Below are 60948 nucleotides of genomic sequence, written 5' to 3'. Positions count from 1 at the left end.
GTTTTAGTCAAGGTGCGTGGCTGAGTGGGTCCAGATCTGGGAAGTGGAGCAGTGGATCCCAGTTTTGGAGTCAACGGCCACACGCCATACAGCACAGAGGGTGAGTTGACTTTGATTCAGGTGATGACAAGCATGCACATTTAATACACACATTTGAATACTCCTAGGCTGCATAATGTTTACATTAAAGAAGCAGAGTAAGGAAGTAGGAGCACTGGTAAGAAGACTAAAATGTGAAGTAACAGAAGTAGAACGCATTAGAAAAGATTTGCAACAGCAGATAGAGGAAAGACGAGCAGAAAGTAAAGAAGACGAGGATATAAAGAGCATGCAGCGGCGACTGCTGAAACTGCAAGTAGCAGAGGTCGACAGAGAATTAAATAGAAAAGTTCAGGCCAAGAAACAGATGATAGCAGCAGAAGCCCAGCAGCAACAAAATCTAGCAGTACCAGCCCCCACGGTGGTGTACAATCAGCCCCCACCACGATGCAGAAGTGGTGCATCCAACAGAGGGAGAGGTAACGATAAAGGGGGGCGTGGGGGTCTTGTAAGTAAAGGAGTGTGCTACGTATGTGGGAGAGAAGGTCATTGGGTAAGAGATTGCCCACATAAAAGGAGAGGAAGACAGATCAGTGCAGCACCACAACATGCTCCGTTCCCACCACAACATCAGCAGTACCTACGACCAGGTCCAGCTGGACCTCCTCCCGTGAGACATCAACAGATGCCCATGCTGTCACCAGGACCATGGGGGGGTTCACTGTATAGGCAAGATACATAGATGGTTGCCATGTGATCCCTTACAGCAGAGATATCGAGGTGAAGGGGGGATATGGTAAGGTGTTGTAGATCCACATTTAGAATCGTTTTCAGTAAAGGTGCTACTCACAAATTTTGAGATTTAATAACGTCATGATAAACCACAACTAGACTTGCTAACTCTAGAAATTGAGAAATATACGGGAGCTCGAACTAACATGAGCCGAGTGTTGTTTTCTCAGGTGACAAACGCAGAAGCAGCAGCTGACGAAAGGAAGCAGGCTGATGTGTCACCAGGCAGTCTGGTGTGGATAAGAGTCCATGAGCGCAGGTGGAGTGAACCAAGGTGGACCGGTCCATGGGAGGTAGTATTGGCAACCTCACATGCAGTAAAGGTGAAAGGTAAACCTGGAGCTACTTGACACCACCTCACTCACTGTGCAGCAGCGAAGGTAACGAGTGTGACACTCGCAGAGACAGGAGTGAACATCAGACAGGAAAATTTGAAGTTAAAGACACCTCAAAAGAGGGTTTAGACAGTACTGACAATGACGTTTCCCCCACAGTTTAAGCGAGGCCTTCCATTGGGAGACTCTAGCTTCAGTAGGTTATGGAAGTCTGTAATTATTTTATTCCTGAGTTCAGTAGCTTCCCTCTTAGTATGTGAAATTAACCACAGACAGGAACCAGATCACATGCATGACTACATCAGGATTCGACATTTAGCCTCAGTAGCTAATCAAACCGATCTTAGACCACGTAGAGAGGCTTATCTGACGACACTCACCTATGAAAATGTAACTCTCACTCTTATGTTCAAAGAAGGTACAACATCAACGGTCCAGTTCGACTTCTGTGAAGTAATTTCCAGTCCCAAGTATGAACACGCCTGCGGGTGGATGACCAAAACCGTGTGCATCATAACTGACGAGTGTGGGCCTGCCACACATAAGTATGGGAAGCTGTTATCATATTATGCCTGTGATGTGTACAAAGGGGGTGGGTAGATGTAATCCTTAAGACTTACCTAAATTGACTGACGGAGGACTTTACGTAATACAGGGAAAGGCTACTGATAGTCCTGCCCCACAAGGGCTCATTAGGATTATTGTTAAGCCTGTAAAAAGACCAGGTTCGACATACGACTGACGCAGAGAATGAGGTAAGGGGTGGAAACCGGAATGGCAGATGGGAATTTATGGTGGGTACAATATACGGCTTCAAGTCAGTAGTACAGATTGTATTGTGTGATCAGGACCGAGCAACCCCTAGCAACACCAGTTCCTTCAAGATTCAGACTCATAAGTCCTGAATTTAGTTGTATTTTAACTCTGTTTACTGATGACACTTTGCCCCTCCAACACACTTGTCAGAGGCTACACTGGCATTACCCACCTGTAGAATATAATACCCCACCTCTGTTCAAGGTTTCAGAGGGTCCATTTGATTGTATAGCCTCAGATACAGCTATGGGGCCCAATGTAGGCAGTATTATTGAAGCAAATTGTAGCAACAGTCACCTATATCTTGCCTGTCACTGATGCAACTTATGGAGAACTCATCTCTCCACGCCCACATGCTAACGGAAGATCCAAAAGAGATGCCGGCGGCCCGAAGGGGGCCTTTGATGACCAAGTGTACATAAGATGTCATAAGACTGCCAAGGGGGGTGTCTAATGACTTTCAAGCCAGAAATCAAATAGCAGCAGATTTAGAATCTGTTTTCTCTCAGAGGGTGATGATTAATAAAAATGTCGATTGGATCAACTACATTTACTATAACCAACAGCGTTTAGTAAACTTCACCAGTGACGCCATATCAGGACTGCATGCACAGCTGGCGAAGACTAGTTTAATGACCTTGCAGAACAGAATGGCATTAGAGATGATTTAGCAGAGAAAAGTGGCGTGTGCCAGATGTTTGGGTCTGCGTGCTGCACTTTCATTCCAAATAACACAGCTCCTGATGGATCGGTGACCAGGGCTCTGGAGGGACTGACAGCACTCAGCCAAGAGCTAGCAGACAACTCTGGTGTCACGAATCCATTCACCGACTGGTTGGGAAGTATGCTTAGCCAGTGAAAACATACATTTTTGGCAATCGTAATTATTCTGTGTGCTGTCATCATAAGCCTCCGAGTTGTCTGTGGATGGGGGTTCCCCTGCATCCGTGGACCTCTACAGGGGTTTATTGCTTCACCGATGAGCCAGACACCAGTCCAGGCAACCAGTTATGTGACGAGGATGAGGACGAATTGGAGCTTCTGATGGCCACAGTCTAGATGAGGCCACCAGCGGTGCCATAGCGGAACTTCACAAGCGGTTCCTGACCATCCTCTCGGAGATCCTGAAGGACCTGATAAAGGCCCAGATGGACTTCTAACACATCCGGTGAGATATTGGAAATTTGGGAAATAGACTGATTGTTCTGGATGAGTAATTTGAGATTTTATTTTTAATTAATGGGTTATAATGGGATTTTAGGGTGTAAAGATTAAGAAATGTAATTTTGACAGGTGTAAAAGAACAGTCAAGGCTTCTCAGTATGTGTTCTCTAGCCTACAGGCTGTATCCTGATCCTGCCAGCCCCAAGACATGGAAGGCAGTGATTTTCAACGCAGTCGATCTTTTCCTTTGTTACGGATTCTATCTTTCCCTTTTTAAATTTTCCTTTTTGTCTTCCTTTTACGGACTCAATTTTTCCCTTTTTTACGGATTAAATTTTCCTTTTTCGTCTTCCTTCTACGGACTCAATTTTGAAACGAACTGAACAGAAATACTTGAAATGATATCTGTGTGCATGAATTGTTTGCCTCTGTTTAGATAGATAGGAAGCCTCTCCCTGGATTGAGTAGGGGGGAGGTCTCCAGGGACATTTGAAAAACTAACTACATTCGAGTAGCTAACTCACAGTGAACTGTGAGTTAGGGGGGAATTGTAAGAAATTTGAGTAAAAAACTGTAGTTAGTAGATATAATAAAAGTGTTTAATAATTCATAATTAATAATTCATAGTTAGTCATAATCATAAGGGTTTTGAGAATGCATAATTAAGATAAACATAAGCATGAAACTTCTGCCAAGTGCAGAAGTATAACTTTTATTTTGAAGGATTATTATAGAAGGGTTTAAAACGTAACTGACAGTCATTGAATGTGTTAGACTCAGGGGCAGACAGCCGAATACACTCCTGGAAGTTAGCCAATAGGAATCGAGATAAATGGAGAGGAGGTGTTATCGAACAGATGTGGGAGGTTTAATTTAAGCCTTTTTCCTCTCTCGTGTCATGGCTCTCGGAGGACGGATGTGTTTTCACCGGAGGAGCCGAGCGAGGTTTTTTGCAAATGGGGTTTTATTGTTTTAATATGTCATAGGAGTGTACACTCCAATGTATAACTGTAAATGTACTTACATCAGTGGAATTAAATTCCTTATAATTGTAAACCAGTTTGGGTAGCGTTATTATCGCAGCGTGTGTGTCGACGGCACAAAGCCGGCCACATGGCTGGCTCGGCCTCCCCTTTGTTATGAGGTAAAAAATACTATCTTAACATGACCCATAAACATAGCCCTACTTAGCAAAGTAAACTCATGTTCATTGAACAATTAGACTGGAGGGAAAAAAATCATGAATGGCTGCAGTCACATGCATGTAACTCTATAAAGTGCTCATTAAACTGACCTAATTAATGCTAGATAGACTAACAGCTTGACAAAAGCTCAACCCCTGCACCATAAGAGGCAGTAACAAGATGGAGACTATAAACCCTTTTTTTATTTCTTAAAGAAAGAGACTATATTGACAATTATAAAGAGTTGATAGTAAAAACTGCAACAAATAAGAATGATACGATGATGTGCAGAACAGCACAAAGGCCTGTAAACTGAGTTTATGGTACATTTGAATTAAGTGCATTAATTGCACATCGAAAAAACTAAAATGTGAAATTTGTTCATCTAATTTTCCTTCTGAGCCCTGTATCTCCAACCAGAGGATGGTCCACATTGGCAAAGATGAGTGTTGCTCTCCTTGTGATTTGTCGTCTAAAAATGTTAAAAGTTGAGGCTGCTGCTGCTCACCAGCGATTTTACAGCCCACCGAGACTATATTGCTCAACTGATTCCTGTTTGGCACATTTAAACTCTTTTTTGACTCCTGTGTTTCGCTGCTCTCAAGGTAGATAAACAGAAATATACATTTGTCTAAACCAAAGAGACAACCAACCTGAAAAGGGTTAACATAAACATCTGAAACCTACAAATAACTGAGTGTGTCAGGACAGAATAAGTTAGATCTGTACTAAACAGTTTGTTGTTCTTTCTTACACATTGCCTCCATGTTCATATCAAAGCTCCACTTCTTGTCATTAATGTGTTTACCTGTGAGAAGAACATTATTTCACTCACATTTGTTGGATAAAACCAGCAGCAAGTTGCACGTAAAACAACTATGAACACAGGAACCACTCACAATGACAAATTAATCTCACAAACTCATTTTAAAGAATAAATCGAGTTTATTAAAAAGAAACAAATCAAAATTTAAAAAACAAGTCACGGTGGAGCTGGTTGTGACTGATAATAAACTTCAAACACACGTCCTGAGGTTGTGCTGTGATGAGCTGAAGCTCATGAAATTACAGAGACTCCTAACCCACCGACAAACACCACCCATCCACTTCTAAGGCAGGACACACACACACGCACGCACGCACACACACGCTCGCACACACACACACACTACTGAATTTCTCCCATGTAGAGCCTTTTGTCACTGGCAGCAGACAGTACTGTGTAGAGGGACAAAGAGAAAAGGAATATTGTTAGTCATGTTGTGTAACTACTTTAAGCCTCAGGTGAACTAACCAGTGAAGCCAAATGAACACATAGAAAATAAAGAGTGTCGGGTGGCAAAACCACATGATTTATTGTTAAAATTATTTAAATGATCTTCCCTCCAGATACCCAGTCTCCCGACTCAAGATAACGGCATCAAGTCTGCGTGTGTCTCTATTCTAACCGGAGACTAAAGCTGTAGTTTGGCTCACCTATAGGCTCCTCTGGGTGAAAGGCCACTTCATTGACGGAGCCGGCGTGGCCCGGCAGCTTGTAGAGGATTCTACGTGATGTGGTGTCCCAGATGTACACAAATCTATGAACACAGACAAGCAAACAGCTGGAATGACTCCTAATGCGAGACAGCGCAAAGCGGAGACGTACGAGACTAAAGGATTACTGGATGTTTGTGACAAGACATTGGGTGCGGTGTGTGATATGTTATAGTTATGCTGTTGTTGGTGGATTAATATAAACTGAAAGGGGTCAATTTCACAGAGAACATTACTTCTATCTTGCAACTTAAAGATGATACGCATCTAGTAGATGAACCTTTGTAATAATGTACTTATTATATTAACAGGATTACAAGTCTGGACACAGACGAGGTGGGTTTAATGCATGTTTATGTCTTTTTTTAGGTTCAAAAGAAGCACAACCTCTTGAAATGCATATAGAGTCAACTAATTAGGTTATGATGTATATGTACACATGATCTATGCGCGTATACAAATACTTATATTGCAGTTTGTTTATAGTTGTTCATTGTTGGTATGTGTGTATATTTAAGTATGACATTTTTAAGACCAGAAACATTCTATACATTCTTTCTATACACAACTGTGTTTATATTTTATTTTTCATAAAACGAGAAGCCATAAAAGACAATAGAATGTTTAAATTAAATATGTGGGACTTTATCTCTTCTCTCAATAAAAGTATAAAGATGAAACATTTTTGTCTCTCACCTGTCAGCTGAGCCGGCAGCTATCTTACTGCCGTCAGTAGACCAGGAGCACCTCAGCAGATTCTGACAGACAGGAACAGATGTTAGAAACATGACACAACCGTTCCACACGTAAGCTGCTTTCACAGTAATAAGATGCACTTTTCTTTATTCCAATAGACAGCGGAGAGTGATGGGAGAGGCAGGAGAGCATGATGGGAGATGTCAAGAAACAGTGGTCGACAACGTGCGTAAACTTCACCAGCAGGACTGCAGCTGGTAGTCACTTATGCATAGACTGTATCAGTTCACAGGATTACCGTTTATTGCAAGTGAGAAAGTGACCTGTTTGGACGCCCTTTTAGGAAAAGATTTTTTGAAAATGACGGTGGCAAACTCTGCTAGGAGGTGAAAACCATATGCCCCTTTCAGTATTTTCCCAAATATATATAATCCCTCATCCTGGATAGTTTTAACAGTGGAGAGATGTACCAGTGCTGTAAATTCAAGTAGATTACACACTGGCATCAGAGAGTTATTCATATTACCTTCTCAAAGTTGTGAATGTTGCCCTGGAAAATCTTCACGCATCTCTCCTTGGGTGCAAATGGTCGGACATCCCAAATACGCACTACACAGAGACAAAGACAAATAAAGGATTCAGCCAGGGAAGCGTCAGTGTTGTGAGCTGAGAGACGGAATTTCTTAGACTGTACATATACACACAAACATCCTACCTGTGTTGTCCATGGAGTTTGAGAGAAGGTATGATCCCTCAGAGCTCAGGCTGAGTCCAGTTACTGAGTCACCATGGCCGTGCATATTGTAGATCAGCTTGTTCTGCCTCAGGTCCCACACCTGCACAACGCAAAAACAAAAAGCAGCTGTTGACAGGGTTTATACAACAGGACATACAGTATGTATGCTTATATGTAGAGAACAAAGTGTAGAAACCAGTTGTCATGATTGAGGTCTATTCGCAACCGGTTGAGGAACAAAAAAGAAAAAAAAAAAGAAAAAAGGTTCTTACAGCACATGAACACACACAACACAATAACTATAAAATCACACCGGAGCCTGCTGCAGGATTTTGAGGTAACGGATTGAGTAATTAAACACAAAAGTAAATCTCGCCTTCAATAGAAGTGTGAGCATTGAGCAATCCTTGGTTCCTGCTGTTATCACAGTGGTTTATATCCACAGCCACTCTTGTAACAAAAGCTGCCGGCACAGTTGAACCATTTGTAATGATCTCATTTTTAATCTTCTGTGAAATAGCCTCCATGGTTATAACTGTGGTACTTTGTGTACGCGTGTCAGCTATACCCAGAAATAGCTCCTGATACATCCCCATCTGAGCCACAGATATTTAAGTCTGCCCATGGATGAAGAGGAAAAGCTTTGTAAATTCTTGCACCATGCAGAAATCACTGAACAACCCAATTTTGCCATTCTGAGACGTTCTGTAAAAGCTTTCACTCGACCCTTTCAAAAAATGTTGCAAATAAATGACTCCGGTATTGTCAATGTTTTCTTAGAGATAAGCGTATGAGATTAGAGTGATGTTGATTTTGGGTTATCCTGCTTTTCCTAATTTTGCCTACATCCATATGCATTGATGTCTTAACAGCTAATTTGAATCTCTCAAATCTGATCAGGATATATTTTTAATCATTCTGAGTGAAAGCTATCTTCCAGGACGTTATCATTTTCAGTGTAATTCCCGGGTTTTCTGTGTATGATGGAGCCCAGTACCTTGATGTCGTTGTCGATGCCTCCTGACAGGATCTGGTCACTGGTGTCATTGAATGTGGCGGCGAGCACCTGGTAGGTGTTCTGGAAGGTGTGGATCGCCCCTTTCTTACGAATGTCCCACAGCTACAACAGTGACAAACGCATGTAGAAAGATGAACAGGAGCGAGATCAGACCAACAACTCAGCAGTATTTGAGAAATATTATATGTATATAACGACAATAATCATTTTCTAGAGTAGTCTATTATTCAGACAATTTAGTGAGTTAAATCTCAAAAATATTTTAAGTCAATTAACTAGGACCAAAATTCTGATTAAACATCTACACGGGCCAGTTTATTTACACTTATTTGCAGCTGGAAATCTCACCTTGACCGTTCCGTCATCGCTGCCGGTGCAGACGAGCTGGGGCCCTCGGCGAGCCGGGTAGCAGGTGTTAACGAAGGAGGTGTGGCCCTTCAGACGCTTGATCCTCTCTCCTGTCTCACTGTCCCACACACCTACAGTCTTGTCTGTGCTCGCCGAAAACAGCATGCTGAAATACACAGCAGAAAAACACAGTTGGTTGATCCTTTATACACACATTCATCAACCTGCACGATTAACACGTGAATTAAGAAGCAAAGAAGAAAACGACATCACATTATAGGTGTTCAAGACAGTATGAACTAAACAACGTCAAATTGACATCCAAAAAATGTAACCACACCTCCTCAAACTAAATTTTTCCTGTTACTTATTCACCAACAATGTCTCAAGTTTATGCAATAAATGTTGTTAACAATGCTTATTATTTTTGCGTAAAGTTTTGTGTATCAGGGTAACCGTATGACATGTTTCTTCATACCTTCCATCTGTGTTGTAGTGGAGCTCCATCACTGCTCCACTGTGGCCCTTCAGAGTGGCATAGTTGTCACAATCCCCATATACATTCCACATCACTGCAGCAAAGAGACAGTGCACAGGTTATCCACAGTAAGTATGAATACATTTTACAAAGTTTGTGTAAACAGCGTGATTGGCTTTCATTTATATTCTCTTACATATGAGCCTGTCAAATCCTGAGGAGGCCAGCGTGGCTCCGTTGGGGTGAAACTTGCAGCAGTAGACCTCGCCCTCGTGGCCCGACATCAGCATGATGGGAGCCTGCAGGCTGGAGCTCCGTGGGGGACCCTGTGGGAGACGCATTGAGGGTCAAATACAGTGGCTGCCTGACTCTGAGGTTACGGCTGGATGAATTGATATAGTCAGCTATGGAAGCATAACAAGAAGTACTTCTTACAGCATAAGAGCCTAATGGTATATGGGTATCAGCATGTGTGAATCAATAAGTTACAATACAGAAATACCAGCTATAGCTGAGATTATTCAGAAACAGTATCATCTTTTTATTTAGCTCTTACATATAAATAACAGCCACAAATATAGTTATTCATAATATCTAATCAGGTAACTTGTCCAGTTGATGTTTATCTTAGTGGACTGCACGATAATAAGAGGGTAAACAAGGGAAACTGGCATTTTAAAGAATTGCAGACGTCTGACATGGAGCTTAGTGTGAATGTGTCACGTAAAAGCTGAAGCCACAGCCTCCAAATAACCAAAACATCTCATCAAAACCTCTCCATAGTAAAGTAAGTTTAACAAAAATGAACCCCATAACCTTTAAAAAAGTAGGATTTATTGCAAGAGTATTATATTAGTCTGAATTAGTTTTAGCTAGGTGTAACGCTAGCTAATAAAGTGAAGTTTACATTTTGTGTCACAAAATCTATTTCTATTTTATGATATGCATTGATATCTAAATACTTAAGACCTCCCTAGTCCTAGCTAAACATGGTTGAATGTTAAAAAGACAGTATTTCCTGCGTTTTAAGTTAAATATAACGTTAAGCTAGCAACACAGTCCCGTATGTGCACCTTAAAACAATGTCCGACAGTTAATTAGTGCACTGAAGAACGTGTTGGGTAAATGTGTGGTAATGAATGGTGGTCTATGTGTTTTAACAGCATCCAACAAGTTGCTACTCTACGTATCTAGTCTCCAGGTTATAGTAACTATAGCTACTCTACGTACCATGGCCACGAGTTGTTGAGACTGAGCCGCCGCCACCAGCTCCGTACGGGGCCGCTTCACGGCTGTAGCAACCACCGCCGTGTCCGCCACTCTCTTCTTAGGTTCAATCATTCTGATTTACTCTACAAGAGTCAGAAAAAAATGACTTTAATTGTAGAATTTAATTTAAAAAATGAAGATAGACGTCTTTCATGGACGGAAGTCGAGCAATGGCGTACGTACGAAGAGCATAAAACTACTTCCGGTGGCTACGAGGCGTGTGATTGGTCGAGGCCTGCACCAGCTGCTCTGATTGGTCTACATGACTTGTTGTTGAACTAACTGCACCGGATGTAAAAGTAACCAGCGCTGCTAATACGAAAGGTGACACACTATTTTATTTTGTATATTAATATTTGATCGCGCTACATTTATACTTAACGTACGGATCAGTCATCCTGTTGGTGTGTGTGTTTGTTCGGTTAACCAGATTAGCGAGCTCAAGACGATGCTTAAATCTAACGTTAGCTAATTTAGCTTAGCCGGCTAACGTTAGCCCAAAATGCTACTATTCAAACTAACGCTGCTCTGTTGCAGCAGATGTAAAGTGAAGTTAGCCGACAAAAGTTTTTACCTAAGGTTCCGTTGTACACATTTGAACTCTCTGAATCTTATACTACTCAACTATATTGTATCCCTGAGATAACTGAATAGCGACTAGGCGATGAAAATAGCGTTTCTCTGGAAGAGAGGGGACGTTTAAAGTCTCTAATGCAGCATTGCACATTTCAAAGAGGGATTTCATTGTGTTAAGTACTGAAAAAGTTTCACTATTCTTTGTGTTGTTGAGACTACTCTGAAATATCTATCCAGTTATCTTCATTTAAACAAATGCATTTACTTACACAACAAAAACAAACTACTCAAAAGGCAATTAATAGACAAAATGCAACAAAAATGTAGCTTTGAGAAATTGTTATGTTTCTTTTCTTTTTTAGCATTTGGGTTCTGGTAACTATCAATAAGAGTAAATCATAATGATTAAAAAAACAAAAAGAAGGTTCTCTTCTATTTTTATGCTACTACAAATGATAAAATGTCAATCTTCTAGGTCCACTCATTGATACCTGTGGTGCACTTCCGCTGAGACTATGTCGGACAGTGATGGCCATGCTCAAGAGCCGTCCGGACTGGATGGTCTACCACCAATGCACAGCATTGCCAAGGGCGAGGTGGTCTCTGTTCAGACCTACGGAGCCTTCGTCAGACTGCCGGGCTACAAGAAAGAAGGTCAGAAAAAAGTGAATCTATTTCTATCGAACATTTACAAAGATCACAGGGAAAGTCAAACGAATCACAATAATATGAATAAATAGTGCTGTCAAAGAAGGAAACACCACAGAATACAGAAAAGTAAGTAGCAGAGAGACTACACGATAAGAACTAGAAAATCACAATCTACAGTTACTCACACAATTATAATAAAACATAAAACGGGAACATGCAGTGGCAGAAAGATGCTAAGTCAACACCTGCACCCACTGCCAGTTGAAACCACTGCGTCAGAGATGGGACTTTGGCCAGAGCCAAACGCAAATTGACTTCGTGCAAATAATGCAGGAACCGTAATGCGTAGTGTCAGTGTATGAATGTGCTATCTCAGCGAGGTTTAGGAGAAGAGACCACCAGGCATCTCCTCTACATCATGCAACTAGTGCAGGATTTCAACATTACAGAATTTCTTCTCTGTTTGCAAGATGAGGTTTGGGTGATTATCAGTTATGTAAAGTATCCAGCATCCTGCAATCTGTGAGCATGACACAGCACATACCAAATATACAGTGCAAGTCCATATTTTTGATATGTTGACTTATTTTTTATACGTCAGCACAGTCACCCAGTTTGAGTTTTGTGACTTCCTAATACAAGTTGTGCAGGACTGGTTTGTGGTAGAATAAGTGGAACAGATTGATGACGTGGGATGTCATCTGTATGATCTATATTTACACCTGGGTTACTTTTTGGATAATGATTTTTCGTGGCACAATTGTCCTTGACCTGCATGTCAACCTGAAGAACAGCTGCTCATTTTCACCACTGGAGGGCAAACTGAGCAAAGTCTACCGGGTTTGAAATCAGCATCTGAGCCATGGTGTTCATAATCAGAGAGAATTATCTCTTCTTTTGTTGTTTAATGTTACAAAGACAGATTTTTAGATGAAAATGATTTATTTAATATAAGTTCCCGTGATAGGAGTTCAGAATGCATGTTTGTTTGTCTTACCCACAACAGGGGGCACACTCTGGACCTAATCATCACCAAAGGTGTAAACATTTCCAAGGTTGCTGTGACTGATGTTGCACTCTCTGATCATTTCTGTGTTTTCTTTGAGAGTGCAATCTTCTTGCACACAAATGTCCAAACCAAGGTTGTGACAAAGCGTTACATCTCTGAAAACACCAGTGAACTATTTATTCAGAAGTTCTCCTCCACACCAGCCCTCTCTTGCCTCTCAGTCAATGAGCTTGTAGATGGCTTCAATTTTAAAGTTAAAAATATTATTGATGCTATTGCACCCACTAAAGTGAAGGTTGTCTCGGGTAAGCAAAGATCTCCTTGGAGAAATGCTATGCTGGTCAAAATAGAGAAACGAGAGTTTCGGAAAGCTGAGCGCAGGTGGCGAAAAACTAATCTCCAGGTTCACTGTGACATCTATAAAGAGAGACTTCGCAATTATAATTTGGAACTTAGAAATGCAAGGCAGTCATTCTTCTCTGACATCATAACCAAAAACAAGAACAATACACGCGCCTTTTTTGCTACCGTCGCTAGGCTAACCATCCCGACCCCTCAGGTCGTCTGGGACCGGTCTACTTTCTGTTCCCAGAGTCAGAACTAAACATGGAGAAGCAGTGTTCAGTTTTTCTGCTCCACATATCTGGAACAAAGTCCCAGAAAGCTGCAGGTCTGCTGAGACCCTCAGCTCATTTAAATCAAGATTGAAGACTTTTCTGTTTGCTGCTGCCTTTAATTGAACCACATTCAATTAATACATTAATCAATTTCCTGCATTTCTGCATTTTACTACTGTATTTTATTTCTTACACTGTTCTTAATTGCTGTTAAATCTCCTTTTCTTTTGCCTTATGTTTTGATGCTTTTAATGCTTTTAAAAGGACTGCACAATATATCGCCATTTCCTCCGGGACCGAGTTCGTGCAAGGCGTACACTATAAAACGCAGATCGGCAGAGATATTTTCCAGACGTGGTTTGTGTGCGAGTAATTGCAGAATTGCGCAGTGTATGGTTGATTGCGTGCAGCGTAATGTCTCAGGGAGACATCGATTATTGTTTCAATGTATGTTTTAAATCTCCTTTACTTTTGCCTTTATGCTTTTAATGGTTTCATGTGAAGCACTTTGAATTACCTTGTTGTTGAAATGTGCTATACAAATAAACTTGCCTTGCCTTAAAGATTGCTGATGGTCCAAAAACAAAATGTTTGAGTCTTGATGGCATTAAGGCAGGCATGTCCAATGTCCGGCCCGCGGGCCAATCACGGCCCGAGGTCAGATTTTATACGGCCCGCGCCTTCTGTCTTAAAATGCATTATTTATGGCCCGCCAGCACAGTCAAAACGGAATGAATAAATCATACAAATTCAACATGCAATTCCTATTTTTACCTCATGGTGGCAGCACCACTCTGTAACTGTCTGGCTGTTTGAAATTGGCTCTGACCCTTGAACTGTCATGGCTACGGCAAGTAAAAAAAGGAAAGTCGATAATGTGGGCCGCCACTTCCAGGAGAGGTGGAGATCGCAATATTTTTTTCACCGAAAACCGAAACAACTGTGTCTCCCTAATTTGTCATGAGACTGTTGCCTTGTTTAAGGACTATAATGTAAAGAGACACTACGAGACCAAACGTGCTAATGCTACAACAAGCTATCAGAGAGCGTCCGTGCTAGAAAAGTGAAGCAACTCCAAGATAACTTGGCCACACAGCAGCGGTCCCTTTCACATGAAAACATCATCAAAGTAAGCTGCGGAGTGGCCGTGGTAATTGCTAAACATGACAAACCTTTTACGGAATGTGAGTTTATCAAAGACTGTGTTATGAAAATAGCAGAAAACATTTGCCCCGAGAAGAAGACAGAGTTTGCTAATGTTTGCCTGGCTCGTAACACTGAAGAGCTATCATCAGATACGAAGAGACAACTTGATTTTTTTCGTGAGCCTGTTTCATGTGTGTTGAATTTAAATGTTAGACAACTTTTCATCACCCTCACTAAGTCATATTTAAGATTGTCTTTAGGTGAGAATATTGATCGGTTCCTATGTAATTAGCTTTTAGATGGCTTGTTCTTTGTTATCTGACTTTCAAGATGTGAAAGAAAGGCAGAATAGTTGTTGAGATGTGTTCACACATGAATGCTTACATTTGGTTACATTGCTATTTGCTGTCATTGAAAATAAAATGATAAAATAACAATGTATGTATAGGCTACTTGTATTGTTTAAAATAATGTCAGCAGGGACTGTTGGCCCTTGGGCATTTTCACATTATCAAATTTGGCCCTCTTTGAAAAAAGTTTGGACACCCCTGCATTAAGGCATACAGTATATTTCATCATGAGAAAAATAAATACTTATTTGCATGTCTTAATCCTTTGAAAGCAATTTCTGTTGAGCATTTTATGTGTTTTTTTAGAGTGATATTTACATTTTTTCCCTTGCACATACAGGCCTGGTGCACGTGAGTGAGATGTCATCCTCACGCATTGAGAGTGCCTCAGAAGTTGTCGATATGGGGGAACAGGTGTGGATTAAAGTCATTGGGAGAGAGGTAACAACACACACACACACACACACACACACCAAGCTGTGTCAGTGAAGTGAGCAGGATGACTGCAGCTCTGTTTCCTGTCTCTCAGATGCGAGATGACAAGGTCAAGCTGTCCTTCTCAATGAAAGCTGTCAATCAGGGAACTGGGCAGGACTTGGACCCAAACAATGTCATGGGAGAGTAAGTGCTTATGGATTTATTTTCTTATATATACTCTGTGTGTGTGTGTGTGTGATTATTTTCTGTGTGTGATTGCAGGCAGGATGCGAGGCGACGCAGGCAATTTAGAGATCACACAGGCAACAGGATCACACTGGAGGCCGTCCTCAACACAACATGCTCAAAGTGCGGCTGCAAGGGTACGACAACACCACGAACGAAACAAAAGTCATATCTCAAAACAACAAAATACACAGAGACTGCATTTGTTTCCTACACATTTCTACTGGGAAATTAGCTTGAAATCCCTTTCACTCTTTTCAGGTCACTTTACAAAGGACTGTTTCTCTGCTCCGGGCTTGCAGTACGCTCTGTTACCTGATGAGGGCGCTGAAGAGCCACGGCAGCAACAGCAGCAGACAACTTCAGTTGCACCACAGCAAGAGTCAGCTAAAAAGAAGAAGAAAAAGAAGGTCAATATGCGTCAGTTGATGTCTCGCATGGCTATCACTTCCCTTTTTTTCTCCAGTCTCTTCTTGTGTCGCTCGGCTGAGTCATCTGATGTAAAAGCCAGGTCTCTTCATGGTAATACGTGTCTGTGGTTGCTTACACCGTGAGATACAAGGCGGCTTCATGAGAACTGTCGAAAAAATCCAGTATGATTTGTGCTGATATGAAAAATAATTGTTTAGTGAGGTATAAAAACTCGACTCTGCTTCCTACACATTTCTGCATTGTCATGTTCCTTTTTACTGCCGAACAAACACAAATGTTCATCTCGTGTGTTTCCTGCAGGAGAAGAAAATGAAGAAGAGGGAGAGGAAGGAGTCGGAGAGCGGCAGCAGCAGCAGCGGCGAATGCAAAACCAAGAAGAGGCGCCACGAGCACACTCACGACAAAGAGGACAAAAAGAAGAAGAAACATAAGAAACACAGATCACACAAACACAGCAGCTGAGCCACACAACTCAAACACACAAACTGCAGCTATCAGACAGACGCACGGGGGGGGAAGTGAGTAACAACAGACGGAGTGACAGACTTCCAGCTGTGAATCCTTTAATAATCTCTCCCAACGACGGCTCATTATAGAAACCTTCATTCGTTTCAGTGACAGAAGGTTTTCCCTCACTGTCTCGTCATGTTATTGGAAGCACATTCAGACTTCCTGTCAAGTTTAAAGAATTAAAATATGTCACAATGGAAAGTGCTGCCAACACAAAAATCAGGTGACAAGCCCCACTTGTCCTAAAGTAACCTCCGACTCCCCCTCAGATGTAACCGTTAGGGCAACATGTGGATACCCCTCCTGTAATCTAGATATTGTTTACAGCTATCAGGTTTCATCAAGCATTCATTAAGAAGACAATGAAGCTGAATCTTGGGGGGGGGTGTTTAACATGAAAATCCTTCCAATAAGCCACAGAGAGAAAGCTAAGCACACACACACAGGAAGTAGTACAGACAAACAGGCCGTGTAATGCAGCACAAGTGAGCATGACGGGAAGCTCATGCTGTGATGATATCCTGAGGTTGTCTGCCGCTTATTGTCAGTTTGTGTGCACATCAACATGTGTTTGTGTATCTTTGCCTCCAGGACATTACACACAACCCTCCTTCCTGCATGTCAACTCCATTAAAGGTGTTTTTTATTTGTGAACATAACAAAAAGTCTCTTGATGTCTTTGTGTTCTTGGACCTTGAACTCGTAATGTTGCAGGGGAACAAAACACAGTCACACACAAACATCAGACAGTCTCATGTTGGGTCTGGTCCACCCTGGGGTCAAACCACGGTAACGTGTGCCAGAATAGCACTGAGCTGAGGTATTTATACAACAGGTCATGTCCCATAAGGTCAAAGTAGCAAAAATAAGCTTTTATTCCTTTCAAAAGGATTATCCCACGTCAAGTAAGACAAGATAAAGTGAAGCTGATGAGCAGCATCTTGTTTCTTTTGTGCTGTTTTGACCTCGGAGCTCCCACTTGTAGGATTGTGGTGAGATTGTTTCCAGCTGCAGTGACGTGTGACATGTTGCTAGTGCTGACTCCTGGCAGGCTTTATTAAGGCCAGTTACACATTTAATATGATACAGAGCTCGCACAAAAAGAATTGCGAGCTTGTGTTACGTTGAACATAATTTGGATGCAACTGCAACAATCAGTCAACACGTAAAGTTAAAAAGTCTACTGAACATATTTGTTCAACTTGTGTTACAATCTTTGATGTGGAGGGGTCCTTTCACCATCCTTGAATTATGACTCATATCTGCTTCTATAAGGGAATAACTTGTTTATCTTGTTCATCTTTGTACATTATGTCGGACGTATTTGGAAATGAAAACATAGACGAGAGAATTGTCAACCTGGTTTATAAAATCACGACTTTTTTAATTGATTAAACTATGTAGTGTATGGTTGGTGATTTGAATGTTTTACTTCCTCAGCGAATTATACCTTCAATTCATTGCCATCTAAATTTATTCATTTGTTAAATGTATAACACATAACGGGAAGAAGCTCGGCTAAAAGCTCAGGACAACCATTTTTTTGAAGTTTTAAGTCACTCTACTCGCTGAACCAGCAGCCGGAGAAGCAATAACCATAACTTGTGTGTTACCTTTGTTGTTTTGTGATCAGAAGTTGTGCTCCAGGTCATATCGATGCTGCTAATTCCTAAGCTTTGCGTGCAAAAACCCTGTCTATGTCTCCATTTAGTGGATGCAACGCGTTACAACATCAATTATACCTGCATTGAGCTGGAACACACTCCAAAGTAGTCCATAGACCAGGCATAGAGATGCGTAGAGGTCTGATTTTTTTTAAATGAAGCTGAAAAAATACATTTAGATGGAAATGATATTTATAGTGACATTAAAATGATATTAAATATATTTTACAGTTACCTGGCAACATTTCAAATGGCACAGACTGTAACCAAACGTACCCAAATGGCCAATTTGAAGATTCTGCCTTAAAATGCCTCTACTAAAACCTGTCCAACTTTGCTCTGGTTCACTTCAGTAGCATCAGTCCGTGCAGAGGTTATGTGCAGATGTTGTGATATGGTTTGCCAGAGGTTTTGGGCTGCAACTGCCTCATTAAAAACGGATATTCACTCTAAAGGTGTGCTGTTTTAAATTAAATATTTAATTTATTCTGTGTTTCATCTTCATTTAACATATATATATATATTACACAGCTGCAGACATCTCACAAATGTTACCTTTCTTATGAGACCAGGATTATTCAAATAGACCTTGTAGTTGCAGAGGCCTCAGGTTCTCAGGGGTTGGGAGGTTAATGGAGTTTGACAAAAAACAAAACATTCTTCAGTCCCTCTACAGCAGCTCTGTGAGGCTGTGCTAAATGCTAATAGTAGCATATGCCAACATGCTAAAGTTTACCCTGTCCACCATGTAAACATGCTAACATTTTCTAATTTCCCAACATCGTGGTTTATATGTAAAATGGAATTGTTTGAATATTTATTTTTGATTTTCTTTACCCATAAGAAACCAAACCCACAATCTTTTTCAGATTCAGATAAAAACGTCTTCTCCTGAGATGATCTTTGGTGCATCCTGAACACTGTATCGTTCATTCTCGACAACACTGCAAAGTAATAATGGAATTACTTTGAAATAGTTAAATCGTGTTTGTTTGTGTGTTTTATCTGCTGATATGTACATTTTTATTTTAGAATTAATTTGACTAATAATTGAATTTGTTTAAATGTCTTTTGAATTCAACAGCAGAACATATTTTAATTAAAAACAATTGAATCTGCTAAATCAATTGAGCAGCTCATTACTATTTTTCTTATTGTGACAAATACGTCACATTGGTTTTTCTGAGACAATTTTAAGTTTAAAAGCCAATATTTTCATAACTTTTTAGACATAAATTAGTTTGATAAACATGGTCAGAACAGTTTAGATGTGATGTAGGACATGTTATCAAAGCATTAGAATTGTTAAATGTGTGACTTAAACTTACCTTTAGCAACAAAAACAAGCTTTTTGAAATGAGCTAGTTCAGTCAAATGTGCCGACCAGCCAGGCAGCCATGTTGGAAGTGATGCCATTGGTACACAAATGAACTCACTGTCACATGACCTCACCAGGATGTTCAGTATGTGTCACTTCAAGATCAAGGATACAACTGTAGACGGAACTTTCCTGGATATTTAAACGGTGTCACGTGGGTCCTTATGGGGTAAATATCAACAGTTCTCAACCCATCAAAGTATTTCAGTTCATGGAAATGTTTGACAGTATTTCTAAGCAGAGGAAATAGTGTCTGTGCTGGATCTGTGAATCCAATCAATACATCGTAATACGAGCATTTTCAATGTTACCGTTTGGTCTTTTAACCCTTTACCCCATTACTTTTAGCTATGTACATGCAACCTTTCTGCTCTCTTGCTTTTTTGTGTGTTTACTTTCTTCCCAAACACAAATCTGTGGATATAGTTGAAGTATATTTTGTATATGATTACAAGAAGGCTGTACTCAGATGTCTATCTTTGCATTGTGCATGGACCATCCTTTCTTTTCGTCCACTTCGGGGTAACGAACGGAGTTGGAGACAGAATGAGACGTGGACTATCCGGGGCCCTTGCACCCTGCCTCTAGTTGGCAGTCAGTCACTAACACATGACATCAATCTACTGTGGAAGAGAACGATCTGAATTTAGAAAGCACACCTACATGCTTTGACTAATCTTTCCCCTCACAGGCAAGATACACACTGATGTACACACACAGGAGCTGTTGAAGAGCTATACTTAACTGAGTCCCTGTAAAACTAGTTGGGATGGAAACTCTGGACACATACTTGTACTTGTACTGAACACTGAACTCTTGAGCCCTGTTGTTGTCTTTGAGACAGATGGCTCGGACTGGAGTACGTTCAGGCCCTCCACACTCAGAAGCTCAGTTCAGCTCTGAATGCCCGTCTCTTAGCGTCAGCATGCAGCCTTGGGCTGAAGCTCCCTGACTGGAACTTTACATTATCATCTACCGATCTCTAATATATTACACTTTATTAATACAAATTATAGAATAAATGAGTATCATGTAAAATGTTCTAGGATATGTGCTACTTTCGATCCCAGTTGAGCAAACCTCCTGCACCTGGACCTACCGACTGCTCGGTAGTAACACTCAATACCACAAGAAAAAAATCATTTTACACAGCTGGTTCAACAGTGTCGACACTTTTATTTTTTTCAGGCCTCAGTAGGCAAGCTTTCAAATTCAAACACTTTTCCAGGTTTATCAACACCACCGTGGATAACACATTTAAAAAACAACAACTGCTGGACTGGATTTTTAGAGAAAAACAACAAGAAATCGTTGGAATTTATTCAGTGTCTCTTACAGAAGGAGGACCAACAGCAGAAAGAAAAGGGAGGTCACAGTCAGCAGTAAAGTTAATACTGAGCGTACAGTATGAAACAACATTGAGGGGACTCTGCAGTAGCCATTCAAAGGGTTTGCTTGGCCGGGTGGTGTTAAGGGGTTTGGGGGTGCAGGGCTTCAGCTGATGCTGGACGGAGGGTTCACTCTTTCACGTAGTGACGTGTGGAAACGACATCGTCCATCGTAAGTGTCTGTGATGGAGAGAAAGACAGTTCATATACAAGTAAAAACACACATACAGTACAATGTATCCATCGTGTGAGAGCACTGACCAGCGTGAGGGCGTTTCCGTCGACGCTCCTGACCAGACTGGTCTCTTTGCCGTCCCACTTCTGTACGTGCACCAACTTCCCACCGTCTACTTTTACAAGCGACTGCAGACACACAGAGGGAGCTTATTAGTCATTTGCATGACACCATGATTTCATCACCATGATTTGCACGCTGCCTCCACCAGACTCCGCGAATCTCGTCTGATCTCACGACCCCAGCGAGAATTCAGCTGTCGTAACCGCTAGTAACAGCCGATCATAAACAGCTGGTGGATAAATCATTGTATTGCACTTATCTTTAAAGCAGGCCAGCCCAGAGCTGGTCAACGATACCAATGGGTTTTTCTTTAACGGGAACATGCATAGAAATCAGATTTTAAGGTTGTAAGTTAAGACCAGTACATGTTCTCTTCACCTCTCACCTCTCTGACCCATATATCCTGCTGTTCACATTCAAAGCCATCAATCATACCCATGACTGTAATAATCACTTAAATATTCTTCATCAAAGATCACACCTCTCACCTTAACTTTCCTGTCGTCGGCGGTGGTCTCGTCGAACTCCTCATCCAGCTTGAAGGAGACCTCTGTGTTCTTGAGGGCGCTTTGGGTCTTCACCGTCACCGTGTCACCGTCCACTGAGATGATGGTGGTGGGCTTGGTCACGTTTCCCACCTGACGTGTAGCGAAGCCCACACCTGGAGAAAACACACGGGTAATATCATGTTTCAGGGACAAGATAGTGTTGCCTTGATGCATACAAAAAAAAAAGAAAAGTAAACCAATCAACAGATCAAACAAACAAATGCAAATATTATTGCAATCCATCCAATCATTTTAAAGAAAGTCACTCTTGGTCAAAGTCTTGCACAAACCAATCATACGTCAATTTATATTTCCTAAAATGAATACTTTCTATTAATATATAAAGTCTCCATACTTATTACTAACAGAGTTAGATTATTAAGGACCAGATTATATATATTTTTAAAGGAGCCATGCACATGTCCTCAGGGTCTCCTTCAGCCCGACACACTCTCTAATCTCTATTTGTCTGCTGTCAAAATTTGCAGCATGTTCTTCAAACACTGCATGGTCCCGCTGACCTGACTGCCTGTCTGGACATGTGTGTGTGTGTGTGAGAGAGTTCATTGCATTGAGTAATAGTGACACACCCATGTCTACTAAAGGAGAAAAGCTGTTATTTTTTAGGCTGACGATGCGGTTCATATGCAAGAGCTAAAGCAGCTACTTTCACACAATCAATACGACAAATGTGTGTGTGTGTGTGTGTGTGTGTGTGTGCGTGTAGCCGCTTCATTGATCACGAGGATTGGGGTGAGAGGTTGAAGGGGCTCTATGGTGACCGGAGCAGACAGGTCAGTCTGCTCTCACACACAACCTCACAAAGTCAAACAGTTTAGGGTCATTCTTCAGGGTTGTAAAAGTCCATGCACCTGCCCCCATCACACGCACACACACACCGCGTGAGATATTTGAAGCCCAGCTACGTTCTCGTCCTATTAGCTCCTCTGCATCGGGACCCTCTTAATATTCAACTCCTCCCATGGCCTCAAACAATGAACAGCCTGCAGCGAAGGTCACCCACATTGTGCTCAAGTGTGTGAATGTCAGCTTGTTGCCATTCAGAGTTTCTCACAGTGGAGTGTTTTCTCCACTGTAAAAAAAAAGAGCCCCTCCTCATTTCCAGCACTACCATGCGGTCAACCACACTCTTTTTTCCTCCCCCTCTGGTTCCCATCCTCTCCCGTTTTCTCTCTCTCTCTTTCCACTCGTGCTCCTCTTCTATTCTCTTTTTTTAATTCTCCATCTTGGTTCCTCCCGTATTAACCCCTCCAGTGTCTCCCTTCATCTTCTTTGCTTTTCCCGCGGCAATCTGCTTCAACAGGTTAAACACAGACACACCCTTAACGCATCAATCTTTCCTCAGCCCACATTTACACATGTGCGTACATGCAGCACCACATCCTCTCCTGCTTCTCACACATGCGCACACGCTCGCATGCACACACATGTACACACAAAAACCTACCCAGCTTCTTCATGTACTCATCGAATTTCACGCTCTCCTTGAGGTTCCATGTGCCAATGAAAGCTTTGGCCTGTTCTGCAGCCATGTCGAGGAATGAGGGTGGGTGAGTGCGCGCGAGAGGGTGCGTGAGGCGGCGAAGTGAGGGAGACAGAGAATGAGAGGAGAGGTGGAGAGCGCAGTCAACGCCACAAGCTGTGCTGCAATCCTACTGGCTGGATTTATACCGGCTGTTCATGATGTCACCACCCTGTGCAGAGAACGCGGGGGGGGGGGGGGGGGAGGGAGGGATGGAGACAAAGAGAACGAGTGTGTGATATACTTGTTTTTGCAAAAAATGGCTACCTTGCAAATAATGTACACTTGAATGTGAATTATGTAACTGACTATGTACAGCAATGCAGTTTTATAGCAGAGTGTGGTGTCCAGGAGTGGAGTATTCTCTTATATTCTCAATGATCTGCATTGTAAATGGTGTACAACATGCCTGTGGCAACACTGTACCTATTTATGGCCGAGCAAACGAATACAATTGACATTTTTTAACATCTGAGGAAGTGTAAGAGAGGGAGGTTCAGTGAGAGCAACAGGGCCACCATAAAGACACCAAAGCTTAAGAGAATAAAAGGCAGTGTCAATAGAGGGGGAGGAGGAGGAGGAGGGGGGGGTTGTTGAACAAACCCGAAAAACAGATTGAGCCTGAGGGGAGGAAGGGAGGAGGGGTGGTGGTGATTGATTTTTTTTGGAGGGGGGTTTAAGGTTGAAAAGAATCATGACAGTCCTCACTGCCCCCTCTTCATGCTTCACTACTTTTCTCCTCTGTGGCTCCTCTTCCTCTGGGTTACCACCTGCTTCTGTTCTTGTTTGACTTTTACTGACCTCCGTCTTGCCCGCCAGAGCACAGAGGGCGACAAGCACTGTGTGTGTGTGTGTGTGTGTGTGTAAACACAAACTCCCACGTGATGGCAGAGTCAGCTATAGTCATGTGTCAAGATAAGTGTGTTGGAAGGTTGGTTCATTTATACAGTGCCTATTTTAACAAACGCACACACATGCGCACACACACACACACACACACACACACGGCAGCATTGATTGAAGTACAAATGTTAACTTATCGTCCATGTCTCTGATGAAATCTCCCCATCTGCAAATGGTCAGATGATCTGGAAATTGTGTAATAACAAACACACATGAAAAACTAACACCCTGTCCCACCACACACACACACACACACACACACACTCTGAAAAAGCAGGGATCGAGGGAAAAATAAGTCAATGGGGAATACTGTTACTACATCCCATGGTTTCACACACCCTGTCCCACTGCTCTTTCCCTCCAGTTGCCTCCCTTCTTGTCTATTGGCATATCTAAACTGACACGTGTGTGTGTGTGACGAATCTGTGGCGTGCATATGTCTGACATTTGACATAAACAGGTGTGAGAGAGAGGGGGGGAGAGAGAGAGGGGGAGAGAGGAGGTGAAAGGTCTAAATCTTTTAGCTCGGGCCTAAAATATGTTCACATGGCTGTCTGTGGCTGTGCCAGCGAGTTTATAAATGTGTTTTATCTTATGCAATATGATTAAAGTGTTCTGGGAGGCCTCTGTGGACGTGGATTTTTAGTCCCTGCAGTTTCAGTCAGGAGATTACCAAAGACTTCTAACACATACACGGTGAAAGCTGGGCTGGATATAACCATGCACTCCAATGCTAAATAAGCACGATCCAGCTTGTCTAAAAATGATCAATCAATCAGGCTAGACTGCGATACTGTCCAACCCGCTTGTGTTTGCCCTTAACACACACTGCTTTCTCCAAGCAGGCATCTGTGAGAGTATCTCTCAGCGTGTGTGACTAAACTATACATTGAGCTGACGTCAGCAGAAAGCTGTTCTAGGCCTGGAACAGGGTTAAATCCTCCACCAGCTGAAGGAAGAGCTGGAGCGCCATAAACCGAGGAATGTTGATGCTTCTTCCAGCTTTCTCGCAGCTTTCCCGTGCATCTGTGTGTGACTGTTACAATAATATAACTACCGGTAAAATAACGTCACTCCCTTCTCTAACACACACTTATTTGTGCAATTAGTCGTGCCAGCCACTCCCTGAACTTCTCTGGCTGCACTCATTTTCACTCCCTTGTCCAACAGAGCGTGAGTGACAAGAAAAGAAAAAAGGTAATTACATGAATGTAGCAGCAAAAGTCTGAATTACAATTTTAAAATGATGGATGTTGGGCCATTTTGCAAATATAATACTTTTACTTTTGGTGATGTGATGCTGGTACCTACCAACGAGGAGGATTTATTTTACGACCTGTTAAGCCTTGTGCCTCATAATACATGCTATAGCGTTTATTGTGGTAGCAGTTGTATGTTGGCACGCATGCACCGAACAACTGCAGTGTGGTGTTTTGTGTTACCTCCACAGATGGGCCTGAAATTGCATTCCTTGACTCTGTAAATCCTGTTCTGTAAATCCTCTGGTGAGCCAGCAGCAAGTAAAAAAAAAAAGAAGTAAAAAACAGACGCCACATTTACTCAGCCTGTCAGATTCCCTTCCCTCTTTTTTGGAATTTCTATGGTGTACATAAAGTTGTGAGCATCAAACCTTTATCATACCACTGCATGCCACTCAGGACTTTTACAACATAATCTCTAAATATAAACCGACTGTAATGAAAAGATGAATTGACTCATGTTCATAGGTGGGTAGTTCTTCCAGTGAATCCCTTTTCCCCGGCCTTGAAGCGACTGCTCTCCGGCTGCTGGGACGCACAGGAGGAACATTTGCCTCCCCTGCTGGTCAGACACTAGTAGTGCATTATTAGCATATTGCCTCCAGTAGCACAGGGCCCTTACTGGGCAAGATATTGCAAATTTGAAATTACCCCCACTCATAAAATTTGAACTAAAATATTATTTAGACAGAGAAACACCAGTGCCTTAGAAATACAAAATGACGCCGTCGTAGATCAGTCGGTAGACCTTAGCTGCATGTCATCATCCTTCTCTCCCCTCTGTTTGCTGCTGCCTTTAATTGAACCACATTCAATTAATATATGAATCAATTTCCTGCATTTCTGCATTTTACTACTGTATTTTATTTCTTACACTGTTTTTTAAAAATGTTTTACTGTTTTTATTGTTTCAATGAATGTTCTTAATTGTTTTTAAATCTCCTTTTATTTTGCCTTATGTTTTGATGCTTTTACTGGTTTTATGTGAAGCCCTTTGAATTACCTTGTTGAAATGTGCTGTACAAATAAACTTGCCTTGCCTTGTTTCCTTTACTATCACTCTGAAATAAAGGTGGAGTAACTGCCCCAGAATATACTTAAAAACACCCCGAGCTATAAGGGGGAAATAAATGAAGGTTTATGGATTGACACTATTCAGCACTTGAACTTTTGAGACAACAAAAGTGAGACCAGGATAAGAAGCCGGAATAAGAGTTGTTGCTTCCTGATCCAATACTAACAGTATCCTTGGAGACAGAGCCGTGGGGGGCAGTGCATTGAAAAATCAACCGGACACTGTGTGTGTGTGTGTGTGTGTGAGGCAGAGTATTATATTCCATCAGTGAAACTATGGTAACTGTCCCTACGACTGGCAGTTTCTCTCCTCCCTCTGTCAGTGTGATTTTACACCATAACCGTGTTCCAGTTATTGGGATACAAAAGGTTTTATCCTTCACTAACTCTCTCAGATGACACAGAAACACGTTTTAAAAAGGAGAGATTTACAAATGAGGACACAGATGGAACATTTGTACAAATGCACATTATTAATAGGCTTAATTATGGGTTTGTAAGGCTCTTTTTCACTCATTTGGGACATTTTTACTTTCAGATACTTATATATTTCACTGTTACGTAGATAGCAGTAGAGAGCTGAAAGGATATGATTGGAGAGAGGGATGAGTGTTTACATGGTCAGCAAAGGCCTTCAAACCCCTAGGCTTTAGGCTTGTGACCACTTAAAATGAAGCAATGATCACTTGCGAGCCCTTGTCAATGGTGGCCGGTTGTATATGTCCACCAGAATAAGCTAAATCCTGAGGATCTGGAGGGGTCCTGATCCACAGGTTCGGAACCATGGTGCTCCTTCAGGCTTGCTATCATTGTAGTTTTGGATCTAAATGTGACTGTTTTAGGTTAAAGAAATAAACTAAACGAATATATTGAATATATAATTACGAATATATTCAATGAAATTGGGTGCATTGGGTAATTTAGTCTCATCACAGTACAAAAAAGTGCAGTTCCGGTCAGCACGTTCAAAATAAAACGTGTTGAATGAACTTCGCTTACAAGCCTAAAGTACACTGATAAGAAAACACAGTCGTTTTAATACGATTGTAAAATGCATGACAACCACGTGTTAGTTCTAAATGTATGCTGCTCTTTAGATAAGCATCTCACAGACCAATATTCATGTTATTCAAAATATTTTAATTTGGCACAATCGCTGCTGCACTTCCGGTATCTCTCCTTCACCAGCAGTTTAACTTGACGTGTATCCATGGTGACCACAGTGGCTACACCAGGTCCGGTCCTCTCACAGCGCATCCTGTTACCTTCACTGTCACCTTCACTGTTACTGGAAGATAACAGCAGCGACTCATGGAGAAATAAAAGCGTGAAAAATAAACTTGGTTTAGCTCATGTGTTGTTTTGGAGAGTCATGACGCCCTCACAGAGAACAATATATGGAGGTGAAGCAGCGCGCGACACTAAATGGAGAATGGCACGTGAGTCGATGGCCTGATTGAATGGATTTTATTACAGTTAAAATAATTGAAAACTTTACTGATTGTTACAGTCAAGACTTTCTATTACAAATATAAATATGTTTTTAAACTGTAATGACTAAACTGTATGCGCAATAACCAGAACACACTGACTTTTCTTTTGAAGATTTGAAAGATTGTGACTCCAGCTAAGCTGTGAAAAACGTAAAATATTATGATTTATGTGACTTGTTCTAAATATAAGGACACACACACACACACACACACACACACACCCAGGACCACCAATAAAAGGCAGATTCCCCATGAGATGTTTAAGGTTACGGACATGGAGTTTTTTTGTGTCCACTGTGAAAAGCTTGTATTGTAAAGTGTGTGTTTGATGGTGTGTGTGCTGTTGCTCACTCTCTGGGGACCAGTGTTGTCTTATTAAAAGAAGGGCACTGGTCGTCATGTTAGAGGTTTAGGGTGTTGTGTTCTGTCTGTTGTTCTGCATCTGGAAACAGACCAAAAACAAACAAAGCCCGACTGACTGGACGGAAAACATCTCTGTGTCTCCCTCAGTGCCAGAAAGTGAAACGTCAAAGATGCTGCGTGTCTCCGATGCTTCATTAATCATGCAGATTCAGCTGAGCCCTAGGTCAAGCAAGCTTTTGTTAAGTTGGTTTGCATGACTTCAGGAAGCCTACATTATTCAGCCAGTGGAGCAAGGTGCTTGGAGAATCTCAAATGGCCCCTTGCACTCCATGTGATGGAAAACACTCAAATCTGATCAGCCGGATTTGTTTTCTCACACACACACACACACACACACACACACACACACACACACACACACACACACACACACACACACACACACACACACACACACACACACACACACACACACACACACACACACACAGGAGGAGGAGCTGGTGTTGTGTTACTCTTGAGTTGTCCTTAGTATACAAGTCTAAAATAAACAATGTGATGACATCAGTGTTGTTAATTACACTTTCAATAATCCAACTTTTCTTTCTGTGTTTGTGCTTCCACCCCGTTCCCCCCTTTTTTTCATCCTGCTTCAGCTCCTCCGCTCCCGTTGTTAAAGCGTGCCGGCGGGGCACCGCAGCCGTGGCCCATTCACCCCCACCCTACGCGACAGGTCCAACGATCCCACTACCCTCCTCCTCCTCCTCAGCTCCCTCTCTTCCACACCCGCCATGCAGAAGAGAGCGCAGAGAGGCCCCATCTGGTCACCATCATCCGCCCCTATGGTCAAAGTACACTACGCAAGGTGAACTCAACATTTACCATTCAAGGCGCAATTCATGGGAGGTTGTGAGTGTTTATCCTTTCTCTTTGGTTATATTGCAGTCATATACGTTTGGAACACGTTGATACGTCTTTCACTTGCTGATGAGCCATCAAGCCTGCAGGTATAAATATATATAAGCCGTTGGTTAGCACTGTTGCCTCACAGCCTGCGGAGCCTGTGTTCGATTCCCAGGCTAGACGGGTCTTCTGCGTGGAGTTTGCATGATCTCCCCGTGTCAGCGTGGGTTCTCTCCGGGTTCTCCGACTTTCTCCCAGAACACACTTGCAGTTTAGGTGAATTGAAGACTCTAAAGCCTGTTTATGTGGATGTGGGCGTGAATGGTTATCTGCCGTTAAGTGCCCTAGGGCGACCTGTCAGCTGGGACATTGGGCGACCGTGGACAGGATAAGTGGTTAAAGATAATGAAAGTGTGTATGTTAATAAATGGATTTTGGTGTAGGTGCTTTGCAGTATGGCAGTCCATTTTGCTGAAAATACAAATTACCCTTAACCATGCAAAGAGACAACCCAAATGTTCTTCTCATTAACAGGTCATAACACATCTAGTAATTTACATGGGAAAGTATTTCATAAGTTAACTGTAATGTCGTCTCTCTGTTTTCAAGGTAACCGTCCTGTTGAACCGTAGAGGTGTGGTGTCCTTCGAGCAACTGCTATTGGATATCTCTGAGGCGTTGGGGTTTCCTCGCTGGCACAGAGCCAGAGTCACACGCTTGTACACGACCCACGCACGAGAGGTGAGTCTCAACCACGCCCTCATTAACCCTGAGGCAAGAATACACTGATGGGCCACTATTAGCTCCTCCCACATAGGTGCACCGGGTGCCCAGGTTTGCTAGATTGAAACTGGATTTTGATAAGATAGGCATCAAGATAAAGCAGCACACACATTAAGGCAGCTCAAACAAGTTGACACACTGCACACCTGGTGTTATGGGGCCCTGCAGGGCATCGTCCGTCTTCGTCCCGCTTTGCCCACACACCGAATGCACTAATCTTCAGTTGACACCCATCTGTTGAGCAAGTCAGGGGCCTTGTGATATTGCCATGAGGTCCAGAGGTGGTCCCCTTGGCTGTCTTAAATTGTCCCCTTTTCTCAATTCTTTTTCACAGGTGAAAAGTGTATGTGATTTCTTTCGAGGCGAGGTGGCCTTCCTGGCTCTGGGGAAGGCTCGCCCAGAGCTGAGCGATGTGCAGGAGGCTCTGGAGGAGCTGTTTCCAGAACATTCCCATTACCGAGCGGACGCACTACAGGCGTGGGAGAAAAGACTTCGTCCAGCGCCAGATAAAGCAGCTAAGGCTGACAGTGGATACAGTGAGGGGACAGACAGTAGCAAGACACACACTAACCAAGAGACTCACCAGGACACAAACACACATGTTAATAGTCACACAGGTACTCAGCCGCCTCACTATGTAAACACACACCAGCCTGAAAACTACAAGTCAGATGTACGGAAGTGTCATAAAAAGAATTTGTGCAGAAAACCTGCTCACCTGCCCAACCACCTGCAGAGACTGCGTGTGAGGGGCGGGGTCAGAGAGCGACAGCCTTCTGTCATTGGTCCATTTAAACACGAGGAAAGTCTTAGAGAAGCAGACATACCCTCTCCTGCACTGTGTGAAGACTGCTTAGCAAGGAGAGTTAAACATCAGGTACCAGAGCGGCTCAATCAACTCTCAGGGAGGGTCCCACTTCCTCCTGTGTCGAGGAAGCAAAAAGGAAGTTCATATACAGAACAGGAAGTAAGAAATCGAGAGAAATCGTACATTCACATCAACCCTCTACCTCCTCAGCCAATTAGCAGGCATGAGGAGAAGAGTGTTGCTCAATTCATTTCAAATCCACTTCCAAATGTGGGTGAAGTACACGAGGCCATTCAGCAGAGGCCGACCTCTGACCTTCCCTCAGGTGACAGTGATGTCACCCTGGCAGATATCGAGCATTTCTATGAAATTGGACGCGTGGTTGGGGATGGAAACTTTGCGGTAGTGCGACAGTGTCGCCGTCGCGACGGCGGACAAGCCCTGGCCGTGAAGATCGTCGAACGCGCCAAGCTGATTGGTCGAGAGCACATGATGCAGAACGAGCTGAGCCTTCTGGGTAGCCTCTGTCACCCACGAATAGTGCGGCTGTTTGCGCACCACCACACACGCACTCACTCCTACCTGGTGATGGAGCTGGTGAGCGGGGGGGATCTGTTTGAGGCCATCAGTGAGAGGGGGAAGTTTCCGGAGGCAGAGTCGGGACTGATGGTGTCAGACGTGAGCGAAGCGCTGAACTACATCCACTGCAAAAGTATCGTCCACCGAGACCTCAAACCAGAAAACCTGCTGGTGAGTGTGAATTACATTTGTATGTGATTATTGTGACTTTAATAATTATTAGGTCAGTATACTTTTTGTTTGCATTGACTACCTTTTTTTTATATTGCCACAAAGGAGTGCCAGAGATATCATTTTGTACACTAGTGCAGTGGCCATTGAAAATGCTTGGCCTGTGGTGTTGCTGCACATACAAAGAACTTCACACTCAACACTGTGCTTCCTTGAGTCCTCAGCAATACACCCGCCATGACATAGTTGCGTTACTCACCCAAGTTGCAGCAACACACGGTCAGAAACACCAGTGAAATACAGTCTGGTTCAGGGGAAACACTAGGGGCAGACTTGCACAACTACCCTAACAGCTACTGATTTATTATGGTGTTTAGATGTGAAAAATATTGAAATAAGACTCTGAAGCCCCGCCCCCACTGCTGAACAGCACCATTCGCTTGTTTACGTGTCTGAATTGCACCAAATTCAACAAAAGCACTCCTTTTGGGTCCTCCGCAATACATTCACCAAGTGGGAAGTAGATTGGATGAGCTGTAAGAGAGGCTACATCATGAATTACAAATCTATTTCTTTGTCTCATAATATTCCAATTTTAAAGACTTTAAAGAAAGACCATCCATATTGTTATCTGTTCGACCTGCAAATCCAAGCAAGCATGTGGTTCTCCCTGGAGACATTTGACTTTTAAAAATATAGTCTCGACGCCTCCACGCTCGACTCCGTTTCTGTCCGTCTTGTTTTTCTGGTTCTCTCTCAGATCGAGCATGTGGCTGCTGGCATATGTAGGCTGAAGTTGGGAGACTTTGGTCTTGCCATGGTTGTGACTGAACCAGTCTTCACCATATGTGGCACACCCACGTATGTAGCCCCAGAGATTCTCCATGAGACAGGTTAGTGCTCGTTGTTGCATAAACCACTGCTTTACGTTACTTTAAAGTCAATGTGTTTCTTATTTCAAAACTCTCCCTAACATTTACTCTGCTCATTTTCCAATCTAAATTTGAATAATAACTGTGGTTTGACCCAACAGGTTATGGTGTTGCGGTGGATGTATGGGCTCTGGGTATTATCCTCTATATCCTGCTGTGTGGATTTCCTCCATTTCGCAGTCGGGATCGGGACCAGGAAGAGCTGTTCCAGCTAATAAAGCAGGGACAACTCCACTTCTTGTCCCCCTACTGGGACCCCATCTCAGAAGGTGAGAGGTACCGAAATATAAAGTGTGCTCCCATAAATGCCTAAACACAGAAACAAACAGTGTCTTATTCTTGTGTGTTTGTGAGCAGAAGCCAGAGGCCTTGTCAGAGCTCTGCTTCAGTCAGATCCCACAGTGAGGCTGACAGCAGAGCAGACCTTGCTGCATCCCTGGGTGAAGGCCATGGCTTCAATGAGCAGGCAGAGGGCGCTCACAGACAAAACTCAGAGGGACACAGCAGCTACTGGAGCAGAACCAGACAAGTCCAGGCTAGTCCAGAGACTTGTTCAGACCAAAACAGTGCCAGACGAAACACCGGGACAAACCGGCAGCGAGGTAGAGGTCACACAGAAAGACTTCAGCGGGCATGACGAGAGTCAAACTGAGAGGAACGCAGAAAGAGGACGCGATGAAGACAATCCACCTCGGCAACAGTCAATAGAGACAAGTGCAGTTAACACCGTATCTCCACGGCTCAACGTGTACACAGCCTCAGAGGCCAAACCTGGTCAACAGAAGCCAGAGTGCACCTCTACAGACTCTGGCTCACCCAGCAGGGAGCCCAGCAGGCCTGAAATACAGGATCCAGGTCCCACAGACTTGGATTCTGGGAGTGTTCAGCCCGGTGCACCCCGAGCACAAAGTGAGCTTCCATCCCAGGCCCAGATTAAGACGCAATCAAAACAAAACAGATAACAGCAATCCCCCACACATTCAACACAGCGCAAAGAACCACAGCGGGTCGCTCAACGCAGCACCACCCGTCCTCCGACCCAGCAGCTTCTTCATCTCACTCTCTCCAGCAGCAACACTTCACATCTCCCCCCCACAGCCCACCCAGCCCAACACCAGGAGCCGAACGTTCACGCCACCCCCACCCATCCACCCACGCATTCTCTACCTCGCTGTCAATCTCCGGTTTGACCGTGTGATCAGATCAGGGTCATCGCCGTCATTGTTCCAGAGAATACCAACGATTTCCCGTCAGCCGATCCTCGACTGACCTGCAGATGATCTGATTTACTCTCTTGGGATTTATTACAAATTGATGAAATTGATTTTCACAAATTGATGATGAGATGAGATGTAATGATGACCAAGGTAAGAGGATGGGAAGCAGTACGTTGAAATTAATTGAATAGAGTTGAGCGAGTAGGACATCATTTAGATATAAACATATTTGCTGTTTGTCATTGTTTATAATGTAGTGGTGTATTCATGAAAATACTTTTTTTGTCGTACATTTCTGAAGTGTTTTTGTTTTGGTTGTTGCCATGTTTAACTTCGACATGTTACCGTGTCTGCCATTCCGAGTGGTAACTATTTTGGATCGCTTGTGTGACGACAGCGACCCCTCCTCCTTGTTTGTGCCCCTTCCCCTTTAAGTCAATTCCTAGAAGTCTGTGCTAGGATCTTGAGCAACATTTATTTACTATATATTCATAAACTAAAAATATCTGTACCAAGAACATTTCATTTGAATCCTGTTTAAAGTTTGCCATATTTACTAAACTCTTGAATGCCATCTTTCTGAGAATGTAAGTATTTTGTATTGGTTTTGTTTGTAAACAAACTACTGTTGATTGGAATTTATAATTCTGTTATTGTAAACATAATGATCATCAGTCAGTGATTTAGCAATCTGTGGCTATATTTGGACAAATTAAAGTGTGGTAAGATCCAGTGGATAATAGAGCAGTCCAGGGCGCAGTGTGTGACCTGCTACTGGTTAAGTGTGTGCATAGCTGAGGGTGGTATGGCTCCACTGCCAGTCCACACAGACCAAATCAGGCATATCTATCCTGTCCAATGGGAGTGGTTAGTCTTGTCCCTCCCAATTGCAGACAGCTGACTCAAACATCCTGCCCCACCTAAACCAAAGGACACACATGCAGTCCCCCATAGTGGACATAAATGCCCCCTTCTAGCCCTTGAGGGTGCTAAGCCACATCTGGGGCACTGAAGGGATGAATAAGCTTCGATCAACCTTTTATTGCCGCATTATTTATGGGCCATCAACATGGCAGCAATAACAAGGTGTTTTCTGTTATGAAGTTTTGTCAAAAAGTTTTTCATGTCACAGATTAGTGATGGTGTTATTAAGACGTTATAACGCGTAGATGTGAGTTTATAAACATAAACTAAATGACGTGTCCTTTGCTGATGTGTCCTAAAATTGTCGCATATCAGGTTTTGGTCACCTTTCAATGCCAGCCATATACACTGACCCGCAGGTGCTCACTACGCATGCGCCTTTAAAAACTCTTTAAATACCCCAAGTCATCTGCCACAATAAAACATTCCGCTGTCAGCCAGTACACCGGCTGTACTGAAGCAGTCACTGGCACATAGAGGCCCTCATATTTACTTTTAATTACGTGGAGGTTACTTGAGGTATTAGCCGCGATTGGGAGCCTGAGTAATAACGCATTTGACCCGGAGTCTGTGCAGGGTGAAGTCGGGGGAGACGGACAGGAGAAAACAAAGATGGCTGTGTAGCCAGAGAGACGAGTCAGAACCGTCTCTAGCCGCGGCTTTAATCACACCGACAGCTCCCGTGGGTCCCGTGGACAGTCGGCCGGTACCGGAGCACGGACGTTAGACGAGCAGCCGAGCTGGGCCGCTGGTGTACATCGTTTTAATCCGCTGTCATTGCGAATAACGGCGTCGAGAGCACAACAACAGCTGAGAGACGAGTTGTTTTTGTTCTGGAGAGGACTGCTGTGTTTTTGTCAACGTAGCTAGTCTGCTAGCCTCACTGTAAGTCAACTAGTTAACGTTTAATTAAGTCATGATTACATGTTGCACATGATTTAGTTATTACACAATCATTTGCTTGTTAAATCTCAAGTGGTGGCATTATTAACAATAGCAATAATAAGTTACCGTTAGCCTGCATTCCTGTCTGACAGCCTGCTGCTGTAGCGTTAGCCTAAGCTAACGTTACCTAGCTGTCAGCTGACCGTTAGCGTGACATGTTGTAAGCTAGCCCTGAGCTAACCTGCTAATATCTCGGGCTCAGCCTGGTCGCGGCAGGTACATCTCGTAGATTCCTAGACAGTCATCGCCATGTCTTCACTGGAAGAGAGAGACGTGGGCGGTGTGGCCGCCCCTGGCTCCTCCTCGGCCGGCATGGGGGTCGGGCCCGTGGGGGTAGCGGTGGAGGCTGCGGCCGGGGTCGCAGCCATACAGGAGGAGGTCGGGATCCGGAGAGAGGAGGTCGGGATCCGGAGAGAAGGGCCCGAGCCTGACCCAGACGAGCCACCCAAGAAGAGGGTGAGGGTGCCCGATGGACAGTCAGGAAAGCTGGAGGAGAGACTGTACTCAGTGCTGTGCTGCACCGTGTGCCTAGACTTACCCAAGGCGTCTGTATACCAGGTAAATGAGGTGTCAATCACAAACCTTCCCCTCATAACCCTAAAACAACAGCAGCAGCAACAGCTGGATATCATACTAGAAACTCCACAAGTGTCCCAACATGCAGACCCCCCAGAGCCAACCTGTTGAATATGTTGGCCAGCTCCATTTATTCTGAGTGATACTAGATACAACACAGGCCCACAAGCCATGAAGCTGAGAGAGCAGACCCACCCAGCTGTGCTGCCTCAAGTTTATAACATTGTACTGTGAAATATCCTCAAATAACCCTCAGCCAAAGCCACATCCCGAATTCCACATAAAAACTCAACCAAAACCCTAAATTTGAATAATCTTGTGCCCTTCCCTTCAACCTACCCCAACAACCTCCCTAATGACCTCAAACTGCTCACTTCAACGTCAAGTGAACACATCGTCAATTATTAATTATTCAGTCAGTCCTAAACATTTACATGCCCTTCTGCACCATGCAGCACACATGTTTTAAACATTAACCATACTGTGTAAACACAATATTCACACAGATACATTAAAACACATTGATGTAGAGAAGCACAACAAGTAAATAACATTCGGCCTGTTAATCGATATACATCACGGACCCGTCATTATTCACAGAGAAGTATGCAACTCCAGAATTCTCTCCTTTATAAAATACTTATTAAGTTGTAATCTTGCTGTTGCATTTCCAATGGTGCAGCTGTTACTCTATTGTTGGGCGGTTTGGGCTAATCCATTGTTATAACGTCACTTGAATTATAATAGATTCAGGAAGTAGCCTTTACCAAACATGTTTAATGACATTTACACCAAATTGTGTTTTGATTTGAATATAACAATTCTAAGAATAGTTTGTTTCTTCTTCAGTATTTCCCCCAATTACCTATTTTAAGCAAACCACATACACCACAATTATGTTCACATTTCTGTCATTGAATTCAACAAGAGAGAAAGTTCAACTCCAATTTCCCACCCTAGTCCTTCCCAGCTTGCACTAACGAGGCTCCCTGTGCCTCTTCCAGTCAGGATCCACAGTAATGATTTGTCACCACTTTGACATCTCAACGTTTTTGTTTTTTTCCCCACGACAGTGTACAAACGGACACCTGATGTGTACAGGCTGTTTTATCCACCTCCTGGCTGATTCTCGCCTCAAGGAGGAACAGGCCACGTGTCCCAACTGCAGGTACACCGAGCTCCCTGTGACATCAGCACTTACTGACTCGTGCACATAGCAACACAAACCAGAAGACGCTGGTTACTTTAGTTAATGATTGGAGATCCGATCATCATTTTTTTATGGACATATTTTGGCGAGCGTTCTCAGACACTTGAGACGCTAAAACGACTTACTTTTGCAGCCAAATAATGTAGATGGTGTACAATTTGTGTCCATTTACATAACTGATCCAACAAATTGGGAACAAATATTTTGTTTTGATTGATTTAGACCATAAAAAACACAAATTTGGCTGAGCTAAAGTCAAGATGAGAAGGATTTAGAAAAGCAGGATAAACATGCATTGATGACTGTAAGATGCCCCCTAAAGCGACTCTGGACCATTCAGTTAATGTTCTCAGAATCCAAATTTCTATTATTTGTGACGTAGCACACTGATGCATTGGTACAGGAAAAGTTTTTTTAAATTTTTTGCATGTCGACTGGAATTTTATCACGTACTGACGAAAAGCATAACGTGCATTGTTCACGAACTTGTCTGAACATTCTTTGCACATTTTTGAAGTGTGATGTGTGGTTTGATGCGTTCGTGTAGGTGTGAGATCAGCAAGAACCTCTGCTGCAGGAACCTCGCAGTGGAGAAGGCCGTCAGTGAGCTGCCGACAGAATGCACCTTCTGCCTAAAACAGTTCCCCCGCTCCAGCTTAGCGAGACACCAGAAAGAGGAGTGCCAAGACAGGTATACACACACACACACACACACACACACACACATCCATCTTTGTGAGGACAGTCATTGACATCATGCATTCCCTAGGCCTAAAACCAAGTCTAAACCCTTAAACGCCTTTGAAGAAGTGAGGACCGGTCAAATTGTTGTGACTTTCCAAAAATGTCCTCATTAAAACTCAAATTAGTCCTCACAAAGACAGATACCATACTTTACGCCAACACGCAGCTGAAAGGCTCGAGTTACAATCAGTTTCCACACAAACGTTCAAATGAAACAGGCGAGTTCAGGCTTCATTAAAGCCAGTTCACCCTCTTTCAGATTACAAAGAAATGAAACAGAAACTTGAAAATGGAAGTTGTATGCACACCACACACAGGCACACACACACACACACAGTTAATATATAGATGTGTGTGTGTAGCTTGTGACCGACTACGTCTGAGAGAAAAACCAGCCGATGTGTGTGAGACGCTCAGGCCGGTTAAAATCTGCATGCGTGAAATCCTTATGGGGTTGTTGCCATAGCAACAGGTGAACCTGCTCAGGACAGCTGTGCTAATGTTGCCATGACAACGGCCAAGGCACGTTTTTTTTGGGGGCGGGGGTTTAGGTCAGACAGAGAAATGTGCCGCCGGTCTCCTCCGAAGATCTGACCGCTTCTCACATAAGATATATATATATATATATATATATATATATATATATATATATATATATAGATAGATAGATAGATATATATATATATATATATATATATATATATATATATATATATATATATATATATATATATATATATATATATATATATATATATATATATATATATATATATATATATATATATATATATATATATATATATATATATATATATGGATATATAGCTAAGGTTCACTACAGAGGACAACCACTACCTTTAGAATTATTAGTAACAGGTATTCATTGAAGAGCACCTAAATCCAGGATATAATTGATATGATGCCAAGCCTCTCTTTTCCTTGAGGGATCATTAGTATCGTATTAATTAACCTCGGTTAACGAGGTTAATAAGCACCTTTTGATATTATTAGTACCCTCCACTCACTGCAGTAAAGTACACGTATTCACCACAAAGCGCCCGCTGTAAAGGATCTCATTTATATATTTCTTTCCTTCGTGGAGTTTGTCTTTTGAACTCACACTCCCCGTTATGTCTCCAGGGTCACACAGTGTAAGTACAAGAGGATCGGCTGCCCTTGGCAAGGTCCGTTCCACGAGCTGCCGGCACACGAGGGCGAGTGCTGCCATCCCACCAAGACCGGTACAGAGCTGATGGGAATACTGGGAGAGATGGACCAGAACCACCGCAGAGACATGCAGCTCTACAACAGCATCTTCAATCTGCTCTGCTACGAAAAGATCGGGTTTACAGGTAAAAACAATATACAAAGACAAAGTGTGAGGACTGATCTTAATGCAACACATCCCCTCCTCTTACTAGTAAAGCTGGTTACATGAACTTGAGACGTAATGATCCCTTTGCTCCCACTCTTTCCTGGTCCTAATCTTGTCCTCCACTTACTCGTCCCTCCAGAGGTGCAGTTCAGGCCGTACCGCACCGACGACTTCATCACCCGTCTGTACTATGAAACACCGCGCTTCACCGTTCTCAACCAGACGTGGGTGCTGAAGGCGCGCGTTAACGACTCCGAGCGCAACCCCAACCTGTCCTGCAAGCGCACACTCTCCTTCATGCTCATCCTCAAAAGCAAGGTACACACGCATCAGGGAGGGAAACATACTTGACAAAACACAAAGCAGAGCTGAAAAGGGGCAACGCAAGGAACATACCATGAATGATCGTATCCGGGCAGAACAGAGCACAGCAGACCAGGAACACAACAGATGAACATACACTGAGACAAGGGACACACAGGGCTTAAATACAGGAGCAGGTGACACAGCAGTTCAATCAGGGGCGGGGCAGACAAGGACAGGAAGTGAAGTGAACACAGGACACAAGAGGCAGGAAGAGTCAAAATACAACAGAAGAAACAATTAAACACAAAACCGTGACATATAGAGTGATCACCACCTCTGAGCTGACACAATTCAGGAGCTATTTCATTTGCTGCCATCCAAGCGGCCCATGAGCTCTTGTTATCGTTCTCTTATTCACGTCATGGACATTTTATTTGTAAAGCCCAAAATCACCAATGTGCCTCATAGGGGTTTACAATCTGTACAGGATACGCCACCCTCAATGTTTCGCCCCTTGATGTGAGAACCGATCTCATCATATCTTATCATCAAGATTGTTGTCCCGTTTGGTGCGTCCCTGGTCAGCAGCTGTTGGATGCGTGTGTGCAGGTGAACTCGGCCCTGGAGTGCTCCTTCCTGCTGCTGAAGGGGCCGTACGACGACGTGCGGATCAAGCCGGTCATCCACCACCACTCCTTCTGCAACGACGCCAACGAGACCGAATACGTCCCTCTGCCCATCACCGATTCGGTGGAGTGCAACAAACTGCTGGCCGCCAAAAACATCAACCTGCGCCTGTTCATCTTCCAAGTCCAAAAATAAAAGAGGGATGAGGGACGAGGAGGAGGAGGAGGAGGGAGATGGAATGGACAAGGAAGAAGAAGAAGGGTGACGGAGGGCGAGGGGCTGAGAGAGTGGAGTGATTAAGATTATAGAGAGACACCACTGAACCACTGATACCTCTTAACACCTACACACACACACACATACTCACACACACATTCACGCAGGGTACACACGCCTAAAGTCTCTCTCTCACACACACACACACACACACACACACACACACACACACACACACACACACACACACACACCACTAATTCCACTTACCTCCTTTTACAAGATAGTGGGGAGCTGTGAGTTGCTGTGGAGATGGGTGGGCATTGTTATGAGATGGGGGGGGGGGGGAGGGGAGGACGTGGTTGTGGGATGGTTGGTGTGCACCTGTGGAGGCTCTCTTGAGGGCCAGATTGTGTCTGACCTTTCACCCCTGACACCGGCAGCCAAAGGTAGCACACTCACCAAACTAAGCAAGATTTTCTGGGTGCATGTGTGTGTGTGTGTGTGTGTGTGTGTGTGTGTGTGTGTGTGTGTGTGTGTGTGTGTGTGTGTGTGAGGGAGAGAGAAAGAAAGAAAGAAAGAAAGAAAGAAAGAAAGAAAGAGAGTTAAGTAACGGACCCTGGAGTGCGGCCCAAACTCTGCTTTCATGTTGAAATGCCCCCAAAGACGTGATAATGTGAAAATAGTTATCGACTCTACTGAGCTGTTCTTTGGACACGTGGATGGATATAAAGGGCGTGTGTGTGAGTGTGTCCGTCCCTTACCTCTGCACACTTTATGCCGGAGTCTAGTCAACGATTTCTTTCTGTTTTGGCAAAAGTGTCCAGTTGGCGTCTCCAGCTTTACCAGAACAGAGGAAAGACGGCGTTACCCCGGTGAGCCCCGTTTACCTTCCAACCAGACGGCCTGGCTGCTGCATGCATATTTTAGTTCGTCGACTTCTTCCTCCAGCTGTGGTTATATTTAACCTGCGACACTAATACCATTTTTATTTCTCTTCACCCGAAATATTTAAGTACCTGTGAACTTTCTTTCTTTTTTCTTTTGGGTTTTAACGTGTGACTGCCTGTGTGAGTGTGTAAACGGATCAGAACCATGAGATTGTGAGAAACTGTACAATCCTTAAGGACCGTCGGGGGGGCCCCAAAAACAACCCAGGTTCACTGTGTGTCAGCTGCTTTTTGGACATTTGATGATTTGCAAATCTATTTGGCAATTTGCACCCCTTCGGTACAATAACAACGGGGTCGTGCATAGGGGTGGGAATCACCAGAGGTCCCGCGATACGATATTATCACGATACTACGATATTATCACGATACTGCGATATTCTGAGTATTGTGATAACATATTTTGCAATTTATTACTTTTTTCAACTTCAAATGATGTCCCCAAAGGAAAACTGTGTCAACATGTTTTATCTAATAAGATAAAGTTTTCAGTCTGTTCATCTCACTTCAATCATTTTTATTGCAGCAGAATATGATTGTCAAGCTGACAGACTGACCAACAATGTCATAAATGTTGCATGAACCTGACAAACTGAACTGTTTGTATTACTACATAGTCCAACTTAACTAAATGCAAACGTGTGGACTCAGTATATGAACTCTAACTTATATAAGTAGGATATAAGAGTTATATAACTCAGTGTAACTTGTGATGCATGGACGTCGAGGGCAGAGAGCCAGTTATGCGATGCACTCTCCCCATGAGCCGGCTACTGTTGGCAGATTTAACCCCGTTGTGGTCTCTATCTTTGTTTTGACCAACTTCCTACCAATCACGCTGACCCGGGACCTTTGCTGACCTCACCAGAAAACAACTCTGCACCATCTATTGGACTGGAAAAGTAATTGATTTGATTTTTCTAAAAAAAGAAAAATATTTTTTATAGTTTATATAATAAAAGATCGATGCTTGGCGTTCATTTATCGATACAATATCGCCACGCAAAATATCGCGATACTATGCTGTGTCGATTTTTTTCCCCCACCCCTAGTCGTGCATAACTGAAGATCCAGCACCTTTAGTATCTCAGTTCATAGCACGATTCTCAAAGTCGTTAAAGCTAGATTTATAAATTAGCCAGTGTTAACTTATTACATCTATATCAGTATGAGTGTACATGTCGGCTGATATGTAACAATAAAATTCAGTACGGAAATAAAAAACTTTGTTTGAGATAATTAATAAAGAAACTGTCAGCGAGACAGTTTGCCCACCAGAGAGCAGTGAGTGTGCATCTTGGTTACAATGCTTTAAAAACAATAATCAAAGGGATCCGTAACGAGATAGATTTATTTTTAATCTCATGTGTTTGTTAAGATAATCTGATTTTAAAATACCTGTTTATTGGTATCAGCCCAAAGACCCAGACGGGCTGCAGTAGCAAAATCACTGAATGTGTAATTTCCTGCAATCACGGGAAAGAGACTGCAGACTTTTATCTAAATATGAATTTCATCAAAATGATTTTAAAAAAAATACCAGCTTTAAACCAATGTTACTAATTTGTTTTGGTAGTTTGTCTTTCATTAAATGACCACAAACTAACTGACATACAGATAACCAGAGCCAGGCTGTACTGCAGTCTGAGAGTACTGGTTGGATTTATGTGCAAAATATAAGGAAGATGCCATCAACAGTGTGAGATGATGGATGGACTCGGAGGCAACGGGGGCCCATGAGGAGGAGTCAACAGCCCGGAGTGTGAGTCTCGGGACCATCTGGACCTCTGCGTCTATTCCCAGCTCAACTGCCCTCTGGAGAGGACTTCTCTGGATACCAGACTGGGTGGTGATGGATGGTGTGTGTGTGTGTGTGGGGGGGGGGGGGGTTCTTTTTTTTTTGTTTTTACCTCACCACGGTGACATATTAGTGTTAGACTCACTTGAACGAGAACGAGAAGATGTTACTTAAGTAGATTCTACTATAAAGCGGATAGATCTCTCTCCTCCTGACCTCTACTTCCTGTATTTCTGTGTTCTAATGCTTCGTCTCTATGCCAGTGGACTCACTCATCTCACTATGGCTGTACATGTGCCTTTTATTAAAGATCATGAAACCTGCACTGCCGCTGCTTCTTTGTGTGCGTCTGAATGTAGACGGGAACAAAAGCAGAGCTGGCTTTGTTTGTGAAACCGTTGGTCTGTATGAATATTGCATTCAACGCCGCGGTTATGAAATCTAAATTTAATTTTAAAGCCTTGTGCGGATGATGGATATGTTTCATTGAATTTGTTGGGGGGGAGAATATGAATCACTCGGTACAAAATGAATTACACAACCTCTGAACAATAACACACATCGGCTTATCAGTTGTTGCTTGCATGAAAGTGTGTTTTGCAGTCGTGTGAAATGCTCAAAGCTTGAAGACTCAAAAGACTGAGTGTCATATAATGCAAGGGTTCTGTTTGTCTGTAAAGACACATTTAGTTGGATATGAATCTGTATATCTGAGTGGACCGTTTTCAGAGTCACAGAAGGAAAAGCACAGGTGTAAATAACACAATTAACAATGGCTGCATTTTGTTGAACGGCTTCAGTTTCAGGGTGTTGTGCATGCCGGCTCTCTGGCACCGTTCAACTGGGACACTTAAATAGAGCAGAGCCCTCGTTAACATTATCAGTAACACCTGTGTGCTTCTCCTGCTATAAGTCAAAATGTCTGCTGTGGAAAAGGCCTAGCATGTACATGCTTCGATACCAGAAGAAATAAGAGTTGAAATGATTGAGTCACTTGACATGAAATCAAATGGCATACGTTTTGATGATCAGTTAATTGTTTTGGCCATTTTTATTGCAAAAATGCCCACATTTGTTTTTGTTTTACCAGTTTCAGCTTCATTAAAATGAGCTGGTGATTGCTAAATTGAGCTGGTGATTGCTAAATGAGAAACCAGTTAATTGTGAAATGTTCTGCAGATTAAGAGGGAATGGAACATGAACCTGCACCGTGTTACATGTACACGTACTGAGAGTTTCTGAGCAGAGGGGGGTGCTGAAGTCTCCGTGAGACTCTCGTCAGTGGTGTGATCAGTTTATTTGACTGCATGAAAACTCTTCGTCTCCTAATAATATCAAGATCCCCTCATACTAAACGCCCTTAATGATCCATGTTCATGTGAAATCGTTCACTTGCTTGTTAGCTATTCAGACATTAAGGCTTTTAATGACATTCATCTCTCATTTATGAGCTCAGTGGTAGGTTAACGACCCGCATCTCTGCTTTCCCACAGCGCACACATCATTTTGATCATCATGTGATAGCATGTCCTCATATAAAGCACCTTATCTCTTGTTATTGTCCTGAGCATCATCAGCATTACAGGAAACAAACAGCCGGGATGATATAGAAATGTGACATCGTCAATCCAGCCACAGTACTTTATTCTATTCACACAGTGCATTTCCTCAGAACACAATATATAATTTAATATCAATATAAAACTCCATTTGTGTATATAAATTATGCATTCAATACAGCAGCGCTGATAAATACTATTAAGCTTTGGTACAGTGGTACATTTCTGTGTGTGTGTGCGTGTGTGTGTGCACATGCTTGTAATGAGTGTGAACGGTGTACCCTGTGGGCGTCGTCAGGAGGAAGGCGGGTGTAGGTGAGGGAGTGTGAAAAAAGGGTGTTTGTGCTAAGAATGTGTGTGTACGCGCGTGAGTTCACGCAGGAACTCAAATCTCATCCCTCCACCCTGGCGAGGCGTCGTCAGTACTGTGCGCTCCAGGCCCGGGCACTGAGGCCGGTGCAGCTGGGAGGATGGCAGCTGGCGTGGTGGGAGGAGGGTGGGGGGGGCACCACACAGCAGTAACCCACCTCCCCACCAACCCCGGTCACTACTTTACTTTGGGGATAGGACACCGAAACACCTCCCTGTAGAAAAAAAAGAAAAAGAAAGTAAAGTTGGAGTGAAGAATGTGCAACCACAAGCACTTTCAGAAGTGCTAAACGCTTCTTTCGGGGGCTGAGTTATTGGAGGCTGACGCAGAACGAGACCTTTGGGTGCTCTGTGTTTACCTGAACTATGCTACGCTGATGAGAGGCCATTGGTGAGTAGGTACCCAGCACAGCCTGGGCCTGGGAGGACTGCTGCACCCCCACAGCGTAACCTGCTGCAAACACACACACACACACACACACAGTTATACAAGAGATTATTAACAACATCTTTCATCACCGCAATTTGTTTAGCAAAAGGTTCATTAAGAAATAAGCCACAGGAGAGTTAACAGTTATTTTAGAACAAATAAGAAGAGTTCTGAGGCAGACTGGAGACAGCATCAACAAAAGACATGTCCAACTAATTGATTCATTATTTTCTGGCTGTGTGAGAAGCAGTTTTTATTTAACTTAAACATCAACATAAGAATGTAATTCATACAGTATGAGTGGTGGATTTGGTTGGGTACATTTTAATTGATCAGTTCAGTATTGACACTTGAATCTTTATTGGCAACATTAAATAATAACAGCAACAAAAAAAACAATTTGTGCAATACAAACTATTTATTTCCCATTATTCATGCAGTGATAGAAATCTGTATATCTGTCCCGATGTCGACGCGTTGAGTCTAGTATAATTATACACATTCATTTTCATTATTCTGTTGACGGCCACTGATGCCTGGAAGGTGTGCACAGATAGTGTGCAGCTGGTTCAAACACATTCACTGATTAACATGCTTTAAATCCTAAAACACAACAGCCCCCCCCCCCCCCCCCCCCCCCGGTCTTTGTCACTGCGTTGAATAGAAGCAGCAGGAAAAGAGACCGGTTCACTGTGAGACCCTCAGACTACATCTCTGACAGTGTAACGGCCCCCTTCTCTACTGCCACGCCACCTCCTGCATCTGTCCACCACACACACACACGCACGCACGCACGCACGCACGCACGCACGCTCACTCACTCACTCACTCACTCACTCACTCACTCACACACACACACACACACACACACACGCACACACACACAGGTGGGAAGTACCTGTTGGTTGTGCTGCTTGGCTGTGGAGGTGCTGGCTCGGTGAGACAGGCCTGCATGGGTGCTGGGCTGAGGTAGGGTACTGGCCGTAGTAATACACAGGCAACTATAGGGAAACAATGTGAAAAATACTAGCTTTAGTACTTTAGTACTAGCTTTAGTACTAGCTTTAGTACTTACTGTTATTTACCTTAAACTCTTTCTTTAAATGGCTAAATAAATGTGAAAGTTAAATAAATTACTTTATAACCAGAATTTAAGATACTCAATGCAGAATTTATACATTTTGTTTTCTTAACACAGCAATGTTTAATGCATCTTATATGACCATAGAATAATGTATCTGTACCGGAGGTGAGGGCTGGCAGTAGCTGGGAGGAGGAGGAGCTGCATAGATGTAACCCTGACTGGGAGGGTAGATGGGCGGGGCTTCACCAGTCGACTGACAGCTCACATGAGCAAACTGCGAGGAGAGATCTTCAATCTGTCGGTGAAGAGAAAGGAGGTCAACACGCACGCGGACGCCCGTACACATACACACACACACACACGCATGCTGTAAACGCACGTGTGCGCAGCGGTTGTCTGTACAGAGATACATACTGTGGTGTACGGCTGTGAGGGAGTGACAGGTAACATCTGTGGAGCGGTGTAAGAGACAGACGAGTACTGAACCACCTGAGAGAGACACACATATGGGGACAGAGATAAGGACACAGACAGCGACACATATGCAGTCTGATCCTGTCTTACATGTGAAACACGTCCTGCTGAGTGTGAACATGTGTGTGTGTGTGTGTGTGTGTGTGATACCTGCTGCTGTTGGTGCTGAGGGGGAGGTCCCTGCAGCTGGGTCTGGCTCCTGATATGCTGCTGAGTGTCCGGAGGGTTGTACACAGCAGGGGTTCCATCAGGGTTCATGAAAGGCTGCCCTAAGAGGTCAAAGGGTTGAGTGTGATAAATGTATGTGTTGTGTATGTACTCTTGGTGTGTGTGTGTGTGTGTGTGTGTGTGTGTGTGTGTGTGTGTGTGTGTGTGTGTGTGTGTGTGTGTGTGTGTGTGTGTGTGTGTGTGTGTGTGTGTGTGTGTGTCTGTGTGTGTTACGTACCGGTATGTGGGTTCACTAGTATGCTTCCTGGCGGGATCCCGTTCACCATGATGTAGGTAGAGTTAGGAGCCGGCTCATCTATGATGGGAGGAGAGGAGGGGAGGGGACAAGTGGCCGGCAGTCTGAAAAGAGAGATGGAGCCTGAGAGAGAGAGAGAGAGAGAGAGAGAGAGAGAGAGAGAGAGAGAGAGAGAGAGAGAGAGAGAGAGAGAGAGAGAGAGAGAGGAAAGTAGAAGAGAAGTAAAGATTAGAAAATAAAGAGGAAGAGGACAGAGCTTCATTCTCACGGTACAAAACAAATTCACATTTCAACATCTTAATCTGATAAAAAAATGTATCGCATGTATCAAAACAATCATAGGAACATTACTGCCACAGATTTAAGGACATTTGCAAAAGAAAGATCCTAATTGTTATAGAGCACTTGGTCTGGTCTCCTTCCTTCCCTTAGGAAACGACTACAGAGCATCAGAGGACCAGCCGCCTCAAAGACTACTGAACAGCAAGCGCTTTAAAATATAGTATATATATAGATATATATAGATATATATATCTATATATATGTAGATATATATATATATCTATATATATATAGATATATATATATCTATATATATATATATTAGGGGTGTAACGGTTCACAAAATTCACGGTTGGGTACGATACAGTGGAGCCACGGTTCGGTACGTTTCGCTACAGTAGAAAACTATAAATGCCAGAGAAATGTACTTTATTTTAAAATATATTTGTTCATTACAACTAACATCATAAAGTTATTCTTTGACTTTGAACAATGATGGAACTATACCTGAGTGACCCATCTTCTGGGGTGTCTTCTTAGCAACACATAAGCATAAAATAAAAAAAACTGCTCCTTAATGTTATGTAGTGTTGCTACTTACATCTTGCAAAAGAGATTTTTAATCTCAATGGGACCACCTGGTTAAATAAAGGTTTAAAAAAAAAAAAAAATTATTATTTTTTTTTTTTTTTAATTCAAACGTATTCGGTTCGTCATGCGTACCGAACCGTGAGCCTCGTACTGAACGGTTCAATATGAATACGCTTATCGTTACACCCCTAATATATAAGTACTCTAAATAACTAAATAAGTGATTTATTCATCATTGTAGAATTTCTTCTTATTGTTGTCGACTCTTATTTATTGTTATTATATAGTTTTAAGGGACGTGGGAACCAGGGCAGATACACTTCCTTGCATTTGAATGTACAACTTTACTTTTTAAAGTGTATGACAACAAACTTGACATACTTAGCAATTATGTTCTTCCTGAATATGCAAAGAAGACTGGAGGTGTTGTGTGAAAATTTGCAGCTATGGTGTGAAGGTTCGTAGATCGAGATTTTCACACCATAAAGAACTTCCACTGCTTTTTGTTAATTAGATGATGCTGAATAGAGAACAGACATCATTTACAAACAGCGTTTTTTCCGAAGTGTGGTGTGCTGACTAAATCTGCTAATAGGTTTGCTTGCCCAAAGGTAGAGAGGAGTGAAGCATCTCTCCCTCGACTCAATTTGCACCTTTAAGGTGCAGCAGACAAGTGTTAAAAAGTCTCCAGATGTTATTCTGAAAAGAGACGCACCTGAACCACGTGCGTCCCAGCTGTGGCTGGCGGCTTGGCAGGGTTTCAGGGCCGGACTCGTCCACTGGTAGGAGGAGTCAGAGTCCGTGCTGCTCCAGGGCCGGGGGTCGGTGCTATAGCGACAATCCGTCTCGGTGCTACTTTGTCTGCTGCTGCCCGTCCAGCTGGAGCCGGAGCTGTCACGGCTCCCCCTGTGAGGCACATCCACAGTTATCCTACAACCTTAGTACTGCACACCTGCTGACATGCCACTGACATCAATCATCTATCGGTATGTGCAAGATTTCTAAGAATCTAAAACGAAAAAAAGAAGAATCTAGGTCTTCATTTTGTTTCCACTGCAGATTCAGGCTGACCAGATTAAGATGATAAATGACGACGCGTCTGTGCAGACAGAGCTCTCTACCTGAAGAGCTGCCTTTTCCTCTGGGTCTCGGCAGATGGATTGTACTCCTCCACAGCCCTGCACACAGAACACGCACAGACGTATATTAATGTGCTCATCTAAATAGAAAAAGCTGAAACGGCACTTGGAGAGAATGTACTGCAGGCAAGGTTACCTGGTTTCTGCATGGGCGCTCTCCTGGGTGCAGAGCGGCTGTAAAAGTACAGCCGAGAAATTAGCGAGTCTCCTATATGTCTCTATGTCATATCTGCCAGTTTCTCTCTCTCTTCCCTGTCTCACCTCTTGGTTGAAGATTCGGTCTCGTGCTCGTTGGTAGTCCTCCTCTCTCTCCTCCATTGACTTGCTCTGCTTACCCCGTGAGGGGTGAAGTCGGGTCTGTAGGGAGGGAAGCGAGAACAGGTCAAAACGCTGATAGGATACGATGAATGTCAATGATAGAGGGAGTTCCACAGAGACAGGCCGCTATGGAGGACAGACCTGGTCATCTGAGCTGTTGTCTCTCTTCAGAATAATTTTCCACCGGTGGATCTCTTCTTTCTTGTCCTTGTGCACCTCGTCCATAAAACACTGCTCCGGTCTTAAAGAACAAACAGCCGTCGTTACCTCTCAGTAAATGCTAAAAGGAGAGGATCTACATGCGGAGAAGCATTTAGTAAGCTTACATGCGGGTGCTGCTGGTCCTGTTGATGATGACAGACTTGCCTGTCTGGTCCACATTGTGCTCCATGCCAAAGTAGGCCGCCACCCGATGGACCAGCATACGATGGTAGGACGACATGTGAGCGAACTTCTTAAAGGGACTGAGATGTGGGAAGACAGGATAACAAAGATGTGAAACGGGGAAGAAAGAAAGGGAGGCAGAGAAGAAAGCAAATAAAGAACGAGGGAGGAAGAGATAGAGAAGGAGAGAGGCGGCACAGAAGGCAACAGAAGGAGGGAGATTGAGACTGGTTGCAATTTTTTTGGCTCAAATTCAATTTAATCCCCAGTGGCTCAAACACACCCATGCTAACATCACTGGCTCACTATATTGATCAATACACAAAATAAGCTGTATGGACAGAATTATAATATACGAGCTGGAAACATATTTCAAATTAACATAAAACCGTATTCAGTCTTCAATAGGATTTAGCAGGCATACAAGTTTAATTTAAACAGCTAGACAGCTGTTTAAATTAAATAAGGACCCAAGGTTATGTAGTCTCCTTCACACACACACACACACACACACACACACACACACACACACACACACACACACACACACACACACACACACACACTCACAGACACCTATCGCTGGTGATGAAGTCGATCATGTCCTGCTCCAGTTTAAGCAGCATCGTGCGGTCTCTGGGGTTGCTGTTGAGGGTGTCGACGATAAACTGGTGCAGGTCTATGCCGGTGGAGTCAGTGTACTCCACGCTGGACTCTGAGAGCAGGATGTGTTACAAGACAATACAAATTAAAATACGGGAAAAAAAACACATTGCAATATTAAACACCCAAGAGTCCAACGTCTAAATCGTAGCACTGAATCACATTTTATTTGCTTTCTCTCATCTCTCTTTTATGAGATATCAATCACACACACACACACACACGCATGCACGCACACACACACGCACACACGCACACACCTTTGGACAGTGAGTTTTTCTTTGGATCTGTGCTGTTCTCCTGTTCTTCCTCGTTGCAGGAAGTTATCCCGTCATGGCAGCTAGATGCAATGTTTGTGTCTGGAGATGCCTGCGAGGGAAAAAAAAGGATAATTTGAGTGTGGTGATGATGACGATGATGAGGAGTAGGATGGTGATCTGTGTGTGTGTGTGTGTGTGTGTGTGTGTTACCTGGGTTTCTTCAAAAGGTAAGGACTCCTCGCAGACAGCCATACTCCGCACTAACTTTCCTTTGGCCTGAAATACACACACAATACATCAGTATAATGCAAAAGATGTTTCACTAAGAATGAATAATGAGAGGCAGACGTATTTTAGCTTACCTTAATTTTGTTCTTTGGTTGCCCCTGGTTCAAGTTTTTCTGCGAGTCAGGACACAATTTGTCATAAAGTGTGCATGTGAGGTGTGTGTGTGTGGGGGGGGGGGGGTATATTGTGGTACATCATTAATGTTCGACCTATATTCTGCCGCTCACCTGCTGCTCCATCTTTTTACAGGCATGGTAACACTCGTCCTCCCTCTGATTGGGGGACAGACACGGCGGGGGGGAGGAGCAGCTGATGACGTCACATGACGTCACATCACAGGGCTTTAGGAGGTCATCTGTACTTTCTACGCCCGCTTCAGCCATCCTTCTAAATAACGCAAAACATAAACTCGTGATGCTGACACTTAACTTCCACATTTGTATATTTAACTGCATTTTTAAAAGTACCTTTGCCTGCATTTGCATGAGCTTGTGTGTGTGTGTGTGTGTGTGTGTGTGTGTGTGTGTGTGTGTGTGTGTGTGTGTGTGTGTGTGTGTGTCTGTCTGTGCGCTGTTCCTACCTATTTGGAGTTGTTTACTGGAGAGCCTCACAGGTGAATGATGAGGTCATATATCCCATGTTCCCACAGGGCAGTCAGAAATGCAATTATCCTCTCCGCCCGTGCTCGCCTTCGCTACTGTTCCTCTCTCTGCTGCCTCTTTACTGGTCAATGGAAAAATAGCCTGAAGAGATCGAAAAAACACAGGAGAGAAAAACAGTGTGAGCGGTCGTTGTACAACAGAAACACCACTACATTGTTTCACACACACACACACACACCCTCGTATCAAACAGTTGCCAGAGCATAAAAGCATCGCTGCTGGAAATGACATCAAGTTGCTAAGCTTGTGTGTGTGTGTTAACCTCTGTCTAGGCTTCCCAAACGCTCTCATAACTTGACAGTTAATTGCTGATTAAAATGTTTTATTGGAAGTGTGTGCATGTGTACCGGTAACATACAGTCCTGTGCTTGGATGTGGTATTTGATCGCATATTTACATGTGTGTGTAGCTCATGTGAACGCATGTGTGGCGTGTGTGCGAGCAGGAGTGTGTCCTCGAGCTTTTCTTAGAAACAGCAGCTGTGTAGAGTATCATTTGATCCGCCAGCACGAATATTCCCACAATGCCGAGCTGAGTCTCTGATCCCAGTGGTGAGAATATTGCAGAGACCATAGAGATACACGCACACACACACACACACACACACACACACACACACAGAGGAAGTGGCATTCCACCATCTTTTCCAAAGGGCCCACTGCATTCAGCGGGGACACATACCGCTGTAACGCAGCGCCCAAGGGGACACTTATTCATGTAACACCTGGGACAGAATAACGAGCTGAGAGGATGTGAAGTCCCATAACATGGTTATTTAACACCCGACTGGAGATAATAGCACTTTAAAAAAAAAGAAAAAAGACATCTGTCAGTCCATGTGCAACCAAGGCGGTGTTTACTTCCCATGCGGCTTCAATGAAACACAAGACATAACAGCAGTGATTCCACCCAGCAGAAATATCCTTACTGTGGTTGAGAGGCGCCCGAAATCTGTTTGTGTATTATATCATAATGGGAATGTCATCGAAATGATTTGTGATACAATTATTACAATAACGGTGTATTGCTATATTGATTGATGCTTTCCAGAGAAGTTAGTTGTGTGAAGTGACAGCTCCTTGAGTTGAGGGATTATAGAAAGGGACTTTGTTGTGTGATTCTGTTTATTTAGACGTTTAACAACTGGTTTATTAATCGATCAACAGAACAGAACGGACCACTCTTTTTCAGTCATAATTCAAACAAAAATGCCATTGTCTTATATAATAGAAAACAGAATATTTTTTGAATTTTGGACTGTTGTTCGGACAAAATAACTAATTTCAAGATGTCACCTTGGGCTGTGGGAAATCGTGAAATGCTTTTTTTTGGTATTTACGCACATTTTACAGCCATGATAAATGATTGATCTCTAGGACGAGACTCCCAAATGTGCTGTTGCAGAGTTCTTGCTGAGCTGTCCTTTAGCCAAACAGACCAACTCCACTGCAGCCGACCCTGACCTGAGACATCACGGAAGGGAGGGGCAAGGAAAACACAGCACAACTAAAAAATGGTGTATAAAATAAGATAAAAAGAAAGCTGGTATTGAACTGTACTAGAGCTGTGAATTGAGAGTAACACCAGAGAACGGGAACATGGAATGAGCTGGACAGAGAGGGAAAAGAATGATGTGGAGCAGATGCACTACAGAGAAAAACAAGATGAATGGGAGGCAAGGGAAGCAGAGGATGAGGAGAGACGAGGAAACCATCTGCAGGGACTTTAGAGGTGAAGAGGGGTGAACGGAGACGATGGAGAAAGAGGGAAGTGAAGAATTAGTGACAGAGAGGCTTGCAGCACGGTCTGTCTCCGGGCTTTTCAGCCGACGGCCGTCAAGAGGGGGATTTGAGTGGAGCTACCCAGTTTTTTTGAGCTGAGCGCTGCAGAAGCGGCCGGCCGCCCCGGGGAGAAGGTGTGACACGATCATTAGCACGTGACGGATGGCGGTCGAGAGGCAGGGAGCGCCAGTACCCGCTACATCATCATCCATCTGCTGCTCCACCCGGAGCCTCCAGCCTCAGAGCCACCTACTCACCAGGACACCTTTCTTCTCCAGCCAAAAGATGCCTGGCTCATATACACTGACACACAGGCCGGCCAGTGGGAAAATATCCAAAACGCTACTTTAGATGGCCATTGTCAGCTCGACCAAGTAACGTTTAGTGTTTAAGCCCAGTGTCTCCTGATTGTAATTAAGACCAATGAAAAATCCATCTTGGAATACAAGGACTATAATTATCAGTGGCACTTGCACCGTTTAACTCTGAAGTCATTGAACCTTGTATGCTTTGTTATCCTGCCATCGCTACTTGGAAACATTTAACTGTTCATTTTTTTCATCTCTAAGGACCTTCTGCTCTGCTTTCTTTCTTTCTTTGGTTTCCACCCTCCGCATTTATTGGAAACCACACAGAAAAATCTTCACGTCTTCACGGCCTGTGGTCACAGAGCTGATTGTGTTTCGTCTCTCTAAGGTTGCAGCTGAATTTAAAAAGGGGGTTTCATGTTTTCTCCCTCAGCTCGGAGCTCATTAGGAAATGATTCCGCGAGAGCTTCAGAACCAGAGAGCAGATCTCTCTGGTTTAAAATAATAATTGAGAATTTTGAGGCAAACTCAAAGCATTCAGCGTTTTTTTTACATTTCATAATCTGTACAGGCTTTGCCCTGGAGTCTGTAATTTGGCTGCTTTCCTGATCCTTCTTACAGCATTTTTAAAATAAATATACATCCAAATATTTACATATTTTGCACCTGCATTTTTTTTTTACATTTGCAGCTGAAATATTGTCTTCACCTACTATGCAGGTTTAATGTTATCTCCTTGCTGCATGCAGCAGAGAATTTAAGTCAAATAAAAACAGAGCATTGCACTATTTCACCCCACACTTTAAGACGAGCGAAGGACAAAAAAGAAAGTAGGCTAAGAGAACAAATGTAGGTTACATCGTCTTTTGAGTCATCAGCACCTGGGCAGCCACCGCAGATGTATTATCGAAGTGACTTGTGGGTGCGACAGCTGTGTCGCTTTGCAGCTGAACTCAAAACCTCAAGAAAAAACACAGCATACATATGTACACAACACAGCACAGAAGTGCTGGTGTTAAAGGGCTAGTTTACATACAATTAAATATTAGTTTAAAACGGACGGCATCTTGACTCTGTGTCAGTGCGTGTGTGCGTGTGCGTGTGTGTGTGTGTGTGTGTGTGGGTGTGTGTGTGGGTGTGTGTGTCGCATTACCGTGACCCAGGCTAAGCTGACACACACCGGGCTATTTTTACACCCTAACCCAGGGAGTGGACCTCCTGCTCCGGGGCTTCACCGGGCTGTCAGCTGGATGTGTGGAGAGCGCGGAGGACGCAGGACGTTAGGACGGAGGATACACAACAGTACACTGTAACACCGACATGAACTTATAGCTGCTGTAGAGACACATACAGCGGAATAGAGGCAACTTAAATCGCCTTTAAACTCATGTTTGTACTCTCAAACACACACAATCAAGCGGAAATATAGAGAGAGGCAGCTGGTCAGAAAATCCGTGAAAACTGACCTCTTCATTTAACGTTAAGTGATGATATACACAGTAAGCTAAATTTTAAAAAGGATAAATATATATAAACACACAACAGAAAAATGGCTCCTAAATTACCATTATCATTCATTCAGCGGTATCGCTAACGTTACATTAACGTTCTCAATAGAGTTTCGGCTAATTTATAAATATTTTCCTCAGCCCCAGTGTGTTCTCTTTATCACCTTCACTCATCACATCAGGTGTGATTAATGTCGCTAAAGTACAAGAAAGAGGAAACTGGCGGAGTAACCATTAGAGTAAGCGTTAGTCAAGCTAGTCGAGGAGACGTCCTCGCGCGGGGGGACAATGTCCGTTAGCTTACCGTGACGCGATGTCTTCCTCCCTCCGTGGGCTTCTGCCGGTGTAGCCTAGCGACCGACCGACTGCTGTGCACCCGGTGTCTACAGACTGTGAGGTGCGTTGCTCCTCCTTCGCCTTTTGCCTGTATCTGTCGGAGCAGGGGAGGAGAAGTGGTGAGAAGTGGTGAGGAGTAGGAGGAGGACGGGGAGGAGGAGGAGGAGGGCCGACAGCTCTGAACCCTGAGCCACGCGCCCACACACACACGCGAGGAATGCACGAGAGCCAGCCCTCCAACGGCCCACTCATCTCTATCGCTGTCCCTGTCTCTCGCTCGCATACTGTCTTCTCTTTGTCTTCCATTTCACTTGAACTCAATTCAATTTCCTTCACTAGCGCAATATTACTGCAACAGACTTCAACACTTGAGGGGACACAACAAGAAAATGCCGTCTTAAAAGCTTGAAGCTTACAGTGGTGGAATGCTCATTTTACTGTAGGCAGTAAGCACAAATGAATGTGTACTTCAGGTATTTGTATCGCATGCTATGTTACATTTGTGCAATTCAGAAAGAATTGCATATAGGCTACGTTTCACTCAAGATTTATAAAGATTTTTATTAGCTTTATGGCCTTAACACGTTACGATTTTGCACACATAACCTGCACTGTTATAGATCATGCTACCCAACAGTATAGGCTACATGAGACGAAAATGAGCATCCCCTTTAAGAGCTCCAACTGCATAACACTCGCAATCACAAGGGCCCTTTAATGCACTGTGAGTACTATAATTGACCTTTGCTCGATAGTTTAAGTGCATTTTGCTAATAATACTTTTACCTAAGTGACATTTTCAATGCAGGACTTTTTACCTGTAATGTATATTTTAAATTGTGTTAATGATTTTATTTCAAAGGATCTGAATAAGTCCTCCACCAATGCTTTCATGTACTGGCAGAAACAGGACATTCATGTTCAAATGAAGCCCTGATGATCAAACAGTGCACACACTAAAAGCATATAGGACATCTTTGTAGAGTTTGACAGCCTCTCATATGTTACCAAGAGACGTAACATTAATCCTTGGGATCAAGAACTGCACAGGTGTGTCATAACATGATTGGAGTGGGATTGGGTATTTTTTTAACCATGTCCATATTGAATCCTGTCTGCTCTGATGTGAACACATGTGAGACCTCAAATACATCTCAAACGAAGAGTAACACTGCATACATCTAAGTGTGCAGATATCGCTTTAATCAGTGGTTTAAACTATAAAATTGCATCATTTTGATTGGGTGATGATTGACTGTACCGGAGCAAAACGCACAAAATATATGATATTGCAGAAAAAAGGAAATACACAAGTAAAATGCAAGTACTTTAAAACTGTATTAAAGCACTAGAAATGTACATACATTGGTGATAACGTGTGTATAAACTGTCCAATTTTATGTGTAAAAATGATCAGAATGCTCCTTAAAAAGACACCATGTGTCATATGTATTACAGAGACGCAGACCTCAGTGTCCTGAGTGTGAGACACATGCTGTTTGGACTCACCACAGAGCCCATCTGAAGCTGAATCATCAAAGCTCATCTATCTTTGGTTACACCACAGCAGACACAAGTAATACGATACATTTTTTTACATGGATGGCATCTTGTTGAATGATACAAAACTTTATATCTATCGCAGCCAGTTCCATTTAAAAAATACCGAAGCCATATGTGCTGGTCCAGGGACAGCTACACCCTTGATTGCATCCCACCCTTTACAAATGTAATTAAATGGGGGCAGTGGCCGGATTAACCTGCTCGGGTCCAGGGGCAATAATGAACTGTTAATCTCTGATTCCTTCTCATGCAATCTGTTTGTTATGGTGTTTCACTACCTTCACTTGTTATTGATTTCATTCTCACGGTAACATACTGTCATTAACCTTCATCTGGGTGTAACTGCCGCTTCTTTTGTTTCGCTTCAGTTGCAAGAGAAATGTGGACTTCCTACGGATAACATCTTCAGGTTTCTGCAAATCCAAGACACCCACACAGCTAATTTTAAAACTGCTTCTGTCTTTCACACGTCTCAAACAGGTCCTGTTGAGGCCGTGCTTGATTTGCATGATGTTTAGCGATATGTAAGAAGACCAAATGGGAGAATAAACTGGAAGCACAGATCTATGAGGAGATGGGAGCATCACGTCCAGAGCAGATTCATTCTAGTTCCATTAATTCCCGTCTCATTCAGTTCAAAGTCATTCACAGACTCCATTATTCAAAGACAAAATTACACCGAGATCTCTCCGATATGTGATAAATGTAGCCTGGAGGAGGCAGACCGACTTCACAGCTTCACCCCTTGTCCCAAGATAGAAAATTACAGCTCTGAACTTTCTGAAGTAGTTAATATCTATATTGAACCAGACCCCGTTTAAATAGTTTTTGGAATCTCAGAACTGATTTCAACACTTAAGAAAAGGGAACAACAACTTCTCTCTTATTGCTTAATCGATACTAAGAATGTTCCTCTTAAGTACGGCATGATACAGGATGTTCTCATTCAATTAATTAATGAAAGAACACTGTCGACCTCGGAAGAGTATGCTACTTATTAGAAGACAAGAGTTTTATCAAAATTAGCATTCTCGTATGTGTTACTTAAAGGCCTAACATTACTCTTAGGGATAAAGGATTGCATTTATTGTTGTTGTTGAATTTAATGTTATTTATTATTCTTTATTACAAACTTGTAAATGTCACTTTCGTTTCAGGCACTGCTTGTTTTCAATTTAAATAAAGTTTTACAACCCCTGAGTGACAATAAATACTGTAATGACACACCAGTAGCTATTAGTTATTTTACTTTATTGATATCAAAATACAAAGTAAATACGATATAATTGAATTTAATTGAATTGTTTTGCTTTTGTGATGCTGGTGCATATAACAGGCAATACTGTACACATATGACCTATAAGACCTACTACAGAGATGACTGAGCACCGGTCTCAGGATGTGCGTCATTCAAAAGCAAGCAGACATTGCCGCACGCACACGCACACGCACACGCACACACACACACACACAGGTATGTTATGTTTGAATGACACTTCATCAACTTAAAAGGAACAAATAGCTAAATCAAACTGGAGTCGTCCACAGACAACTGGTGTGCATATAATCTAAAATCTGTCCTACAGATTGGCCTATGAAAGAAAGACACCAGTACACACACACACACACACACACGCACGCACACACACACACACACACACGCACACACACCTGCTGTCTGCTAGTTCTGGCGCTATGGTTGGCATGTGTGTACACAGGACAGAGACTCAGTGGCGCTCATTTCCCGTTGCGAGTGGCACAGTCATACCCGCTACTGTTGTGGCTTGTTACATAAACACGACTCATTAGGAATTGCACAGCTGACTCTGTGTGTGTGTGTGTGTGTGTGTGTGTGTGTGTGTGCGTGCGTGTGTGTGTGCCATACTGTTACATCAGTTCCAGAGCCTCATTGAAGAGCAAGGATGTCTGTTTAAAGACCTTACTGGAACTGGGAGTAGAGTGGCCCTCCTCCTCTTAGGAAGGCCATGAAGGGTAAACCTGTTGCCTGGCACAAGTGAAGATTCACAAGATTGTACAGATTAGAAATGAATAACATATAATATGTTAATGAGTCAGCTTTAGAGGTGCTTACAGGCGAGCCAGGCTCGCTGTTTCCCGAATTTCCAGTCAAAGCTAAGCCAACCAGCGGCCTGTACTAACTTCTAATGTCATACAAACATGTTTCTCATTTAACTCTCGGCAAGAAAGCCAAATGTGATTGCTTTACTTGGTTGCTAGATAGTTACTAGTTTTATGGATGTTGCTTGATTGCTAACAGAAGGCCAACATTTTTATTTACCATGACATCACAGGTCCAAAGTAACTCACACCACCGCTCATGAATCTGCCCATGTAGACACAACTCTCTCCTCTGATCAGTGTGTGTAAATGTCTGTGTGTGCATGTGTGTACAAAAGATCGAGTGACACCTCAACAAGTTACGCTCATGAATAGTAATAGGGGCCTCATGAATATTCAGAGGTGGGGCTATGAATATTTAAACTGTGATGGAGCATGTGGCCGGGTGACTAGACAGCCACAGACAAGAAACAGACAAATAGACCTCCTCCTTTGCTTCTGAACCGCAGTGAGACGCAGCAGCGCAGCCTTTCTTTTAGGTGACATTAATCCTAATTAAGAATACATAATTCTCATGATTTTGTTTTCATGTGAACTATGGCTCAGGATAAGAGTAATGGTCTCCCTGATGTTGGGCAACAGACTTCCAGCTTCTCTATTCAAATGAGGTAAACCTGCTGAGTGGAGGCTTCCTGATTCAAATGCTGCACACTGTCCAAATCATAAGGATAATATATAAACAGTAACACACATAGAAGTTTGAAAATATGGTCCTAATAAAGATACTCTACATTTCACTCAGGCTCAGTGCTTTCTTTATTTGCACGTTATCTATATTTTACGAGCTGTATTTAACTGGAACCGCCCTGTGCAAGTTACACATTAGATTCATATTACAGTGCAGGCTATTTACTGATTTCTATTCATACTGTACATGGTATAGTTATATATAGTGTTAGATGCTAACATGCATTTTGTTGTACTGGTACTGGGCCTCATGCAGCAACATTCTCCGAAATTGTCAGTTAAGAGAAAATAAGAGAAGTCAACTCCAGATGCACCAA

At 43.1% G+C, this 60948-nt stretch overlaps 6 protein-coding genes across 8 annotated transcripts; 3 read left to right on the top strand and 3 right to left on the bottom strand.

Annotated features, from left to right (window-relative positions):
- Positions 1–5261: 5261 nt before the first annotated feature.
- On the bottom strand, positions 5262–11591 carry snrnp40 (small nuclear ribonucleoprotein 40 (U5)). Its single transcript, XM_079287670.1, has 11 exons — positions 11479–11591; positions 10373–10494; positions 9339–9468; positions 9143–9236; positions 8665–8830; positions 8296–8418; positions 7278–7398; positions 7089–7171; positions 6563–6624; positions 5807–5910; positions 5262–5548 (listed from the first exon to the last, which is right to left on the bottom strand). Exons 2-11 carry the CDS (start codon positions 10481–10483, stop codon positions 5499–5501), a joined length of 1044 nt encoding a protein of 347 aa, XP_079143796.1. The 5' UTR covers positions 10484–10494; positions 11479–11591; the 3' UTR covers positions 5262–5498.
- zcchc17 (zinc finger, CCHC domain containing 17) lies at positions 10688–17022 on the top strand. Its single transcript, XM_079287671.1, has 7 exons — positions 10688–10735; positions 11463–11641; positions 15101–15201; positions 15290–15381; positions 15460–15560; positions 15685–15833; positions 16156–17022. The coding sequence occupies exons 2-7, from the start codon at positions 11503–11505 to the stop codon at positions 16315–16317; spliced, it is 744 nt and encodes a 247-aa protein (XP_079143797.1). The 5' UTR covers positions 10688–10735; positions 11463–11502; the 3' UTR covers positions 16318–17022.
- Positions 17023–20563: 3541 nt separating this feature from the next.
- fabp3 (fatty acid binding protein 3, muscle and heart) lies at positions 20564–23308 on the bottom strand. The gene is made up of 4 exons (XM_079287595.1): positions 23110–23308; positions 21582–21754; positions 21057–21158; positions 20564–20975 (listed from the first exon to the last, which is right to left on the bottom strand). Exons 1-4 carry the CDS (start codon positions 23192–23194, stop codon positions 20925–20927), a joined length of 411 nt encoding a protein of 136 aa, XP_079143721.1. The 5' UTR covers positions 23195–23308; the 3' UTR covers positions 20564–20924.
- A 4484-nt stretch (positions 23309–27792) lies between these two features.
- Positions 27793–34133, top strand: dclk3 (doublecortin-like kinase 3; the record flags this gene model as incomplete). Its single annotated transcript, XM_079287637.1, has 7 exons — positions 27793–27859; positions 28933–29141; positions 29789–29920; positions 30297–31520; positions 32281–32413; positions 32554–32721; positions 32810–34133. 7 exons carry the CDS (start codon positions 27793–27795, stop codon positions 33412–33414), a joined length of 2538 nt encoding a protein of 845 aa, XP_079143763.1. The 3' UTR covers positions 33415–34133.
- A 901-nt stretch (positions 34134–35034) lies between these two features.
- Positions 35035–40909, top strand: zftraf1 (zinc finger TRAF-type containing 1). 2 transcript variants are annotated; one of them, XM_079288683.1, is made up of 7 exons: positions 35035–35478; positions 35741–36096; positions 37188–37282; positions 37872–38015; positions 39212–39423; positions 39586–39764; positions 40362–40909. In XM_079288683.1, the coding sequence occupies exons 2-7, from the start codon at positions 35788–35790 to the stop codon at positions 40572–40574; spliced, it is 1152 nt and encodes a 383-aa protein (XP_079144809.1). In that variant the 5' UTR covers positions 35035–35478; positions 35741–35787; the 3' UTR covers positions 40575–40909. The 2 variants fall into 2 exon arrangements, with proteins under 2 accessions (XP_079144809.1, XP_079144808.1); XM_079288682.1 differs by having other exon boundaries at positions 40341–40909.
- Positions 40910–44955: 4046 nt separating this feature from the next.
- On the bottom strand, positions 44956–56345 carry arpp21 (cAMP-regulated phosphoprotein, 21). 2 transcript variants are annotated; one of them, XM_079288709.1, is made up of 20 exons: positions 56211–56345; positions 52228–52390; positions 51875–52034; positions 51722–51760; positions 51570–51635; positions 51360–51468; positions 51007–51151; positions 50379–50516; positions 50194–50293; positions 49996–50091; positions 49871–49908; positions 49717–49773; positions 49311–49501; positions 47705–47845; positions 47410–47528; positions 47200–47274; positions 46946–47080; positions 46600–46702; positions 45631–45725; positions 44956–45486 (listed from the first exon to the last, which is right to left on the bottom strand). In XM_079288709.1, the coding sequence occupies exons 3-20, from the start codon at positions 52028–52030 to the stop codon at positions 45322–45324; spliced, it is 1968 nt and encodes a 655-aa protein (XP_079144835.1). In that variant the 5' UTR covers positions 52031–52034; positions 52228–52390; positions 56211–56345; the 3' UTR covers positions 44956–45321. The 2 variants fall into 2 exon arrangements, with proteins under 2 accessions (XP_079144835.1, XP_079144836.1); XM_079288710.1 differs by having other exon boundaries at positions 49871–49893.
- Positions 56346–60948: the final 4603 nt, after the last annotated feature.

The sequence above is a fragment of the Melanostigma gelatinosum genome (assembly GCF_949748355.1).
Source record: "Melanostigma gelatinosum genome assembly, chromosome: 17".
Classification (NCBI taxonomy): domain Eukaryota; kingdom Metazoa; phylum Chordata; class Actinopteri; order Perciformes; family Zoarcidae; genus Melanostigma; species Melanostigma gelatinosum.
The sequence above is the reverse complement of the archived record's forward strand: the minus strand, read 5'-3'. Positions and strand labels throughout refer to the sequence as shown.

Coding starts and splice junctions, on each gene's coding strand:
- zftraf1 (XM_079288682.1), top strand. CDS start 35,788: ATGTCTTCACTGGAAGAGAGAGACGTGGGCGGTGTGGCCGCCCCTGGC. Junction 38,016..39,211: donor AAAGAGGAGTGCCAAGACAG/GTATACACACAC, acceptor TTATGTCTCCAG/GGTCACACAGTGTAAGTACA. Junction 39,765..40,340: donor TGCTCATCCTCAAAAGCAAG/GTACACACGCAT, acceptor CCTGGTCAGCAG/CTGTTGGATGCGTGTGTGCA.
- arpp21 (XM_079288709.1), bottom strand. CDS start 52,030: ATGGCTGAAGCGGGCGTAGAAAGTACAGATGACCTCCTAAAGCCCTGT. Junction 47,846..49,310: donor CTGGGACGCACGTGGTTCAG/GTGCGTCTCTTT, acceptor TCTCTCTCTCAG/GCTCCATCTCTCTTTTCAGA. Junction 45,726..46,599: donor CCAAGCAGCACAACCAACAG/GTACTTCCCACC, acceptor GTGTGTTTGCAG/CAGGTTACGCTGTGGGGGTG.
- zcchc17 (XM_079287671.1), top strand. CDS start 11,503: ATGTCGGACAGTGATGGCCATGCTCAAGAGCCGTCCGGACTGGATGGT. Junction 15,382..15,459: donor CCAAACAATGTCATGGGAGA/GTAAGTGCTTAT, acceptor GTGTGATTGCAG/GCAGGATGCGAGGCGACGCA. Junction 15,561..15,684: donor CTCAAAGTGCGGCTGCAAGG/GTACGACAACAC, acceptor CACTCTTTTCAG/GTCACTTTACAAAGGACTGT.
- fabp3 (XM_079287595.1), bottom strand. CDS start 23,194: ATGGCTGCAGAACAGGCCAAAGCTTTCATTGGCACATGGAACCTCAAG. Junction 21,755..23,109: donor TGAGTACATGAAGAAGCTGG/GTAGGTTTTTGT, acceptor TGTTTTCTCCAG/GTGTGGGCTTCGCTACACGT. Junction 21,159..21,581: donor CCGACGACAGGAAAGTTAAG/GTGAGAGGTGTG, acceptor GTGTGTCTGCAG/TCGCTTGTAAAAGTAGACGG.
- snrnp40 (XM_079287670.1), bottom strand. CDS start 10,483: ATGATTGAACCTAAGAAGAGAGTGGCGGACACGGCGGTGGTTGCTACA. Junction 8,831..9,142: donor CACTACAACACAGATGGAAG/GTATGAAGAAAC, acceptor TGTGTATTTCAG/CATGCTGTTTTCGGCGAGCA. Junction 7,399..8,295: donor GCATCGACAACGACATCAAG/GTACTGGGCTCC, acceptor TGCGTTGTGCAG/GTGTGGGACCTGAGGCAGAA.